The sequence below is a fragment of the Apium graveolens genome, chromosome 4, assembly GCF_009905375.1.
Source record: "Apium graveolens cultivar Ventura chromosome 4, ASM990537v1, whole genome shotgun sequence".
Classification (NCBI taxonomy): domain Eukaryota; kingdom Viridiplantae; phylum Streptophyta; class Magnoliopsida; order Apiales; family Apiaceae; genus Apium; species Apium graveolens.
In genome coordinates, this window is record NC_133650.1 from 298,415,114 (window position 1) to 298,470,007 (window position 54,894).

At 34.4% G+C, this 54,894-nt stretch overlaps 1 protein-coding gene across 27 annotated transcripts; it reads left to right on the forward strand.

Annotated features, from left to right (window-relative positions):
* The first annotated feature begins 14,669 nt into the window (after positions 1-14,669).
* On the forward strand, positions 14,670-23,808 carry LOC141721324 (cell differentiation protein rcd1-like). 27 transcript variants are annotated; one of them, XM_074524211.1, is made up of 10 exons: positions 14,670-14,902; positions 15,019-15,167; positions 16,257-16,403; positions 16,640-16,693; positions 18,416-18,537; positions 18,958-19,029; positions 19,817-21,320; positions 22,907-23,112; positions 23,236-23,305; positions 23,567-23,808. In XM_074524211.1, exons 7-10 carry the CDS (start codon positions 21,189-21,191, stop codon positions 23,672-23,674), a joined length of 516 nt encoding a protein of 171 aa, XP_074380312.1. In that variant the 5' UTR covers positions 14,670-14,902; positions 15,019-15,167; positions 16,257-16,403; positions 16,640-16,693; positions 18,416-18,537; positions 18,958-19,029; positions 19,817-21,188; the 3' UTR covers positions 23,675-23,808. The 27 variants fall into 27 exon arrangements, 13 of the variants coding, with proteins under 13 accessions (XP_074380312.1, XP_074380324.1, XP_074380314.1 ...); XR_012574694.1 differs by lacking the exons at positions 14,670-14,902; positions 15,019-15,167 and adding an exon at positions 22,677-22,762 and having other exon boundaries at positions 16,122-16,403; positions 19,817-19,906; positions 20,680-21,320; positions 23,236-23,458; XR_012574695.1 differs by lacking the exons at positions 14,670-14,902; positions 15,019-15,167 and adding an exon at positions 22,677-22,762 and having other exon boundaries at positions 16,122-16,403; positions 19,817-19,906; positions 20,680-21,320; positions 23,571-23,808.
* The last annotated feature ends 31,086 nt before the right edge of the window (positions 23,809-54,894 follow it).

A 54,894-nucleotide genomic window follows, 5' to 3' on the forward strand; every position in this document is an offset into this window, starting at 1 on the left:
AGAATTTATGCTGTTATCAGAGTATTTCTCCAGTAATCAGATAATGTGAAAAGTCACCAAGAAAATTTTATTTTGCTTTTGTAATGCATATTACTTAATACCAGCAATGCACTTGGGTCTTCCCTTCCACATACATTTTTCTCTAGATCTCAAAGGAGTACCTGATATTTATTTCTTTTCTTTTGATAAGTGAGGCTTATCAACACTTAGTACATTCATAAGATTTACCAATATCAGAACTTAACAGATAAGAAGCACTATTCTAGTTTTTGACTTAGTAATAAGATACACAAAGTAAACCTAACCAAGCTCAATATCAGAATTTGCTTGTGTTAAAAGATTTCCATATAAACAATTACTTCAAACATGGGATTTTTAGTATATTAAAGACTACTAGGTCAGCATCTAGCACATTTATCCTCATTGGATTGAATAGTCACAGAAACATTCATATCACTATCAAAGTTTAGAAATTCATATCAGACAACAATCAGCACTTAGGTAAATTTCAATTTAAGCACAGATTACATAAAGAGAGTAATATCTGTAAATACTGATCATAAGGTCTGATGTATCAGAACATAAACTAAACAGATTTAGAGAAAGAACCTAAAACCATTCCAAGTTCATTTACCAATCTTGTAAAATTAGCTTCACACAGTGGTTTTGTGAAGATATCTGCTAGTTGTTGATCTGTTGGAACAAAATGCAATTCCACTGTACCTTCCATCACATGCTCCCTTACGAAGTGGTACCTAATATTGATGTACTTTGTCATTGAGTAATGAACTGGATTACCTGTCATAGCAATAGCACTTTGATTATCACAGTAAATGGGTATTTTAGAATATGTTAACCCATAATCCAGTAACTGATTTTTCATCCAAAGAATTTGTGCACAACAGCTTCCTGCAACAATGTACCCTGCCTCTGCAGTTGATGTGGAAATTGACTTTTTTTCTTGCTAAACCAAGAAACTAATCTGCCTCCAAGAAATTGGCAGCTTCCACTTGTGCTTTTCCTGTCAATTTTGCACTCTGCAAAATCTGCATATGAGTAACCTATTAGCTTAAAGTCTGATTCCCTAGGATACCACAATCCTAGATCAGTTGTACCCTTAAGGTACTTGAAAATTCTTTTCACAGCTGTTAAGTGAGGTTCTCTTGGATCTGCTTGAAATCTTGCACAAAGACAGGTAACATACATAATATCAGGTCTACTTGCAGTTAGATAGAGTAGTGAGCCAATCATACCTCTGTAATCATTAATTTCTACTGATGTACCAGTATCCTTATCCAATTTTGTTGCAGTGGCCATAGGACTGGATACACTTGAACAGTCTTGCATTCCAAATTTCTTCAACAAATTTCTAGTGTACTTAGATTGACAAATAAAAGTTCCTTCTTCATTCTGCTTGACTTGAAGACCCATAAAATAGCTAAGTTCTCCCATCATACTCATTTGATATCTTGACTGCATTAGTTTGACAAACCTTTTACAAAGTCTGTCATTTGTAGAACCAAAAATGATATCATCAACATATATCTGCACCAAAAGTAAGTCCTTTCCATGGTTGAGATAGAATAAAGTTTTGTCAATAGTCCCTCTGTTTAATCCACTTTCTAGAAGAAACTGAGCTAATGTCTCATACCATGCTCTTGGAGCTTGCTTAAGGCCATAAAGTGCTTTATCAAGTCTGTAGACATGATTAGGAAATTTTGAATCTACAAAACCTGGAGGTTGTTCAACATATACTTCTTCTTCCAATTCTCCATTAAGAAAAGCACTTTTTATATCCATTTGAAAGACTTTAAACTTTTTGTAAGCAACATAAGCCATAAATATCCTTATGGCTTCCAATCTAGCAACTGGTGCAAATGTTTCATCATAATCAATTCCCTCCTGTTGAGAATATCTTTTTGCAATCAGCCTTACTTTATTTCTTGTAATTATCCATCGAGTTTGATCATCCGTCGGTATACTATTTGCTAATAAAAATCAATTATTTTTCTGGAATATTTTATGACTCGACGGATAACAGTCTATCCTCATCCGTCGAATTGTCTTAATCTCAGCCGTTAATTCCCTGAACATTATCCATCGAGTATACTTACAGTTTGTAAGCATAACACGACGGATAATGGGTGAAATTTTTACAGTTTATTTTTAAACGGCTATTTTAGACAATTTTCATTGGTTACTTTATTTTACTTTATTATTTTTAGCAGTTATTCTTTGAGATAGTATAAAAACTTATTTCATTTCAATTGCTTTTCTTTTATCATTCTCAAATCAACTGCTCAAATTTCTTTCTCTTTCAAAGCACTTACTCTTTCTCTTCAAGCTCTCATTCTCTAACAATGGCGCCCGTTGTCAAGATTATGTCTAAAACTGGGTTTATTTATGAGAAGAACAATTTCACTGTATTAGTAAACAAGGGTATTCAGCAATCTGGTGACTATCACAAGATGATGGACTTTGTGAAGAATTGCAAGCTTAGCTATGCCATGCTGGAATCACCCATAATCTTTTGTGAAGTTGTTGAAGAGATGTGGACCACTGCTACATACAACTCAACAGATAAGACAATCACACTCACCATTAAAGGTAAAGAATTCTGTATCAATAGTGATGTTATAAAAGCATGTTTCAAGATTTCTGATAACACTGTGACCTCACCACACACTGACACTGATATAATCAATATGCTTAACTCCATGAATTATGCTCTTTCTACTTCTAAGTTAAGTGACATTAGGAGACTGGGCCTTAAGAAAGAATGGAGTTTTATGTGTGATGTAGTGACAAAGGTCTTTTCAGGTAAAGACGGTAATTTTGATTCAGTCAATATCTCCATGCTTAATATGCTCTACATGCTAGTTACAGATAAATTCTATAATTTCAGTGACCTTTTTTTGTTTGAGTTAGGTTTTAAACTAGGAGAGTTAAATAAGAGAGGTAAGAATGTGTATTATGCTAGATTCTTTATGATGTTAGCTAACCATCTCTCTGAGGGTATTGTGCTTGAGAACCCTAACAACAAATTAGATTGTTGGGTTCAAGAGAGAAGGCTCATTGCAGATTTGAACAGGGCCAATCATCACAAGAAGGTGCCACTGTTCTATTTCCCTGTAATGGAAGCACCTCAGGTAAGTGAGGTAAGTTCATCTATTCCTACCACTATTCCAACCTCACTAATTTTTTTGAGTGCTAGTGTGGCTATGGAAACTGTGTCAATGACCCAATAGTTGCCTACTCAAGCTACCAAACCTGCAAATATTTCAAAATCCAAATCAAAGAAAGCCCCCTCTGGTATCTCTCAAAAGATGCCAGTTGTAAAATCCACCAAAACCAAAGAGGGGAGTGTGCAGGTGGGTAAGACAGGTGAGGGAAGGGATGAACATAAAAGAAACCCTAAGGATAAGGATGGAAAGTTGAGTGGTTCCCAGCCTAGCCACACTGCAGTTTCCCAATAAACTGCAGTACTTAAAAAGGATAAAAGCTCATTTCTAGCTGCATCCTCCCAAAAGGATGTAGTTATTGAACATAGCTCTCAACCAAGAGCACAGGCCAAGAGGGTTAGGGACACAAGCTCACCCCAAACTTATGCCAGAAAGAAGAAATCTAAAACCCTTGGGGATGCACAGGGTACACACACTGTGCAAACTGGTGCTAAAGACACAATCACTGCACCTTCACAAATTCAGCTTGATGTGACTCCAATAAATATGGAGTCACAGCCAAAATCTCTAGTAATAGAAGCACCTCAAACACCAAACTCACCCACAAACTCACTGGGTGTGGATATGATAAACACATCAATTCTTGATTCCCTTTCTTTAACTTTGTTGGGGAAGCCAAAATCTAGTGCAAGTGAGCATCATCTTTTAGATGATTTGTTGGCTCACTTGCCCATTCTTTCAGCAACTGTTGAATCATTTGTGCCCAAAATATCTTCAATCAGCACAGAGTCCACAATAGTTTCCATTCCTAGTTCATTCATTTTTACTCTCTCGATGGATGTTGCTCATCCGTCGAGTAGTGATTGTATCCCGACGGATAAGCTTAACAGCAGTTATCCGTCGCATAGCAAAACCACTCACCCGATGGATATCACTCATCCGTCGAGTATCTCTGCACAGCTTCAAACTTCATTTATTTCAAGTGCAGAAGAATTAGTGGTTGTACAGTCACTATTAGGATTGAGAGAGAAGAGTGTTTTGAGGAAATTAGTGAAATTATGCAATCCATTTCTTCAGGATTGGCAAAAGAAAGTGAGAAGAGTCCCACCTTAGAAGGTGAAGGTGAGGATGTGAGGGTGGGGAGCCTGGGTGAGACCCTGATGCAGCAAAAGAGAGAAAACGAGAGAAATGCAGGTACTGGAGCTATAAGGATGGATGTCATTGCTACTGAGTTAATGAATGTCCAGGATTTAGATAGGAAAGGACTATCTCAGCAACCTAAAGCTGTTATAGATTCCACCTCCCTTGATGCTGAGGCATTTACTCACCTTGTTCCAGCTTATCAACTTCTAGATGAACAGGGCAATGACAATGCAGAAAGGATGCTCAATCTGGTGCATACCACACAGTCTATGATAAGAGCTAAGGATGCCATCACAGCTTTGCCCTCTACAGCTGGTGATGTGGATTATGAGACTGGTGGCTCAGCTAATTTCTTTGGTGATGAAAACATTCTAGGGATCCTTAGCTAGGTATGTAAACACCATCAAGGGTGATATTGAGGAGATGAAGAAGGCCATTTCAGACAAAATGGACTCTAAGCTTCCAGAAGCTACAATGCTTGACATCAAGAGGCAATTAAGAAAAATTTCTGATCTTGCAACCAATATAGATTCATTGGATACAAGAATGTCATCCATGGAAGCATCTTTAACAGCCATTCATCTTCATCAAGCCCAATAGACAGATTTACTTCAAAAACTGGTGGCTGCTCAAACCCCCTCCTCTGCTCAACTTGATGATAAAAAAGGGGGAGAAAGGACCAAGTGAGGGGTAGAAGCTTCAAATTCAAATCAGTAAAGTAATTGTGCCTTCAATTACTATCTCAAAGCCACTAGTTACAAACAGTATAGATTTGATAAATGAAGCAGCAGCCAACATTAGAGCAGCTAAAATGAAGCAGTTGAAGCCAATCAACTGGGAGAAGATTGATGAGGATATACAAAAGAAGTTTGGACTAGTCAAGGAGCCATAAAGTCAGTCATCCATCACTTTCAAGTCAAGCAAATTTCTGTGAATGAGATGAGCATGGACTATCTGGAAAGGGGACAGTCATCCTGCATCAAATCTCTAAAGGCTGAAATAATTCTGAAACCAAGGGTAAATTATCCAAAATTATCATTGAAGAACCCTTTGCATACTGTGTATGAGACACCTAAGCCTGATGAAAAGAAGCTTCTGTCAAGGTCAATTGTTTTCTACAAAGATCCAGCTGATTCAGCTTCCAAAAAGAGAATTGCTAAAATTTTCAGGAATGGGAAAGAAATCTGTGTGGTGGCTGGACATCCTCAATTTGCTCAAGCAAAGAGAGAAGAAAAGGCTAGATTGAAGCAGGAAAAGAAGCAAGCTGCTCTAGATGCTAAAAAGGCTAAACAAAAGAAAGAGCAAATTGCTATCTTGGTCAAACTACATGTTGTAAATTCATCACAACAAATTCCTGCTCAGCCATCTGAAATCATTGAATCTCAAGATCCAAAGAAGCAAGTTGAACAACAGAAGAAGTCTCCAAGAATCAAGGAATTGGCTAAAAGAACCAAAAGGAAATTGGATATTGTTGATAAGGAATTGGAGAATCAGTTTCCCAAGGAGTCCACTTCAACTACAACTCAAGCATCAAAACCCTCTGTGGTATTTGAAGATATCAAGGTGGTGGATCCTTACAGGAACATTCATGGTGAACCTATTGTGCCTATGGATGAGCCAATAGAATGGGAAAACATACCAATTCCTAATTTCAATTTACCAATCCTCAGCAAGCCAAAAAGAACAAAGTCAAGAGCAGTCAAGAAAGTGAAGTTATCACCTCTCAAATCCAAATCTCTAGTAAAAGCTCAATCGAAAGTCAACAAAGGAGATTATATGTACTTGTGTGACATCAAGGAGTTTTCTGATCTAAACCTCTATCTAGATGAACTAGATGAAGTGAGATGAATTGATGCATACAGAAACCTACCTGAAAGGTTAATGTTCAAGTACAAGGGAGGAAAAGAGATTCAGTGGCCACTTCACAGGATCCTTCTAGAAATCCAAGCTGTACTGATTAAGGTTTATTCATCTTTCAAGAAGAACTTTGGGTTCAATGTTACTGTAAGAAGATTGGTATTGAAGAAGATTGAAGAACTAAGGAGTGTTAGAGATAAAGATGCACTCCGAAAGACTCTAATCATCCCTTACACAGGGAGAAGAGTGCATCTAAGGCCCTACTGGCTAATGGAGTTCATGGATGACAAAGGAGAGAGAAGATTTTTCAGATTAGAAGACCAATTGAGCATCTCTAGTAATGAGACTCTCTTGGAAATGCAAGAAAAGCTAAATCTCTCAGAATCTGATGAACTGGAATTCCACAGGCAGCTCCAAAATCAGATTGAAGAAAAATAACAGATTGCTTGGAAAGAGATCCAGACCTTCAAGAAACTAGATAAATCTGCTTAGGCTAGAGGAGCATCTTGAAAATGACTGTGAGCAAAACTTTGTACATTTTGTTAATTGAAGCACTTTTCAGTATTATCTACTGTCTTTTAAAGTTGTATTTTTAGGGTGTTTTGTTATCATCAAGTATCTCTTAATTTATGGCTACAATTCCAGTAGACATAAATTGGGGGAGATTGTTGTGTATATGTTGTGTACTTGAGGATTTCATGAACAAAACACCTTGGTAGATTTTACTTAGTGAAAATGTAGCACTCGACAGATAAGGATTATAGTCCCGACGGATAACTCATTTTAGTCCCGACGGATGATGACTTATTATCCATCGAGCGAGTAGCTTATGTAACAATAAGTCTGTAGCACATTTCTGCATACACATTGTTTATAATCTGTAGTAATACCTAAGTCATGTTGACTGTAACTAGATATGTAGAATAGGTTGATTAATTGTACATAGATGATGTCTTGTAATTCTGCATAAATGAAATGAAGTCAAGTGCCTGATTGCTACCCGACGGATAAACAATAATGAATTCGACGGATGATCAACAACCCGACGGATGATCATTAACTCGACGGATGATCATAAACCCGATGGATAAAGAATTCAAATATATGTTGACAGTGACAAGACAGTCACATGCGTCGAGTGTATGCAAATGGAATGTGGTAGCCTATTCAACTGGGTTTTCGAGAACAAAGAAGCATTGCCATTTCCATGCTATTATGAAGATATTCAAAGATGCTGTAATAGAGTAATGAAGTAGCATTGTATTAGACTTGATAGTTTTTGTTTTATTATCTTGTCTTATTGCTTTGTAATCTTGGTGATATATAAACCAAGAAGAAGCAAATAGAATAGTAACTAAGGAACTAAGCAACTAAGAGAGAAACATTTGTAAGCTATATTCTTAGCATTTCTCTTGTTCTTAGTTGTTATCATTTTGTAAGCAGCTGTGAGCTTTTTGCACACAGAGTTCTCTCGATATATATTATATATCTCTGGTGGAATCATTCAAATCCACCAGAAAGTTTTTAAAGACTCTTGTTTTTAATTACTTGTGTTTTGATTCATTTCAAGTAACTATTCCGCATTCTGCTAATCAATTCACACTTATATATATATATTTGAGTTAGAACATTTTTATTCAAGAAAAAGTTTCAAAAATTCCATTCAACCCCCCTTCTGTAATTCTTGTTACATTGTTAAGGGACTAACAGCATTTGCCATCAAGGCATAGTTCACCTCATCTTCAGAATCTGAAGTGTGTGTCAGCTTTTCTTCTTTGTGACAAGTGCCTTGCCTTTGTCACCTTTTCCTTTCTTGCAATCAGGAGATATGTGGCCTTTCTCACCACAATTGTAGCATTTAACATTTGAGTAATCTCCTATGTCAGACTTTCCTGCTTTGCCTTCAGATTTTATGAATCCCTTCTTATCAGAACTTCCACTTGTCCTGGAAAACTTCTTTCCCCTTCTGAATTTCCTGGCTATCTTTGTGATACCCTTCACCATAAGAGCACACAATCTCATCATCTCTTCATCAGCATCCATCTCAGATAGACTTTCAGTTTCTGAATCCTCATCATTATCAGAACTTGATGAATCTGAATCAGACTTTGTGATGAGAGCCTTTCCTTTGCCTTTCTTTGAGACAGCCACTTTGGGGGATTCCTCCTCAGCCTTAAGAGCAATTGTACTTGACTTTTTCCCATGTCTCTTGCTTCTTTGATCCATCTCAAGTTCATGAGTTTTGAGCATACCATAAATTTCATCAAGAGTAGTTTCATCAAGAGCATAGTTGTCTCTTATAGTAGTTGCCTTCAAATCCCAACTTTCAGGAAGAGCTAAAAGGAATTTAAGATTAGAATCTTCAAGATCATATTCCTTATCCACCAGTGACAGATCATTCAAGAGTTTGACAAATCTGTCATATAAACCAGTTAATGACTCATCAGGTTTTGAGTCAAAGTGCTCATACTTTTGAGTGAGTATAGTCCTCCTGTTCTTCTTAATTGCATCAATTCCCTGGCATCTTGTCTCCAAGGCATCCCGTATTTCCTTTGCAGTCTTGCAGTTAATTACCCTGTTTGACATGACATTATCAATGGCACTATACAGCAAATGCCTTACCTTTGCATCCTTGGCAATAGATGAGATATCTTCAGCTGTATACTCACTTTTCTCCTTTGGTACAGTCTTTGCTGGTTGATCTGTAACTACAACAACGAGCTTGGTTGGCTTATGTGGTCCTTCATTAATTCTGTCAAGGTATTCTGGATCTGTAGCTTCCAAAACATAGCCATCCTCACTTTCCATATGGGATACTCAGAAGGTCTCAGCATGGGAATCCTAATAATCTCATATCGACTGTGGATTTGAGTCTTTGGAGTTTCTTCAGTTTTGGTGGGCTTGGTTGGAGTTTGTTCTTCTTCAGACATGATTGTTTTGGAACTTTACTGTATATGTGTTAACAGATTGGCTCTGATATCACTTGTTAGGTCAAACACACTGTAGAAGGGGGTTGAATACAGTGTATAATATAATCAAATCGAATTAAGAACACAAGTATGTAACAAAGAATAATCTTATTAAATAAAATAGTATTTCAATGGAACCGTTCTCTCTCAGTGATGAACAAATATCACGAGAGCTGCTAGGGTTATAATGAATAATATTCTCGATACTGATAACACATCTAGTGTAAACCCTATGCTGTGTTTATATACCACACAGTTACAAGATAATCTCTAATTGATATCGAATATGATTCTGTATCCTAAAATATATCAATTAGTTATCTTTTCTTCCAAGTCTTCTATTCTTCATAGAATTCTTCTTCATGCCTATCTCTTCTTATTTTAGTCTTGATCTTCTTTTCTTTCAATCAGCCGTCTTCCTTATCTGAAAGTCTTCTTAAGTCCTGATATTATCTTCTGATGAATATCTTAAGTTCTGATAACTTAAGTTCTGATATCTTAAGTTTTAACTTCAGTATAAGTACTGATTTCCAGTTAAGTCCTGATTTGTCCTGTTAGTCAAGATCTGAAAACTAAACACAAATCATTATTAGACATGACATCACAAATATATCTAACGCACGCAGCTGATCAGAAACGTGAACATAGCATGTAGAGCCAAATATTCTGAAATATGAAACCGAGGGCTTCTCCTTGTAGAGAAGTTCATAAGGAGTTTTCATGTTGATAACATTTGAGGGTAAACGATTTTTCACATGACAAGCACACCTCATGGCTTCTGCCCATAATTCTTGAGGAAGACTTTTTGCATGTATCCAACTTCTACTCGCCTCTTGTAAATGCCTTAATTTCCGTTCAGCAACTCCATTTTGCTGTGATGTTCATGGACATGTAAATTGTCTTCTTATTCCATGCCTGTCACAGAAATCAGCAAACTCGTTTGATGTAAATTCCCCTCCATTATCGGTCCGCAAGCACCTAATCCTTCTTCGAAGCTCCCCTCAACCTTCCTCTTTAATTGCTTGAAGATTGAGAAAGTTTCAAACTTCTCCTTCATGAAGAAAACCCATGAAAATCTCGTATAGTCATCAACAATTACAAGCATATAGTGAAGTCCGCTATAACTTGATGCATTGCTTGTTAATAAATCAGAATGAATCAGCTGCAAAGGTTTTGTACTTCTTATTGAAGATTTTTTGAACGGAAGACGACGTGTTTTGCCATATTGGCATCCTTCACAAACAACTTCACGATTAAAGCTTCCCAAATTAGGCAGCCCGCTAACAACATTATTTGCTGAAATAGTTTTCAGCTTTTTATAACTCACATGAGCCAACCGAGCATGCCACAAAGATGCTTTATCTTGTTGGCTGGTTTTCTGCACAAAAGCTTCACTTGCCGACAAAACATAAAGAGATTTAACTTTCTTCCCTTTTAGCACCGTATCAGCATCAATAGTTTTGATATTTTCAAGAATTTTGAAATCGTTTGGACCAAATAAAACATATCGACCAGAATTTGTTAATTGGGAAACAGAAATTAGATTTTTTGTCATACCTGGAACATGGTATACACTGGTCAGATTTACTGGTCCTTGCATTGCCTTAACCTTTACATTTCCTTCCCTTTCAACTGGATGAAAACTGGATGAATGAAGTTGTTTGCTGTCACGATTGCTTTATTTCCGATTTATTCCTTTTGTTGTGAAAGTAAAGAATCATTATCTGTTAAATGATGAGAGCAACCTGAATCGATTATCCAATCTTTTGAATAATCGATAGTTGTCAAACCTTCTTCTACATTGCCTTTATCAAGAGAAGTTAAGGCCGGTTCTTGTATAAAGTTCTTCAAATTTGTCATCTCGGTTGAAAGACAAGTTCCCCAGTCATCTGAATGTTCCTCGTTTTGAGAAACACTTGTGTTTCCTTCTACAAATCTTGATCTGCAGAACTTCTTTATATGTCCAGGTTTACTACACATGTTACATATTATTTTCTTCCTGGCCTCGTACTGCGAATTGTCAGAATTCCTCTCCTTTTGATTGAAATTCTTCCCTGGCCAACTTCTGCGCTTATTTGAATACTTGAGTTTCCATTGCTCCTCACTGTTGGAACTCCTTTTCCAATCAGCTGCTCCTTTGGGATTATTTGCCTTCCAACTCTTGTAATTATAAGTATGATGCCTTTATTTTCTAGCGAACAACACTTCATCATTTTCTGAAATTGAAGATTTCGCCATCTGCATTACCAAGGCTTCTTGATTGGTTAGCAGATTCTCCAATTCGACGATGCTAGGTTGATTTGCCCATCCTTGAATCGAAGTCAAGAACGGGGTGTACTCTTTCTTTATGCCACGGATAAGATATCTTCGCATTCGGGCTTCTTTGATAGGCTCATCTGGATCAAGTTCAGAAATTTCAGCACATAAATTCTTCACCTTTTGAAAATATTGAGCAATCGTCATGCTCCCTTGAGTTGTATTTGCCAACTCGTTCTCCAAAAATTGAAGTATGGCCGTGTTCTTCTTTGTAAAAAGCTTCTCCAATGTTTCCCAAACGTCTTTTGGAGACTCTTTATCCCGAATATGATCAATTAGATCTTTGTGAATAGAGCCTCGTAATGTAAACAAGGCTTTCCCGCACTTAATCTTCCATTTCCTTCGTACTTCTGAATTTTCAGGGCTATCCTGAGGCAATTATGTATCGCCTCCATCGACAATATCTCAAAGATCTTGTCCTTGGAGATATGCCTTCATGCACATCCTCCTCCTCCAGTACTGATAATTGTTGTTAGTTAGCTTCTCCATGCCAAACTGATTCAGAACTCCACCATTCATATCCATTTCATGGAATACAAATACCAGCAACAAAACAGCAGATTTTCTGCCTAAAAAATAATATTTTGCCTTCCTTTTGCGAGCAGCCTTTACTGATCACAACAGCTGATACACAGCTCTGATACCAAGTTGAGAGAATTAGGAACACTCTATTCTATATGCAGTAGACACACTTAACTGCAGCCCAAGATCAGACTTAAGAACTAGGCAGAAAATCCACAGAAAACACACACACTGCTGTTTAACACATGAGAGAACAAGGGAATTATTTCTAAATATAATCTGATTTCTGAGTTCTGATGATACAAATCTGCAGAGTACAATTTATAGTAGCAACAGAATTTTCTAGAACAGAATTTTCTAGATTATTATTAAGTGCATGAGCCTAGTAGAATACTCTAGATGGTTATTAATTTCAAGTACATATTCAAGAACCTTCTAATACATAATTTATCTTAACAATTTTAGTACTTTCATGATGCCTTCACAATCTTTCCAAAACCTTACAGAAGTTTGCACAATATTTCAACAATATGATCATTTTTTTTAAAATTTCTTTTTGCAACTCTGTTACTTAATATTCTCAAAAGTGGAGGAGCCTAACTACCTAGAAGGCACATCCGATATGCGCCCTTTTGTCTTTTACATTAGTATATCCTAACTTCTCTTTATAATTTGTAACTAAAAGCGGAAACTAATTTTGTAGTTTATGTATTTATTGATTTCTTACTCTATGAAGAGTGTGTTTTATATTGCTCTTATAAATTTAAGAGGACTTGGCAATTTTTATGATAAGCTGTTGTGATCAAGCTTAATTTTTTTCCTTATTTAAATGATATTTTGCTTTGGTCTCACTTCGATAGAGTCATTCATCCATAGGTAAACGAGGTCATCACAAATACTTGAGAAATAGAATGTTTAATGAAGACCTCAAAGTGCTTTATATTCTACTCTCGAATTTTGATCAGTACAGAAGATCTTCAATTCTGAACTGTGCACATGTAAAAACTATTTTGTTGTAAATTATTTATCTTTATAAAACCTACCTTTCTGGGTGCAGTTAAACCCTCAGTATATCTCTGGTTATTTATATAAGTTGGTATCTTTTAGGTGTTGATGTTTCACAGGTAGGTAGAGGAATACTATATATGTGTATATATATGGGTTTCAGTTCCATTTTCCGTCATCAATGATGTACACTCGCGATGGTATCAATCTGAATTATTGTTGTTGTATGTGCAACGTTATGGACTTTATGACTTATCTTAATCGGCATTTTTTGTATTTTTTTTTACTTCCAAGCCATTTGTTTCTCTTACTTCATATGGTGAGAAACCTGAACTTTCAATTTCGAAAGACAGAAATATTGTTTGTCCTAAATATTAAGTATATATCTCTGCATTCTGATGGAAACTGTTGTTACTACAGGATAGGTGTTTGATGTTCCATGTCCTTAGTAAGGATATTATTCCTCATAGTACCTGTACCCCTTCCCGTATATAATTGGCATTTTCATTAGAATTTTATATACTTTTGCCTTCATTGCTAAAGTACCACTCTGTTAGCCCACCGTTAGTCAAGCCTTATAAGATTATCAAATAATTTATATGAAAAATAAATAAACTACAGTTTATAAAATAATACAATTATTATTTATATATATATATATACATATCTGTATATGCAAAATTTAGGATTCTCGGATTTGTTCAGTTTTTAGGGTTTGTACCCCATCTAATCCTACCAATCCCATCTCATCCGAGCCTCCTAAACAGACTATGTTAGAAGAACACCGAAAACAACAGCAAGACTCCTACTTCATCTAAATCCAGTACAATTAGAAGAAGTTCCAACTGGAAGATGACATTTATTGAAGAGGAGTTTGATGAGAATGAAGAGGATAAAGAGAATGAGTCTGATTTGAATGACATTGATGGAGATGCAGTCTATTAGTGATACTAGGCATAAGGCAAATATCCCATCTGATGAGAATGAGGAGATCAAGACAATGCCAAAAATCAAATATAATTAGAAGCCTTGTCAGTGGCATGGTTTCGTAGATGATGAGGATGATGCTGAATTTTACCAAAGGCTAATTAAGTGGAGAGATTTTCGAAGAAAAGGGATTTCGTAAGATTAAATCGAGGCCTCGGATGATCTTTCTAGATAAAGGCCACATCAAAAACACACTGAAGGATTATTTTTATAAGGATTTGCAATTATTTAGCAAAAATTAAGAAGGTTGCAATCAGTGTAGTATGGGAAAACAATACAAGATATACAGCTGCCTGTTAAGTAGGCTTCCTGATGCCTAACTAGGATGCCTTGACAATTTGATATACCTGATATTGGCTAATAAAATATTGCATGTTTTTCATCCCAGAATAATAAGAATTTCCTAATATGCAAGTAAAGTCCAAAGTTCACCTGATTAATATAATGAAAATTCCTTGCCTTGTCCACTACTGTTGGATTGTTATAAGATTGTAGTTATATGATCGTAGTGTCTTATATGCATTCATAATAAGTAACATGTCCGTCCACATGGAAAACCCGAAGACAAAGAGTTTTTGTCTTTTGCACGTTGTTCCCTATTTATCTAATTATTTGACTAATTAGAATATACAATTTAAATACTGGCATTTGCTTGCAATAATTGGTGCTGCCAACAAACTATCCAGGCCTATGTAAGCCAGCTTCACAAGGTGGTTTGGGATTTGATTACTTTGTGAATGTTTCTGCATCAGAGATGTGGTTATGGTTTCTCAAGAATGTTATTGGCCATATATGGAGCATGAGCAAGATTGCAATACCTCACCTATTCATCAGAAGTTGTTGCATTTGTTAAACTCTTATCCATTCAGTTAGATGCTGAATTTCACCTTTTACTCCTCGACGATTGTAAAAACTATAATGGTAAACAAACAATAAACCACTAGTAAGATGCTTCAATATTCTGAGAATCAAAACCAGATAGGAGTGTAAATTCATCATTCAACATTCAAACTTTGATTTAAGATCTTGTTTTGCAGTCTATATCAGGAGGGCAATCATTTGCAGTATTTTGTTTGGCTAAACTATTCAGCAGCAGCCATCTGTATCGAAGGACTTGCGGATAAGGGGTTTTTCATTGCATATTATATGTTTTTCAGCTTTATCATACACATGTTGGTTGCAAAAGGTATGTTTATCATATTTTTAATACATTTGGAAAAGTTTAGTTATCAGCTTAAAGTTCAGTTGGCAGCACTACCAAAGATCTGTTTACTACGGACATCAAGGTTATCATGGCGCCAAGTCGACCCTCGACGCCAGAGTACCTTCGTGAAGACTAGTCGACAAGTCGCTCGACTAGTCGTAAAAAGTCGACAAAGTTTTCATTACATATAATTACTAGATTTAACATATAATATATTTTAACACGTTAGTTTTATAATGTAGATCAAAAGTAATAGAATAATAAGTTCAAAATAGACATGGTACATCACAATTATGGTTATGAAGGCCACAAGTCGGGCTACGAGACTCTTGGGTGACCTTCACGTCAACTAGTCGACGACAAGTCGGGCTTGGAGACTCTCGGCGCCTGAGTACCTTCGTGTCGACTAGTTGCTGACAGTCGTCGACTAGTCGTCGACTAGTCGTCTTCGTGATAACAATGACGGACATAATTATATGTTAAAAAAAGTTTATGTCTTACTGGACATGGTGAAGTAGGTGTTCCTCTAAATTGATGCTTGTGATGTTGTGTATATTTTTAGCTCTTTGTTAATACATGTTTTTGGCAATTATTTCACAAAGATTCGAATCCAAAATTTTAAACCTTTCTTTTCCAATCAGGACACAATGAACTTGGATGAAATTGAGAGTGTACTTTCAAGAAACATCTCTCAAATTATCTAAAATAAAAAAAGAAACATCTCTTGAATTCACCATGTCGACAAAAATACTAAGTAATGTATTTATATTCTTTACTCCATACAATTTTGATAAGCATGCTTGTCCAGTTGCTCTACTTTTATGTTGTTTTTGAGATCAAGAAGTAGTGGTGTGAAAGAACAAGCTAAATATGCAATTTTGTCATTATTAGTTGTTACTTTCAATAGGTAAAAGAATTCTAAAACTAAAATAATTACTCCTTAGTGGTGGCAGTCAAATTAGTTTGCATAGCATATAAATTCTAGCCTTATTAGTTTACATTTAAACTCTGATTCTTCGTCATCGTCTGAGTAGGTACCTAACTACTAGAATTTAACATCTTGTTTTGCAGTCCATATCAGGAGAGCAGTCATTTGCAGAAATTTTGTATGGTCAAACTATGTAGCAGCCATATGTATCAAAGGACTTGCACATAAGGGGTAGTTAATAGCAAAAATTATGTGTATCAGCTTAATCATACACTTGTTAGTTGTAAAAGGTATGTTTATCAGCTTTATTATACATTTGGAAAAGGTTGATTATTAGCTTAAAGTTCAGTTAATAGTTTATGTTCTTTCTCTATAAACTTAGCACTTATGAAGATCTCTTTACTGCGGACTTAATTATGTGTTATAAAAAAGATGTGTTTTACTGGACATGGGGAAGATGTTGTTCATGTAATTGAGGTGTGTATGTTATGCATATCTCGTAACTTTTCTTACCTTTTTGATTCAGATGAGCAGGTTAATAACATGTAAGTGTGCTGGTCGCGCTTGCCTTAACTGTATGGTTAGTGAATTTGGACACCCAGGTTTTAACTTTTTTTTATTATGCCGCCCCAGATCTAAGTAGTATATATATTTTCTGTTAAAAAAAAATTGCTAGTGGGAAGAGTTTCCGATAGCAGGTAACAGGTTTTTATTTTCATTTGTCAATCATCATGAGTTCTGTTGACAAGTGAAGTTCATCATCAATTATTTTTATGTGATAAGGTATTAGATTCCTTGTGCCAGTATTGTTAATGGAGTTACATACTTCTAATGCTCTGATTCTTCTATCTTTCTAATATAGTTGAAATATATAGACATATATTTTATTGTTAGGGCAAGAAGATATGTTATCAATACTTCAATTTATACATAAATCCAGGAGTAGATGTATTATACCTAGTTGAATTGCTATTTAACTGACATGATTGGGACGCTTTTATTTGTTGAACACTTGTTTTCATTATTAGAAATTGGCATTTTGAGAACCCTTAATTAAGTGGATGCTAACTCAGAAGTTCTATCCATTTTAAATTTAGTTGCAAGTTGTAATTATGGCTCATTGTGATGTAAGGGTCTTCGAGGTCCAGAACTAGTGGTTTCCAAGGGCAGGCTAAGTATGTAATTTTATCATAATCAATTGTTACTTTCTCTTGGTAAAAGAATCCAACACCAAATTGAATCATATAGTCATGACACGCAACTTAATTCGTATACAATATGCATTCTAAAATTTTTAAGCTTACTTGGTGGATTGTGCACAAAAAAGCGTGTATTTTTTTTACAAAATACTCATTTAGGATTTAAATTAGGAAAATAGAGGGGCTAAGTAAATGATTTGGCAAGTAAGATTTTTTAAAAGTGCATCTAATACCTAAGCATAAAATCTTTATTTTAAAATAAATCTTCATCAATCTTATCAAAGAACGGTGAGGTATTTAGCGTTCATCGTCATCATCGACAACATACCAGGATCGGAAAATGAAATTGGCGGAGCAGCTTGTGTTGAACCTCAGCGATCCCATTTTTAGAGAAAAAGCCCTCAGTGAACTATCTAAAGTATTTATCGTATTCCTCTTTTTTCTATATGTATACATATTTCGATTAGTTTTAATTAAGTAGCTATAAATTATTTTAATTTTAGGGTTTTGATGTCGCATACGATATCTATATTTTGTTTAAGTTATTGTTGTGTAACTTTTCGCTGCTTATCGGGAAACTTAATGATTTTGTGCTTCAGTTATATTAGAATACTGAAAATGATATTAATTGTGCAAATTGATAGTGGTCATTAGTATCAATTACATTTCTGTGCAAGCAGTTGGTCTGTTGATAATTTGACTGACATATTGTAATTGACAAAACTAAGATTGGGGATGGATTTGTTTTAAAACTACTGTTGTTACTTTCCCTGATTGCATGCTTAATGTTAATTTCTCTATCCCCAATTTTTTTTTGCAGTATATGTGTTACGTTGTCTATCCCCAATTTTATTTGCCTTCACTCCTTTTGCTACCAGTTGGTATATACCATTTTGTCAACTGATCATGTGTTCTAGTAAAGATTGTTCTCATGCTTTTCTAATTACCCTCAGACTCTCATTGTTTATTTACACAGTGTTCAATTTTCCAAGCTTGCTCACACTGCCTTTATTTTTTAATAAATTATTACCTTTGAAACCATAAATCATTATTTTCTTCTTAATTTCACTCGTATCATTTAAAATGTGCTTGCCATCGACCAGCCAGAGTAAAGCTGTGAATGCTATGTTATATTGGAGTGAGTGGCCATGTGAAGGACCCCCCGCTACCACCGCTCTCCTTGGAGAACAACTGTCTGGAAATAGTGCGTACTTCTTGTCCAAGGGTAACCATCATTACAGCTGATCTAATGTCAAACAAGCTTTTTTTTTCTTTTTTGTTTTTAGAAAAAGACAAGTTTAATTGATTTAATAGGTACATCTGTTAAGCATGCGGAATCAGGAGTCAACATAAAGCATAATAAATTATACAAAAGTTGGATTGTCTTTTATACTTTTCTTTTTTCAAATGAAAAATATGGCACATTAGCACAAGTATGATCGTGAACTTGTGCTACCTTTTAGTGTCATTCTATAGAACAAGGAATCTTTTCAAGATCGTGAACTTGTGCTACCTTTTAGTGTCATTCTATAGAACAAGGAATCTTTTCAAGATTTGGCTGGCTTATTTGTGTAGAACGTTTTGGTACTATTACTCCACTCATCAGGTATGCCTAATAAACGTGTTTTGTCTTTTTTTATTACAGAAGACAGAATTATTTGAAGATGTGGCTCCATTGTTGTGGAATTCAGGTGGTACCATTGCTGCACTTTTACAGGTATACTTCTTGTAGTTCATTGCGAATTATTTTCCCCAAATTTATTATACTTATGTAAGTAATCATTTCTGCAAGACACTACACATGATGCCTGATATGTCTTTCTTTTTTTGTTGAGTGTGAAATATCTTTTATAAGTATAATGAAGCCACTATTGTAGGTTGATGTAATAAATTTTTAAAATGTTAAAGTAAGAAGATGCAGGGTTCTTATGCCTGTGGAGAATATCATATTGGCTTTCACAAGGCTTTATTATCCAGAAAACTTCAAATATGTTCCCGTTTAGTATGTAGTGGTGTTATCAAAAGCGTATCTGTTATCTTATTCTGGCAGCCTTGCGGATTAGATTTACATGCTTATACACTTGTACATCACAAACACTCTCAGCCTATAACGAACCACTGAGAAATTTAAAATGTAGCACTCTTATAGTTAATCTATTCGTTAATTCTCTACTGAATTTTCCTGTTCCTGACAGTTCACCATTTGCACTTGCTTATCAAATAAAGGGAGGAGGATGTAGCATATGAACTGTGTAGAATAGAATTCGGTTTTTAGTAGATGAATTCATCTGGAACTGGGTTAAATTAGTTCCTTCAACAATAATATTTATTGTTAGGAATTGCATGCATATATTGTACCATTAAGTGAATATGTTATAAAAGTTACTACAATGATCTTCTTGCTCAGATGACTCATTTTTATTGCTTTAACTAAACACCAATGAAGTTGCATCAACGAGACCTGATGAAAATTACTACAATTTTTTTTTGGTTTGCAATTGCAGGAGATTGTTTCAATATACCCTGTCTTATCAACACCTTATCTGACTCTGGTACAATCGAACAGAGTTTGCAACGCTCTTACTCTTCTTCAAGTATTCTCCTTTTGTAATGTTACTTATCTATGACAAAATGTTTATACATACAACTGTTATTACTCTTATGATTTACTTAGTGACGAATCATTTCATTTCCGGCCATGACTGTCTTCAGTCAAGGCTCTTTCATTTTACAGTTGAGATCCTTTTTGGTTTTGTGCAAAAAAATTGAACATTGAAAGTGTTATTCGGATAGCTGTGACCTGTTGTGATTAAGTTATTATCCCATCCTCTTATGGCTGCTCCCTCTTTCCCAAATTTGGTAACTGTGGTTAGTATTATTCAATAATCATATAATTTATGCCAGGCACGAGGTTGTAAAATTATTATAATGTCCCTTTTTAAAAGCAGTGGACCGCAAAATTAAAGCAGTGAAAGTCTAGCTGTCTTTTCTTTCTATGAAATCTTTCACTCTGTGTAAATACGATGGATGGACCAGACATTATGGGAGGGATGGCTAAGTTCCACTAGATATGAGCTGCAGCCTGCAGGTGAAAAAGTTTAGGACAGCAAACTGTACTTGAGTACTAGAATCAGTTAAAATGATAAGTTTAACAAAATATCCTAAAGCATGTCTTCTCACACCCCTCAAATGATGAACCTTGGTCCTTATATTGCAAATTTTGCCTATAATTAAACCAAATTGTTGATTTAGATATATAAATTTCCATTCTACTAGTTCTTTTTTTTTGATAAAATGTACTTGGTTTGTATTTGAGTATGTAATATCATCTATTCCAGATCATTACTTATCGAATTTTATTTTGCAGTGTGTAGCCTCCCACCCAGATACAAGAATGCAGTTCTTTATACAAGGGGAGTTAGAGCGAGAAATTGAAGGCGTTACCTTTGTCATGGGGATTTGTTGCCTTAGTTTGATATATTTGTGTTTTTCAATAGCTGAGTCCATAGATATAGATTTTTATTTAACAAAATTGCTGTTTGAGGCAAATAGTCAAACTCTGCTTCAAAGGAAATTTACTTGGACAGAAGACAATTAAGAAGACTTTGTGAGAAATCATTTAAAAATACCAAATTATAGAGTTATAGCCGTGCCCGTACTTATAATGCATGTTATGGAGACCTCTTCCTCTTGAATTATTTTTTTCTGCTTATCCACTTTTACAGTCTGTGTTGATCAAATTGATTTAAGTGAGAGTATTAAATGTTGCATAAGAATAAACAATATGCACAATATGTTAACAAGATGTGTAGTCTTCTGTGCTTAGATTTTTAATTCTATAATTATTTTAATGATTTTTTGGAGTTTTCTGCAACAATGACAAACATTTACTCTCTTGCAGCTCAAATTATCCAATATGTATTTCCTTTGATTAAAACAAGAACTGAATCAAGGCCCTTCAACAACCTGAGGATTAACAGTTTGGGCGTCGACGTTGCCCTAGTGAAGGTACTTTTTCCCTCTGGATTTACACATGTGCTCACGCACAAACACACACTATATGGATCAGAGCTTAGGCTGGCGGGAGGACTAAGGTTCAATTTCCAGTCACCCCCAACATTCTCACAATTGGGCTTCGAGTGAGGGGGAGTGTTAAATATATGATCATATTGGGGAGGAAGCCCAACATTCGCACAATTGGGCTTCGAGTGAGGGGGAGTGTTAAATATATGATCCTATTGGGGGCCTTCCTCTAACACCTTAAGGTTTTAGATGAGCTTGCGATGCACCGGTCCCTTTTAATATTTAGTTTGGTTGACCCTTCATTTTGGTTATCCCTTTACATCACGACCGTCGGATCTTCTTCATCAAATAGTCAAAGCCGTTAGATCCACATACTAAAAAAATACACTTCACAAGTTCTCAGGTTCGAATCACGTCAACAATAAACATTTATTATTATTTACAAAGATATATATAAGTTCTCATGTTCGAATCCCGTTAACAACAAACATTTATATTATTATTATTATAAGGATACATATAAGTTTTCAGGTTCGAAAGTCACCAATAACAAATATTTACATTATTATTTATGAATAAGATCTCATCAATTATATATTTTTTATATTATATGAAATTAACTTGAAATTATACACAATAAAATTATAATTATATAATCATTATTTAGTATATTAATTCTTATAAAAAAATTTAATAAAATTATATAAAATAGAAATGAAAATATATAAATATTAATCAAGACCCGTGCATCGCACGAGCCCTAAGCTAGTATATTTTTAATTTTCCCACCTTCATTAGTATTGCTTAGAGCTAATAGACTAAATATGGAATTTAATATGTCACTGATGGATTCGAACATTAAACCTTTGTTTCTGTTAATAGGTTTTGCTCTCTAGACCTTTGATACTAAATTACTTATTACCGACCGATTATGGGCCTGTTCGGTTATAATAATATATAGTAGAGATGTAACTGGAGTCAAAACTTAAACCATTGTTTCTATGATATGTGGGTTAATGGGATTCACACTTTAGAGTGTAGATCTTTGGTACTAAATTACGTACTACCGACTGATCACGGATTATAGCCCTGTTCAGTTATATTACTGTAGTATAGATGGGTTTCACTTTTAAATGCAAGTGGGTTACAAAAAGGACTCTCTAGAACTTTGTTTTTCTTGTAATTTGACCTGAGGAATAATGTATCAGTCCAGTAGTTCCTTTCTGTTCTTCACCTAGGAGGATGTGTCTTGTATGCATGGTGTCTGAATCTCCATGTCATTTCTTTGCTCATTTCAGATTCCTCAAATTTAAATCAAGAAAAATTTCTTTTCTTTTTCAGGTTGATGATACTGAAGTTATACGTTTTCTATTATCGACTAAAATTATTTCTCTGTGCTTGGGTGCAATGGAGACTGGGAGTATAAAGTATAAAACAGTTGACTGTTTCCTAAATAATGCTATTTTAATTCTGTTTTTTCTTTGTTATTTTCTTTATATTCTTTGGAGGCTAGGGAACAGTGTCAAAACAATCGGGTGTATACATATTTAACAGATGTATGTTAATGTCAGGTCGCATTATTTATAGTACAAAAGATCTTATCAGATGATGTCGGCCTAAAGTATATCGGTACAACAGCACATCGATCTTTTGTGGTGGGCCGTGTCCTGGCGAACATGGTTGCTGCTCTTGCAGATGCTCATCTCACAGAGGAATCATCATCACGGCTGCTGAAGCATATTATTTGGTGCTACCTGCGGCTGTCTGATAATTCGAGGTAAATTTCACGATATACCTTACCAATCACTACTGTGAAATATTATACTTGTGGCCTTTTTCATGTTGGCTCAAATTTGCCATATTCACTATTGATACATGCCTTAATCTTGTATTGTTGCAGAGCTCGTGAGGCCTTGAGAACTTGCCTCCCAGATATGCTCAGAGATATTACATTTAGCAGCGGCCTACGTGTAAGTACTCTCTTGAACTTCTAACCTGTCAACGGTACCATGGATGGTGCAAGATGTGCAGGGTTTTAAAAATCTTAAAATTGTTGGATAATATTAGTTCTAGATCAAGAATCATAGGTTGTAATTTGTAATTTTCAAGACACGAAACACAGGGTATACCCTGCTAGGACCCTTTTCTTTTGCTGCTTGATGGATTTGTCACATCCAAGAAGTTTCATAATCATGAAAACTAAATCCTGAATTACTGATGTTTGTTTTAAGGAAGACCTAGCAACGAGGAGCTGGCTAGTGCATTTGCTCATCAAAGTACAAGGGCCTCGCTTTGCATTTCAAGCAGGTGGAGGATATGAGCAGATGATGGTAAACTGAGTTGGTATCTTTGTTTACCCATCAGTTGCCCTTTTGTTAATGTCATCTGATTGATGCGCCGAATGGTGTTGTCAACATATTTCGGTCATAGAATTTGTGTACTCTATCCTGTTGCAATTTATTTAATTTTATCATGTTTGGTTTTTTATATCGAAAAAAGAAACAAATTCCAGTTTTGTCCGTTTTATTTCTGTCAACCTTTAGTGTGAGCATGTTCTTCCACTCGACATCAAAATATATTTGTGTTGCTGTAAGAACATGTTTAATAGTGTGCTAAATGTTGTGCTCTATTTATAATATATAACAAAATGTGAACATTGCCAATCCAATGATGGTATAAATATTAAGTAAAAATAGCACAGTTTTATGAATTGTGCTAAATATAACACAAAAAAATATAGCTGAGTGCCATATCTGTCTCATCACAAAAAAGAGAGGAAAATACATAATAAATAAGAAGTGAAAAAGATTTATACATGTAAATAGAAAAGTTAGTTAAATTTAAAATAATTTGATTATATTTAAAGTAATCTATATCTATACTATATGTCTATACTTCTATACTATATTATAATAACCGGAATGGGATATAATTTGGTTCAACGATTATTCCCTAATTTTATTTATTCAAAAATTAAATAAATATTGTTATATATCTGATAAAACTACTAAATTGTTAAAATACTAGACTTACACGACTTATACAACTAAACTATGACAACAATTTATCTTATTTTTTTAGAAAAATAAATAAATAGTGATATATAACCGCTAAACTACTAAATTTTTAAACTACTGGACATAATTTACTTATCCTACTAAACTACTAACTACGACCATTATTCTATTATTTTTATTATACATTTATAATTATTATATATTTATATAAATATTTTAAATTTATAATATGGAGAGATAAATAAAAATTTTAAAAAATAACGGGAACCGTGCATCGTACTGGATTTACGCTAGTTTAGTTAAATATAGAAACAATAATGGGACAAATAATATTTAATCACCAAAAAATATTTTTTAATTCTAAATTATAGTAATAAATGCATCTAATTTTTACAACATCATTGATTCGGCTCCCTTCAGCTAGTCTTGCATTCAATTGGAATGACCAAAAAGAATAAAATCCTAGCGACCACAAATCTTATACAAGTGATATTCCTCCAGCAACTAACTGGTTGATCAAGTCCAACATCAGGTGCCCTACATGAAACATACTTTTTCGTAATCAGGTGTCATGCTGATAAAGACTCAAGTTACCCACAGCCGACCTTAATCTTATAATGTGTATCATGTTTTCTTCTTTTGATAATCTCATCATGGATATCTTTGGTTCACTTAATAGGGAGGCTTGGAAACTAATTTTGTGTTGCTTTTTATATATTTTTTTATAAAAAAAACTATTGATAGATTTTTCGGCCGCAAAAAGAAGCAGTTTTGTTGATTAAAGAAAGAAATACAGAAGAAAAATATTTTTGTAAAACTAATACTATGATTTTAGGAAAAAGGGCTTCTCTTTTTCATAGTAAAGAATATAATTTTGTCCTTTTGTTAATTTTATTATTTTTCTAATTTTTTTTAAATAAACTACTGTATTCATAGTTTTTTGAGATTTTTTTTTAAGAAAGAAATTGAGAAGAAACAATTATTCTGTAAACTATTACTATGATTTTAGGAAAAAAGACTTCTCCTTTCCAGAAAGAGAATAATTTTTTAAAAAAAAATCTCATTTTTCACAAAGAAATGTTAGAATTCCTCAAAAAAATTCTTAAATATTTCGTTGTCAATTTATTTATATTTATGTATAGTTAATTTATGTATAGTTGATTAACTAGTAAATTAAATGAATCTCTTATGCACATGAACATCACCTAACTTACAATTTAGGAACAATTATCTGAAGTTGTGAAATGGAGTAAATGTAATTCAAAATTAATTTTTGGTTCAAAATTAACTTTACCAAAAATATTTTCCCATAACAGGTTCATATTTGATTAAAGTGGCCACAAGCCATTTATGAACAAACACAAAGATGGCTAAATTTGAATGTTGTGTTAGTACTTGATAACTTGAAAGAGTTGGATAAACTAAGCATATGTGAAACAAATTAACATAGAAATGTAAACATAATATCATAAAATTACAATATTATTGAATAAGCACCCAAGTCCAGGGCATACACTGATTAAATCATACAAATTTACCACTAGTGAGCACTGAGTACTGATAGTATGTACACATACATATAGAGGAGTAGAAGGTAATCAAGGTATGCTGTTAAATATCCAGCAACACCAAGTAATAGCCTCTCCTAATGTAGAGAGGATGTGCAGAAGAAGTGATTAAGCAGAACCCTTATAACTAACTAATCAAAGTTTGAGGAGCCATTTATAGAATGTAATGGTTCCTCAATCTAGTGAATTTTGTTTCAAAATCTGTAACTAGTATATGTGTGATCTAATGTTCACACTAACAATCATGTACATGTGCATGTAAATGTTTTGTTAGTATACCACATAAGATGCCACAGAATGGAGTAAATGATTTTCAATTTTTAAATTATTAATGGCTTTACCTTAATTAACCTATATTGTAGTATCTAGATGGATATTATGGCCATGTATAAATTTGAATATGTTTAGAAGGCTGTGTAGAGGCCATGGATCCTCTGCCATGACTCTTCTCTCTGCATCTTCAGTTGCTTGTAAAAGTTGCCGATGAACGTCTCGGCTTTATTATAGAGCTCCTGGCCACTAGGGACTACTTCATCAAAATCTTCAAGTTCATTGAAGTGATCCTTTTGGGAAGAAAGCTCTAATTCCTCGGTTTCTGTTTCGCCTCCACCAATAAAGAATATGCTTGGAGTGGAGGGGCATTTCTTAATCTGATGCACCTTCACAACCGAGCTAAAGACCTTTGCAGAAGAACTTTTTTCCACCACCTTTTCATTCTTACGAGGAATAACCGATAATTGGTCATTACAATTGCTCATGGACTTATCATCTGCAGTACTGGTAGCTTTAAGTACTAATGCATGTCTTTCTGATATTTCTGTTGGCTTAGGGGGTACATCTGCAGCAAGTACTGTTGCATTAGTTTTTTTGTCATAATCAAAAGTAGTATTAGAAGATGAGGATGAAGAAAGAAGTCCAGCTTCGACTCCAAGTGCAATGATAAGAAGGTTGAAAATGAAGTAGAGATAAGTGCCCCTCAGAGATGAAGATAAAAGAGGTGCAACAACAAGAAGAGAAGCTATAAGGGAAAGCTTTAGCATCTGAGACATGTTAGAATTCTTCATCATGCTATTTGATTGGCTTAAATGTTCAAAAATAGGAAGCACGTTACGATGAACTTTGATATTAATATCTGAAGATATCAGCAGAGCTGAAGATGTATGAGATGAAGGGGAGAAGTTGGGAGAATGAGGAGGTGCAGTTGTAAGTAGAAACGAAGTAGGGTAGATGGACTTATATAGGGAAACATAGAGAGTGGCAGTTGAAGATTTTTTTGTTTTTATTTTAACTTTTCCTCTTTTTTTTACTTTTTCATGAAATGAATGAATTTAATGGGTGACATACAGCTTACATGACCGCATCTTCTTTGATTAGGACTGGGCAACAAGTAGATATGGTAGGATTCAGGTATGTTATCTATACAACCGTAACATGAAATGCCTTGGCTGCTTCCTGGATCGCACTACCTAGGTAGCTAAGATCAAGTTGTTAAAAAAAAAGGAATCCATCTTTTAATTTGTAAAACTGGTCCATGGCCATTGAGCTGATGGATCAGCTAGCTAGACAGTCAATGCTAAATGTACCGCTAGTCCTACTTTTATTTCAGCAACTGTGAATAACATGCAGCCGCTCACATGCATCCAATTGGTTACGATACCATGTTAAGTCCGTCTAAAACCTTAAGGTATTAGTCCAACATGATCTTATATTATTTAACAGAGTATACTTGATCTGTTTGTAAGTTGTAACCTGAGTTGGATGTTCAGATTCACTGATTTAATCGATATGTTTTAAGTAAGGGTCACGTTTGGTATATGTTCAAAAAAATGCAAATGTAACAAAAGTGGTACATATCCTGTAAGTTGTAAATAGTGATCCTTGTTTGCAATGAAAGATCGAAATATTTAGACGTTGGATTGTTACGGGTGAGAGGAAAGCAAAGGGTGCATGAACAATGGGACAAGCAAGAAGCACAAAAAGAGGGAAGATTTATTAGAATCTAATTGGTTATTTGTTGATAAGGTCGGTGGACACGAAAGGCATATTCTGATGTGCTTATTCCTAACCATCGTTTTCCCTTGTTTCAAAGAAATGCAGCAGCTCCCTCCACCCTGCAGCTTCCTCCCTCTGAAGTCGTCTTTTTGTTGTATATTCAGCAATCGCAACCTGATCAGAATTCATCCATAGTCAGCTCGATTGTTATGTTCACCAGACAAAAATTCTTCTGTGAATCCAACTTGTTAGCATGTTCAGACGTAATTAAGTTCAGAATATCCAACTTATGTCAAAACTGGTTATGAACAACTCAACTCAGTCTCAAATTACAACCTTTCTTGATCCACTTGCCTTAGTGCTAATATGGTCCCTCTTTCTACAACCTTACCATCACTCTTTTCCAGTTTTTAGATTTAAGGTCATTTTCAGTTTTCTAATTTATCTCTTGCTAATTTATCTCTTTCTAATTTCTAGGATTATGATTGCAGACTATACATCAAGAACTAATGTACAACAACTGAATATTTTAGCTACTAATCATGTACACATTAAGTATTCACGGTTGCATATGGTTCTTGTCATTTTTGTACAACATCAACCAATTCTGCAGGGAGCAAATCAGTAGCAGCACAACAGGCAAACCAGTCTTGCGCCCCAAGTCGACAATGGCTTCCTATTGGCTAATCGTATTCGATCAAAAATTCCCAGCAACTACGCTGATGAAAAAATGGGTAGACAAACCATGTTCGGATTATCTTTTCCACATGCAAATGTGCTTTACTGGAAAAGTCTCCAACCTTTTTCCCTATCAATGAAGAACCTTAAAAGTTGGGTCAAGAAAGCGTAACCATATATGGAATAAGCAACTTTTTGTGTTGCCATTTTGTGGCCAAGACAATAACAAATCCATTTTTGATACCATTGTGATACTTGGTTTGAGTTTATCCAAATTGTCTGAAAGTTTATCTTGTTCCAACTTTTCCGGTCTGCCTTATCGTATGGAGAAAGTTCTAATCGGTTGCTTCTTCGAACATTTTATAATTTTAAATGATTCTGTACACAAACCTAAAAACTTCTTAGAAATGAATAGTTCTATGGAGAGGCCGCCTTTTAGATCTGCAGAATTGATTCTATAAGTGCTGAACAAGTTGACACTAACAAAACTAAATATCAGACTCTGCTTGGCTTTGCCTGAAGGAGAATAGTAAATACAGAAAGTGTACTGCAATTGAACACATCCAAACCAAGCCCGGTATCATTACAAATTGTATGACAGATTATGCAAATTGTATATTACGAATAATTTACAAGTTTGAGGGAATTTGTTAGATATATAAGTCCATCTCATACTAAGCAAGACAAGCTAAGGTCAATGCCAGCGAGATGACAGCTCAGAAGAATTAGTTACTTAAGTCATAATCAATGTATAAATACAGTGCATGAGACAAACTATAAGAACAACAAGTTATGTAAATACAGTTACTCTTCTTCTTCATTATTCTTATCATCTTCTTGATTGTTTACACACATATACATACATTTCAGTTTATAACATGGTATCAGAGTTTTTTACTCATCGATTCATCTATATCTTCATGTTCTTCTGCTTGATTGTTCATGTTCTTCTGCTTGATTGTTGCATTTCTGTTCTTTCTTCACTGAATCTGTATTCTTGCTTCTGTGTATCAAAAACGCTCACAAGGTGTTTGATAAAAGTTCACAATCAATTTTAACCTCTTAATCATCATCAGTGTAACTTTTATGGCATCTCCAAGCTCTTACTCAACTGTTGTTGATGGTTCCACATCAATACCTGCAATTATTGCTTTGGATGTAAATCATCCGTACTTTCTTCATGCCTCTGATAATCCAGGCATGGTGCTTACGACAGTGATTTTCACTGAACAAAGTTATAGTCAGTGGCGTCGATCAATGGAGATTGCTCTCTCTTCAAAGTTAAAGCTAGGTTTCTTTGACGGAACATATGTTAGACCTGTTGTGAACTCGGTGCTTCTGATTCACTGGATATGCTGCAATAATATGGTAACCTCATGGATTCTTAACTCTGTTTCACTTGATATTCGCCAAAGTGTTGTGTATATGAAAACTGCTCATGCAATTTGGGAGGATTTGAAAGTTCGATATGATCATATTAATGTTCCTAAGTTGTTTAATTTGCGTAAAGAATTGTCACATCTTACTCAAGGAACGATGTCAATTGCTGCTTATTTTACTAAATTTAGGACAATTCATGATGAATTGGAATGTCTATCTGCTAAACCTAGATGTACTTGCACTACTTACACTTGCACAATCAACTCAAAACTTGAAGCTTATGATCAAACTGTGCAATTGACACAATTTCTGATGGGGTTAAATGAGCACTTTACTGGTGTGCGAGGTCAAATTCTGATTATGAATCCTCTGCCCTCACTAAGTCAATGTTATTCCATTCTTCTTCAAGAAGAAAATCAGAGAGAATCTACTGGTACTGTATCTCTCAACAAGGACAACATAGCAATGTCAATTAGGCAAAATAATTCTGGAAAATCATATCAGACCAAAACAAGTCAGAAATCTGTTGATACTAGTGTTGTTATCTGTGAGTATTACCATATGACTGGTCATATAAAAGGAAAAATGTTTTTGTCTTCATGGTTATCCTCCATGACACCGTTTACATGACAAGCCAAAACCAAGGCCAAAATCTCACAAGTCTACCTTTGCTGCTCATGTCTCTGAGACTGTTACCAATATGGCTCCATCTGCTAGCTCTGAGGCTGCTTCCTCCAATTCTGGATCTCTTAACTTGACTGATGGTCAGTGTAAACAGTTGATCCAAATGCTGCAGCAATCTATGCTTTCCACTTCAGCTGAGTCTTCTCCATCTAATGTTGTGTTTAACAGTTCATAGTTTGCAGGTATTGCTACTCACGTTGCTAGTCCTGTAAATTCTAATGTGTTGTCTTTACAATCGAACTGGATTATTGATTCCGGAGCAACTGATCATGTTACTCCATATTTTCACTTATTACATAATCCTTTTTCTTGTACATCTGTTCTGCACTTACCTACTGGTAATGTTGCACATGTCACTCACATCGGTTCTATTGTCTTGAGTCCTCATATCATATTACATCATGTGTTATGTGTGCCTTCTTTTCACTACAATTTACTATCTATCTCTAAATTGCTAAGTGATTCTCATACAACTGTGCAATTTACTACTACCAATTGTTCTCTTCAGGCCCCTACCTTGAAGAGGGACCTAGAGATTGGTCAAATGTGCAGAGGTCTATACATATTTCACTCCAGCTCATCTATTTCATCCTTTGTAGCTCATGCTCACAACTCCTCTGCCAATATTGATCTTTGGCATGCTAGAACTGGACATCTACCTAGTAGTTTACTTAAAATTTTACCTATCTCTTGTAATTCTGATCTTTCTCAAGAGTGTGACAGTTGTCACTTAGCTAAACAAAGTAGAGTTCCTTTTTCCACTAGTACTACTACTTCATCTGCTGTATTTGACTTGATTCATATGGATTTATGGGGTCCATATCAATACCAAACCCATGGAAATTGCAGATATTTTGGAACTCTTGTTGATGATATGTCTAGAGCTACTTGGTTGTTCTTAATAAGTGATAAAACTTATGTTCCATCTATTATTGTGAATTTTGTGAAATATATCCAAACTCAATTCTTTATTACTATTAAATGATTTCGATCAGATAATGGTACAGAGTTTGTGAATCACAAACTCACTTCTTTCTTCAGTAGTCAGGGTATTGATCATCAAACTTCTTATGTGTATTACCCTCAACAGAATGGCCTTGTTGAATAAAAACATAGGCATCTATTAAATGTAGCTAGAGCTATTAGGTTTCATGCATCTATCCCTATATCTTTTTGGGGTGATTGTATTCTTACTACCTGCTATTTAATCAATAGAACACCTACTTCCGTGCTTCAAGGTAAATCACCTTTTGACCTGTTATATCATAAACCGCCTGATTACACTGTACCTAGAGTATTTGGGTGCTTATGCTATGCTACAATTGTTCCTCAGTCATCAAAAATATTTAATCCAAGGGCTGTTAAAGGAGTTTTTTTAGGCTATCCCTATGGCAAGAAAGGCTACAAAATTCTAAATCTCGCATCTAAACATGTTTTCATTTCTAGAGATGTGTCTTTTGTGGAAAATGAGTTTCCTTTTCACACTATTGCTACCACTCCACCCACTTTGTTGTTTCCTTCTCAGTCTCATGATTTTTATGCTTCGGATCCAATCACAAGTTTTCAACCAATTTTACCATCTCCTGATGCATTTTCTTCTACACCTACTTCTACACCTCCTTCTTCTACAACTACTCCTTCTACTCATAATGATTCTCAACATTCAGATCAAAATTCAGTTCCAGATTTAGCTCAGAAATATATTGAAACTCCCATTATGCCAGTCAGACCTCTACGGAATAAGGTTCTTCCTGTCAGATTTAAGGATTATACTGGCCTACCTGTCCACCTTACTTTTCACACTATTTCTCAGCTCAAACCTTACGATTTTCATCATACTCACACATGTGATCAGTTTCTAGACTCGCATATTCAGTTTCTGACCAACATCGGTAAAATTTCTGAACCTCATACATACAAACAGGCTGTGTCATCTGCTGAGTGGTGCACAACAATGAATACTGAGTTAGCAGCTTTAGAAGCTAATGCTACTTGGAAGATTATCCCTTTACCTCCAGGTAAACCAGTTGTAGGTTACAAATGGCTTTACAAAGTAAAATATTTACCAAATGGTGAAGTTGATCGATTTAAAGCTCGGTTAGTTGCCAAGGGTTTTACTCAAACTGTTGGTCTTCACTATTTTGATACATTTGCACATGTTGCAAAGATGGCCACCTTAAGGGTCGTACTTACTTTGGCAGCTAAACACAACTGGTCCCTCAAGAAATTAGATGTTACTAATACGTTTCTGCATGGTCAGTTACATGAAGAGGTCTACATGGAAGTACCTCATGGTTATGTGATTCATGCTCATATCAGAGACTTATATCATAATCAACATCCGGTTTGTAAGCTAATTAAGTCTCTCTACAGTCTTAAACAGGCCCCAAGAGAATGGTTTTCAGTTCTCTCTCAAGCTCTCTTAGATTTTGGCTTTACTCGGACAGCTAGTGATTCTAGTTTGTTTGTATTCAAACAAGGATCCCAGATAGTTATTATGCTCGTGTGGATGATATGGTGCTTACTAGTAGTGACTCTACTCTAATGCAAAGGGTATTTGATTTCCTGGCTACCAAGTTTAAAATCAAAGACCTTGGGCCTCTTAAATACTTATTAGGTATTCAAGTTGCCAGGTATGCTGGTGGTATATATCTCAACCAACGAAAGTATTCTATGGACATTTTGACTGATATGGGCATGTTGGATTCTAAACCAATTGTGTTACCGATGGAACAGAATCACATTCTTGCTATTGATATAGAGTCTCCTTTATTTCATGATGTATCTCGATATAGGCGTCTTGTTGGCCGTCTCATCTACCTCACTATTACTAGACCTGACTTGGCATATCATGTGCATATCCTTTCTCAATTTATGCATCAACCAAAGGTAGCTCACTGACAGGCTGCTCTAAAGGTGGTTCGTTATATTAAAGCACATATGTGGGCAGGGAATATTGCTTTCCTCCTCTTTAGGTTTTACTCTTAATGCATATACTGATGCTGATTGGGGTTCCTGTAAAGACTCCAGACAATCTTTGACTGATTTTTGCCTTACTTTGGGCGATTCACTAGTATCCTGGAAGTGTAAAAAGCAACACATTGTCTCTAGGTCCTCTGCAGAATCTGAATATCGTGACATGGCCGATACGTGTTGTGAAATCACTTGGTTAGTCTCTCTGCTTAAAGAACATCATGCTCCTCAGGTTACTCTAGTCACCCTCTACTGTGATAACAAGAGTGCTTTATATATTGCTTCTAATCTGGTCTTTCACGAACGTACCAAAGACATTAAGATTGACTACCACTTAGTGAGACACAAGCTCAAGGAATTGATTGTTACTAGTCATTTACCTTCCCTTGACAGCCAGCTGACTTGTTTACTATCCACTCATCTTATTCATCTTTTTTTTCAAGTTAGGAGTTTTTAATTGCTTCCATACTCTTAACTTGAGGGGGGATGTTAGATATATAAGTCCATCTGATACTAAGCAAGACAATGAAGGTCAATGCCAGCTAAATGACAGCTCAGGTCAATGCCATCTAGATGACAGTTCAGGAGAATTAGTTAGTTAAGTCAGAATCAATGTATAAATATAGTGCATTAGACAAACTATAAGAACAATAAGTTATGTAAATACAGTTACTCTTCTTCTTTATTATTCATATCATCTTCTTGATTGTTTACACACATATACATACATTTCAGTTTATAACAGAATTCTTGTGTATCGATCGTTCAACATGAATATGCCATATGTACGTAACCATGCATCATAATACAACAGGGCGTCGACAACAACCGGTGCCAAAAATTTATCAAGGATATAGTGAGGATCGGGTAAAAAAATGTAGGATGTAGAGTAATAAATTATACTGAGCAAACAGGGGTGGATCCACAAATTATATTATGGGGGCACCGACCATGACATCCTTATATTTTTGAATTTTCGGGGGCCATTTTTATATATTTCAAAAAAATTAATGATAAAAAATCGTAAAATTTTATTTTAAAGGGGACATGGGTCCCTGGTGCCCCTTAATCCTCCCCATGAGCAAACAAACTACGAGGGAATTGTTAATGGAACACTCTAGCTGCCAGAGCATATAACTTCAGTACTTATGTTGTACTCCAGAATTTGTAAATGGAGAGAAGAAAAATGATAATTCTAAAATTTTCCTTTCAAGACGTGCTTCCGTTTTTGACGATAGAAGAGAAATGATTGGGAAAGAAAATTTGCTATAATTTTCTCATAAAACTTTCTTCGTGAAAATCGGAATGGAAAGATCCTCCCACATTACATTTTTCTTTTTACTCATTTTCTCTCTTTTTTCACACAAACTCGGGAGGACACGATTGATTTATTTTCTTCTATTATTTCTTTTCTTTTTTTTTCTCCTCCCATCTTTTATCTTCTATTCTCTCCCAAAAAATCTAGGGAGCACAGCGTTAATGATGTATCAAACCTCCTGCAGCGGAGTGATTGTGCTATATATTTTTCTAGATATTTTTTTAAAATATATTATAAATAAATTATATAAATAAATAAAAGTATTTTTAAAATAATTTCCTTTTAATTTCTCATTCTGAATTTTTATTAAATATTTAATTTTATAAAACCACCCTTGTATCGAAATTTTATAGAATCACCCCTCGTTACTCTCAATAAACTGTGTTATTCACAAATTTAATATGAAAAGATTTAATCATATGTTAATCAATAATTAATTTTATATTATTATAAAATTTGATTTAAATATTTAAAATAATATTTAGAAAAATATTAAAATTGTAATATAACTTTAAGAGAAATTCTAGCACCAAAATTTATGAGAATATAAAGATGAAAACTTTCACTTGAAACAAAAGTTTAAGATAATTGAAATGATAATGTTTACATAAAAAGAAAGTTAAAGAGAATATTAATATGATACTTTTGTATGAAAAGAAATTTTATGAGAATAATAAATATAGTAATTTGGATTATGTGTAAAGTTTTTTAATATGGTTGAGATATTTTAAAGGAATATTAAGATGGTTATTTGAGTTAACGAGAAACTTTAAAAAATTAAAATTTCAATAAAAAAAATTCTACTTAATAATCCATAATTTTGAAAAAAATGGACGAAAGAAAAGATCTAGGCGATACGAGAGGTTCATCTCACTGGCATCGTCTTTTCTTTTATGTAAGTTGACAAATATTAGAAATTTTAGAAAATCTAATATTTTTTTTTTCAGTAATAAATTAATTCAATAAATAAAAGATATACAACATCTACACATATAGTCACGTCGAACAAATATAAAACAGAAACAATAGCCGATCAATCTCTTTGTTTTGGAGAATATTTGCTGAATATATTTGTTAAATATGATATATTTACATGTTTTTGTTTCATCACATCCATTTGCAAGTAATATCGTTTGAGTTATCGACTATAATTGCAATCTCATATAATTTTTTATCATTTAATCAAAAATCATATTCTCACAAATAAATGAGATAAATACCAAAACTCTTACTAGAAAGAGAATACAACCGAATTGTACGAAATAAAAGTAAGTATTAGATTAACAAAACAAATCACAAAAACAAAAGAACTTGTACCCCTTGAAAATGAGAATCACACACTTAATTGGAGAAGATAGAAAATTCCGATACTCCGATGATTTTTTATCTAACAATTATTTTTATAAAAAACGATAGAAATCAATATCAAATAACAAAGATAAAAATAATTCGACAAAAAAACAAAGGTAAAAATAATGAAAGAAAAAAAATATATAGTGGGGTTTTCACTAGAGAAAACCGGTAAAATCCCCGACAGCGGCTATATTTGATAAAGAGAGACGAAGGCTGGACAGAAAAAAGAGACTGGTTTTTTTTTAGTATTCAAAAAAATTGATTATAAAATCTAAGATTTTATAAAATCCAAAAAGTAAAATCTTCAATTATTGGATACCATGCCGACATGTTTAAAAAAAATTAATTATAATTTTGATTGTATAATTCAAAGTTTTAGAAAAGAATTTTTGAAATCCTGATTATATACTATCATATTTTAAAAATCATTTAATATAAAATTTTAAAATGATATTTCAGCTGAATACATCACAAATATAAAAAATCCATGACCTTCGGGCCGTTAATTTTTGGCATTTTATTTTAATCCTGGGCCTGGTAATAGTGTTATTATGATTAGTTTTAGAATCAGTGTTGAGTCCATGACCGTAATGGGCTAGGATAGGAGCTCTGTTCTGGGCTTTGTTTAACATTACAGGATGAACATTTTGTAGAAGCCCAGCCTGTGGACTTTGGATTGTGCAAATCCAACTGTGCATTTCGTAACAGCCAACCTGTGGACGCTTAAAGATATCTACAATGCATAAAGAGATCATTTAGATAGAAAGTACAGACTTTATTGGTAAAAAGGCCTTTGAAAGGAAAAAAAAAAGAAAAAAGGGGGTTTAGTGGGATTATACTTGAACTATTTAATTAAGCCGCGCTTTTCAGCGATTTTTTAAAATAATTTTTTGTTTTATTTTATTTTTTTCTTACGGTCATTCCGAAATTCTAAATTATAAATAATATATTAACTCAAGGAAGTTTAAAAAGTAGTTATCTCGTTAAACTTGAACATGTTTATTCCAATGAGTAGTTCTCTCATTATTAACAAATTTAATATCATAAAATTATATTATATTTAGTCAATAATCAATATAATATTTTTATATTTAATAATATAAAACTTTAAAAAAATTACATAAATAAATTGAAACGATATGAGATGAGCCACCTCACCGCCCTCGTCTTCTCCGTAACATAAGTATAATATAATAATTTTTAAAAAATATTGAAAAAACATGTGTGTATATACTTGTTTTGTAATATTTATTGGCTAAAAATAGAAAAAAGGAATTTTTAGAAAATTATAATATAGCAAGTTAATTTTTGGAGAAAGTAGCTCTCTCATAATTTACAAATCTAATATCATGAATTTATATTATTTTTTAATCAATAATCAATATAATTATTTTATTTAATAATAAAATAATTAGCGAACTACTAAAAATTTATTTAGTGTATTTTTACGGGGAGGAAGAAATCAGGGTCATGGTTGTTTAGGATTAGATAAAAATCCGGGATAACTAATCTCACATCTATTAATATTATGAAGAAAATAATTATATATTACGTTATATCAATATATGAAAAAAAAACATATACCAACATATTTATTGGAAATTTTACAACCAAACTGGTGGAAACCACAAGACGAAGTCTCAAGTATCCTAATACGTCGTCTTCAATAAGTGATATGATAATTTAAATATAATCCTTAAATTAAGGAGAAAAATGTTTTCAGAAAACAAACATGATATAAAAATATTATAAACCTATTTTATACTCATTACTACAATAAAATAAATAATACATACCGACGAATATCTGTCATGATTGACAATTTTTCTTTCTGTTTTTTGTGACGGTTTTATTTATTTCTTTCATTTCAATCTTCTAAATATTTATATCATACAAGTTTACACCATCATTTACATCTATTTCAAATTGTGAGAATGGCAAAATTCGAGGTTGATTTGGAGAAAATGTATGCCAATCTGGTGATCGATGATGAGGATGAAGGGGGGATTATCGTGCCAAGTAATGAGGTGGGGGTGCGGAAACAAACTTAAATGTTAGTGGGAAAGTTTTTGACAGAGAAAAATATTAACTTCAACGCAATGCAAAATGTAACGACGGGATAATGGAGGCCAAAGAAATGGATGGAGTTCCCCGAGATGGGTGGATTTATGTACTCTTTTGTGTTCTTTCATAAACTAGATTTTTGGAGGGTTATAGATGAGGGCCTTGGTCTTTTGAATAGGCGATGCTCGTTTATCATCAAGTCAAGAAAAGGCAAGATCCGCTTCCAGTTCCACTACATCAAGTCAAAATGTGGGTACGAATTCATAATATCCGAGAGGAATCTTATCTGAGAGCATCATCAAAAGTGTTGGTTCATCCATTGGTAAGTATATTAGTTCAGACCCAGGTACATTTGAGGGACGCTGGAAGCCATACGTGTGTATCAGGGTGCTAGTAAATGTGGAGAAACCTTTGAAATGCGGGGTGAAAATAAAGAGGGAAGGGGATAGTTGGAGCTGACTTAATTTTAAATATGAAAGGATGGGAACATTTTGCTTTATTTGTGGGATTATAGGACATGCGGGTAGAGACTGTAATATTGTATATGCAAATTCAGAGAAACCGGTGGAAAGGGCATATGGTGTATGTTTACGTGTGCCAACTAGAAACACAAGGAATAACACAAGAGCTCGGTGGGTTAGGAATGCAAATGAGGGTGATGGAATGTGGGGAACGAAGAATACGGAAGTAGAAACAACCACCGTGCATTACGGTACACAGGGGGAGGAGCGTTTCATGGAGATTGAATGGGAGATTCGACAAACAACGGAAGATACGAGATAGATTCGAGTCAAATCACGGGAAACTAGGGAGGAGTTACTGAATGATGGGGATAATGCAATCACGGGGCAGAAAAAAGGGGATGTGACTGTAACAGATAAGACACAGGAAAACGGAAATATAGTCACGAGTTGATACAGATGGATTTGAAGGAAATCATGAGCTGGATAAAATGCAGTACATGGAAAGTCAACCAATAGTTGGGCCAAAAAACTTGCTACTGGCGGGAATCCAGGCCCGCCAAGGATCATGAGTATTTTAGCTTGGAACTATCGTGGGTTGTCCAACCCACGAACAATTTGATTTCTTTGTGAAGTAAATAATCAGTTTCGTCCAAGCATAATATTTTTAAGTGAAACATTAGTAAAGTAAATTAAAATAGAAAGTGTAAGTAAAAAGTTAGGCTTTACGAGGTACTTTGATGCAGATTCTCAAGGACACGAAGGAGGGCTTTCTTTGTTTTGGAAGAATGAAGGAGGTGTTAACATTCTGGGTAGCTGCGGTAATTTTATTGACTTCGAATGTGTTCTTGAAGCCGTGGGTAAGTGGAGATATACAGGATACTACGAATTTCCAAAGAGACGAAGACGGGAAGAGTCATGAAATATGATTAGAAATTTATCTTTAAGTTCAACATTACCATGGTGTATAATCGGGGATTTTAATGACATGATATCTATGGAAGAAAAATGAGGGGGACATCATCAAACAAGGGCATTACTAGATGGGTTTTTTAAAACTATAATGGTGTGCGGGTTGGAGGATTTGGGGTTTACAGGGGATACTTATACATGGGAGAGGGCAAGGGGAATGGAGAGATGGGTGCAGGAGAGGCTGGATAGAGGGTTAGCTACGCAAGCATGGTGTGACTTGTTCCCTGCTGCAGAGGTACAAGACCTGGACGTGTCTACATCGAATCACATGCCCCTATTTTTATAATTTCATAGGCAGGAGTATGTTTAAAAATGGAGCAGATTTAGATTCGAAAATATGTGGATTAAAGAAAGTGAATGCGGGATTATTATTCAGTCATGTTGGAATGAGATTGGATATATGAATCTACTAGAGAAAATGGTGAGATAATGTGCTAAGCGAGAAGAGTGGGGGAGTTTGATAAAAGATTTAAAAATAAAGTTGGCGAAGTATATGAGTGATATGAGAAAGCTTAGAACTCGAAGAGATATAGATGGAGTTCATCAGTCTGAAGAAGCAAGGAAGTTTTACCTGTCACTACTTGAGAGGAAGTATTTTTTTGGCACCAGGGGGCAAAAATTTTTTGGCTATGTGATGGTGATAAAAATACAAAAAAAAATCCATAAGTATGCCTCGACTAGAAGAGAGAATAATAGAATTCAAAGATTGAAAGATCACAGTGGTGAATGGAAGGATAATGGGGAGGAAATTCAGGGGATCATTACTGATTACTTTGAGGATATATTCTGTACATCGAGGTTGGAGGAGAATTGTCTGACAGAATCGTGTTTAAACAATTAAATGAAGTTCGCAAACGGTACCTTGTGTCGTCAATCAGTAATGAGGAAGTTAAAGTTGTGATCTTCGCTATTCACCCGGATAAAGCTCCAGGATTGGAAGGTTTTAATCCATCATTTTTCAAGCATACTGGAATATAGTTGGTCCGGATTTGTGTTTGTTCTTCCAAGTATTCTTTGATAGAGGTGAGCTATCTGAAAATCTCAACACAACACTAGTTTGTTTGATCCCCAAAGTGAAACAGTCGTAGAGAGTGTTAGACTTGAGACTGATCTCCCTCTACAATGTTCTGATGAGAATATTGTCAAAGATAATTGCAAACAGAGTGAAACTAACCTTACACATAATTATCTCATAACAACAAAGTGCGTTTAATGAGAATCAATTTTTGACAGATAATGCACTTATGGCATTCGAGGTAAATCACCACATTCATAGGAAAACATAGGGAGCCATGGGAGTTGCTGGTTTAAAAGTAGATGTGTTGGAGGCTTATGACAGGTTAGAGTGGTCATTTATTGAGTTCATGCACCAGAAATTTGATTTCCCTAAAAAATGATATGATTATGAAGTAAATAAAAACAGTGAGTTACAGTCTTCTGCATGATGGTAAAATTTTTGGGAACGTTATACCTCACTGAGGTTTACGTCAAGGGGATCCGATTTATCATATTTTTATATAATATGTGCTGAGGGGCTAAGTGGTATAATACGGAGATATGAGGAGGATGGATTAATTCCTGAATGTAAAATAGCTAAAAGGGCTCCATCCGTGTCTCATTTGCTATTTGCAGATGACTGTTATTTCTTTTTCCGAGCGTCACAAGTTGAAGCAAACGTCATGAGAGCTATTTTACAACAGTATCAAGGAGTATCTGGACAAGTGATTAACAGTAATAAATTGAATATTATTTTTAGTCCGAATACAAAGAGTGCGGGTAGGGCGGGGGGCGTGAAGTGCTGCAAGTGCAAGAAACAACGACAACGGAATAGTATCTTGGTATGCATATCCGTTTGGGGAGAAATAAAATGGAGGTATTTGGATTCCTGAAGGTTAAAGTTCATCAAAAACTACAGGGATGAGCTAACAGGGATATATCTAAGTAAGTGAAACTAACACGGTTGTCTTCAGCTACACAAGTGTTTCCTAGCTTTTAGATAAATTTGTTCCTCATTCGGGTAGGTATATGTGAGGATATAGAGATAAAGATGAATGGCTTCATGTGGGGTAAGGGAGCAACTGGAAAAGGGGTTAAATGGATGTCGTGGACGAGGATGTGTATGCCTAAGGGGTGCGGTGGGTTAGGAGTCAAAGAGCTGAGAAAATTCAATTTACCGATGTTGGCTAAACAATGTTGACGATTACTCCATCAAATAAATGGGCTTGTGTCAGCGATAATAAAAATGAGGTATCATCCTACTACATCTTTCATTGAGGCACAGGTGGGAAAAAACCAAGCTATATTTGGAGAAGCTTAATGACGGAAATGGAGATTATTAAGGTGGGGGCATATGTAAAATTGGTGATGGGAAAGATACACAGGTCTGACATATGCCCTGGTTACCAAATATGGAGGGAGGTTACATAACAACTATGATGCCATAGTATTTGAGAGCTGTTATTGTGGATAAATTGATGGAGGGTACAAAAAGGAGGTGGGATACATAGCTGATTGATGATGTATTTAATATGCAGGATGCTGAGTTGATTAAACGGATTCCTATTAATAAGATTGATAAGAAAGATACTTGGTTTTGGATATTAGATGATAAGGGGCGGTTCACAGTTAAAAGTGCTTATCGATGGTTGGAAGGAGAGTTTGATATACTCACAAGAAGTTCTGGAATAAGTTATGGTCTTTGAAACTCCCAGGTAAAGTTACTCATTTTATTTGGCGTGTGTGTCAACTATCAAGGCTGCTTACCTACTGCATGTGCTCTATAAAGTAAACAAATACTGTCAAATGTTCAATTCCCATTGTGTTGGAATGCAACAGAAACAGATACACATGTGTTGTTTATTTGTGATTTTGCGTGTACGGTTTGGTTTATGACAGGACTATACCAGATATTGCAAGTGTTACCACGTGAAATAGCTTTCATGGTTTGTCTCAGAATTTTTGAAACGTGCACAATGGAGCAATGTGTACAATTTTGGATGATTGCTTGAGGTATCTGGGGTCGTGGAAACAAGTGGGTGTGGGATAGAATTAATGGTTCAACAGATGGAGTCAAAATTGTAGTGTTTCAATTTCTTACTGAATGGAGAAAGGCTCGGCATAATAGTGTAGGCATGGGTCGACACACCGAGATAGGCGATCATATATGAAAAAACCAATGATGGACCGGGTGAAAGTGAATACAGATGCTGCGTGTTTTCCTGATGGTATTATTGGAGTAGGACGGATAATGTGGGATTCACATGGAGTTTTCCTTGAGCTTGTTGTTATAGGCTGCTGGGAGCTTGATCACACCGAGGGAAGCTGGAGCTATTTCCATGAAGGAAGCCTTGTCGTGGGTAATGGAAATAAGAAACCAGTGATGTATTATGGAGACAGGTTCGCAGGTGCTTGTAGTTGCGTGCTATGGACGTCCAGGAGAAGCAAATCTTGGTATAGTAGTTGGTGACTGTACTCATTTATTAAATCACATTAATTCAGTGGTAGTTAAGTTTGCTTACCATTCTGCGAATAGTGTGGCTCATGCTTTAGCGCAAGTAACCTATTTATGCCAAAATGAGGGGAATGGTTTGATATCCCCCTGTTTTTATTTTGGATGTACTCGAAAGAGATATGATTTAGTTTATGAAAGTAGCATTTTGTTCAAAAAAACAATACATAAGAGACCATAATGAATTCCGGACTCGGTCAACTGTGCAATATTATTAAAAATATATATATAATTTTGATAATTTTTTAAATAACTTAGATCAATCTATCCGAAAATATGGTTTGATCACCTAAACTAAAATTCCGGTTCCAATCGTGGACTTGGATATACTAAGTGGTCGTTTGATTCGGCTCATTCTGGTATCAGGTATGTGTTTTTTTCATTACAAATTATATCTGATGTTTGGTTGACTATTTCTAAAATCTGATACCCATTCTTTACACCCATCTGAAATCATATTTAATACCTTACGAGGAGGTGGTTTTGAGACACGGGTACGAGGTATTCAATTAAAATTGATTATTTCAATTTTATTTATAAAATTAAATAAAATCTTAAAACATGTATGTTAAATATCATGTTGTTTAATTTTAAATAAATTATAAATAATATATATCACATAATATATATATATATATAATTATAGATATATAAATCATAAAAATATAAATGTATAATATAAGAATAAAAACTTTGGGCCAGTATTTTATTATTTGGGCCTGTCCAAAGTTATGTTCCATTCCAGTCTACACAACAGATTCCCAACATATTATAATTTTTAAGTATTAATGATTCGGTTTTTCTAGTGTGTGTCCATAGGCATATGCTAAGTGTTAGTGCTTGATGAGCTGTCCACGAAATATTGGTGGTGAGCTCATTAATAATGATGGACTCCCCTGCATACACAAAAATCTCCTCTAATAAATTTTTTACAACTCATCAATCACACTTTCTTATCATGTACCAATGGGCACACATTAGACAAATCCTTAATGATTTTAGAGTGTATTTAGCAAGATAAATAAAGAAATTGCATAAAAATGATACATTATTAGAGCAACTCCAAGAGTTGATGAGAGTCTCCTTATAAAAATAAATATAATAGAGGCTCATAAGTCATATTATTTGGGCATGTTCCAATAGCCCTCCTCAAAACTTTTTACTTTTATTTTTTATTCTATTTTCCATACATATGACTCTATATCTAAATACTAGCAATCGGTCACCGATGGAAACCCAGAACGTAGTTATGTAGGTATGTTAACCTAATCTACCAAGTAGATACTCACTAAATGAAATAGCAGTAGTAGTTTAACAAGTGGTGTCATTAGGACAAAGAGCAACACTAACATCAACAAGTACATAAACTGTTTTAACCATTTGCACATCATACATATGATAACAGGAGTTTAACATAATGGAGAGGGAAATGAGACTACGTTTTGGAGGGAAAAGATCTATACTAATATTAAAATAGTTGAACTAACATTAGAGCCTCCTCAATAATGATGAAATGTTTGGAGATCTTAAATATATATGGAGTGTTTATAAGTGTGTTGGAATTGAGTTTTGTGTTAAATTTGTCAAAAAATGACTTAAGATGGGGAATAGGGAAACACTTGGAATTGCTCTTATACGTTATAAAGAACACGAATTGCAAACCGGCCACACCAAACATTCAGTTAATTGTTCATGCCCCTCGTCGTATGTTCTCAGTAGTGCTGTCAAACGGATAATTCGGATATGAATCTGCCTATATCTGTATCCGGATTCGAATTTGAAAATCGGTATCCGTATCCGTATCGGAATCCGGAAATATTTAAATACCAATATCTGAATCCGAATCCGACGGATACTATCCAGATACTGATAATATCTGGATCTGAATCCGATTTTCAATCAGATTTTTTTAATATTAAATTTTTTAAAAAAATTATAAAATATATAATAAAAATAAAAATAAGATTTAAAGTGATTTAATCTTATTTTAATTTATTCAAAAATTAATTTTATTTATCTTTTCAATTTATTTTTTATCTTTAAATTATTGAACTCAAATAATTTTTTAATATATGTTTATACTATTTTTACAATCATATAAAAATTATATAAACATAATGTTTAATATATATATATATGTGTGTGTGTATGTATGTACATACACTATAAATTTAATATAATAAATTTTAAAATATATAAATATTTAAATATAATATATTTATTCGGATTCGGATATTATCGGATACGAATATGTCTTTATCTGTATCCGTATCCGTAATTGTTGGATTCGAATACGGATAATATACGCTTTATTTCAGATACAGATAATATTCGTTTTATTTCGGATATGAATGCGAATTTTCCGGATGGATATCGAGTTTTTCGATTTTTTTTGACAGCCCTAGTTCTCAGTTAGCTGGTATATTTATCCCATATATTTTATATATTAGTCGGCCTCTACCTTCCTAAAATTGGCATTTAATATTGTATCAAAGTTCTGATTCGGATAAATTTGAAAAAGACACTGGCATTTGGATACTGATATTTAATAAAGTGAACTCTTTTAATTAAAGTTGTAATAAAAAAAAGTTGTCGATATTAAAATCGAAATCAAAATCAAAAAATTACAAACAAATATAGACTTTTAAAACCAAAATCAAGAAGTCATTTACAATTTTTAAAATCAAATATCTTCAATTTCAATTTTAATTTTATTATAAAATTGAGACAAACTGAGCCATACTCTCCGCCCGTAGCAGGAAAATGAAACAAAAAAACAAAAGAATTGTACAAACGGATTAATTTTTACAGAGTAAAATGACAATGAGTGATGTACACAAAACTGAGACTGCATGTTTTGGGAGCCAAGTACATTTTAGTGTAGCTCCTCTACCCACGTTTTTCTAATTGGATGCCAAGTAATATTCTAATCTCTCAAGTCAGCCTATCCATTTTCATTGGTCGACAGCGTTTACCTTATTTTCTCTCCTTTTTATCCATTTATTATATGAACAAATTGCTTTTCAGAGATCGTGTTGATTCCGAATCTACTTGGGATCTTCCTCCATTTTTTCTTTTTAATATACCCCGAAACCTAAGCTTACTTTTTAGTCATCAAAATTATGCCATCCGGCTGCTACTGTACTTTTATACTTTATAAAGATGGGTCATTTTAAATATCACAATCCTTTGAAATTCTCCAATTATGTCGCTAAGAATGTTGGATATCAAATTGAAAAACTAACAATACAATATTAGAGTTACATAAGATTGAACGACTGATCCCTCTAGAATTCTTTCACGGAGAGTGTTTTAGCTTTCAAATATTTGTGTGTAACATTAATAATCATAACATTTCTAATTAAAATGAATCAGTAATACATATTCGTTAATATATTAAAACGTGTTAAATATAGTGTCTTATTGTTCAATTTTTTCAAAAAAAAATAATTCAGGATATGGAGTCTGAGTATTCGTAAGTATTATCACTACAGTAAACTAGTTTTGCCGAAAAACTATTTTTAAAATCTTGCAATCTAAAATATTAGATGTACTCCTTCCGTCCCGATTTATCTATTTTGTTTGATTTTTTGCGGTCAAATTAATCTAGTTTTGACTAAAAATTTCACATAGTATAATATTAAAAATATTTATAAAAATTATATTATTAAAAAGTATGTTTAATCTATTTTAATATGTAATTTTCAATTTTTCAAAATAATAAAATAATAAAATTTTATGTATAATTAAAATCGAGTCAATTTAATTATAAAAAATAAAATAAAAAAATAATAAATTAGGACGAAGTAAATATATATGAAAATTTGAAGGCACTAAAGAGAACGAAAAAGAAAGGTAAACTAAGAAGGCGCGAATCATGGCGCTTTGCATACGTCTGGATCTGGAACTAAATAAGTTGAGCCATGCTGATGACTCTTGTCCTATTGCCCGTCTTCATTTTAGTATCGGAATCTCTTGGGGAAATGATTTGAATATTCGTATTTTATTATTACTCCTGTTAATTAGTTGTGGAAAATTTTCTGCCTAAATATCTTGGTTTTGGTCCGTTTGGATCAATTTAAAAGAATCGTTTGGTAGTACACTTGTAGGTATCGTTTGGTTTGGTTGGGGTGTTCTGAATTCCAAAATTTTGTAACTTATGTATATTTGATACGACAAAAATGTCCCTAATTATGTATTTAATGAATTTATTTAAGTATGTAATGTATTTTTATTGATATAGTGGTAATTTTTTAATTATTTTTGCAATTAAAATAATATCTTTCGTGTATTTACATTAAAAAAAAATTGTGCTCAACTAAATTACGTGAGCACGTATTTAGATGTATCAAACTTATTTGATATTTGGTTAAAAATATTTTCTTTATATCCATTCTCTCATCCCAAAATATGAGTTTTTTATATTTAGGGAGTGGGCATGAGATATGGGTACAATAAATCAATTTTTTATGTCATTTCATTTACATTTAAGTAATAAAATAATAAAAAAAAATTCAATGAACTAAATTATTAGTTAAATTATATTTTGAATCAGTTATAACTAATGACTCAAAAATATTTTAAATAAATAATATCAATTTTACCACTCAACCAAACAAGTTATATCATAAATTATGCTTCAAACCTAGCCCATCATAACCCTATTTTTAAATCGATTTTTCCATACATGTTAATAAAGCGAAAAAATTCAAAATTTACCAAACCAAACATATCCATTATATCCCGTTTAATGGAGGGTCTTGTAAGGTTATGATGTACGCAAATTTCCCTCATTTCTAAAAATTAAAAGACTGTTTCCCGAAAAATTTCGGCTTTGTGTGTGCGTGTCAAAATATATAAAAAGTAAAAATAACAATTTAACATATATGCAAGAATCAATTACAAACTTTAACTAGATAAAAATCTGATCACTTAAACTGAAAAACGTCAAATCAAATCTTAACCCATGGTATTATTCACATGAGATTTAGTTAATTATTTGTTATTTGTTGCATGGTTGCCCACAAGTTGCAGATTTCAGATTTTGATATCGGAATTAGAAATTGGAAAAACCATGTTGCATGATTTCTAGTCCCACACAGATAAGATAGAAGGTTTCACAGCTAAAATACTCCCTACATCCCATTTTAATTGTCACATTTCCTTTTATAGAAGTCAAATTGACCAATTTTTGACCAAAAATTAAACACTACTCTTATATTATTTCAAAAAACTAAAAATGATATATTAAAGTATATTAAATCTATTTTTCAATGACATAATTCTTTTATTTTGTTCAATTATAAAATATTAATAAATTTTGGTCAAATTTTAGTTAATTTGACTGAGTCAAAATCAAATGTGACAATTAAAATGAGATGAAGGGAGTAACCAAGCAACCAATTTTATCAATAAAAAAAGTAAAACTTTTTGTTTATGTTTATTACCTATAAAACCATCCCTAAGTTTATAAAATACTGCCTCGTTAAACCAAACTACTGTTGGGGCTACGTCAGGAAAAACGACGGATTAGTTAGTTCAAGTGTTCAACATCACAAAAGAACTGCAACTATTAAATGCTTACACAACACTATATACTCCTCCTTCCTGTGACAAAATGACAATTTTATCCGACCCCAAACATAATTGATTCGTTTGGATTTATTTAAATTCGAATTTTGATCTAAATTTTATTTTTAGAGTCAAAGGTATTTGGATTTAAATTTGGATTTTACATATATGGAACCGATACCCGAAATCTGTTCCAAATCTGATCTGAATCCGAAACCCGAAAAAAACTCGATAACATATTCTTATTATACATAATTTTATAATAATAATACATGATTTATATACATCAAATATTTAAATCTAATATTAATAACAAGGATATTGGATATATATTGAATTATCAATAATATATGTAGATACTATTTGTTTAGATTAATAAACGCATTGAGTGAGTCGAACTTTTAACCTTTATTTAGAAAAGTAAAACTTTGACCACTCCACCAACTATTTATTGACAATATATAAAAAACTATCTTTGTATTCTTAACATTCAAAAAATTATATTTGTATAATAATATAAATTTATTTATTTTTAATTAGTTAAAAAATTCTGAATTAAATCCGAAACCGATCGGAAATCTGAAAAACCCCGATAGATCGGATTTAGACCTTTATTTTTTAATATTCGGACCCGAACTCAATCCGAAAACATAACAGATCAAATTTGTATCTCACACAATCTGACCCCATCTAACCCGTTGTCATCCCTACTCTTTCTCTCCATTTTAGTTGTTATATTTTGACTTTTGATAATTAAATAAACCAAATTTTAATCAGAATTTGATAAATTTAAACATTAAAAAGTTAAATACGATAATTAAAAAGTGACAGCTGAAGTATTCTTACGATTCAGTATTTGATGGGTACAAAATTGTTTGTTACTCGAGTTGTATAATCTCTACCAAACTTATGTCAATTTGTTTCACCAATTTTAGGAATGATATGACAGCTTCACATGATACGTTTTATTAATTTCCGGGCAATTTATTGATAGTGTATATAATATTGGGGAAAAATATCAAATTGATCATACATTTCATCTAAATATATTAAATAGGTTATTCTTTTTCAGTTTGACTCAATTTGACTACTAATTAGAAAATTTGTATAAATTAGTTATTAAAAAAATAAATTTTGTATCAATTTAATCATTAATAATTAATTTATTTGATACAAATTTTCAAATTAGTAATTAAATTAAATTAAACTGGAAAGTAATAACATAAATGATTAAACGAATAATCAATTTCATGTTTTTCCTTGTAACATTGTCGATGTACTCTCAACATTTGTCTTGTCATTCGATTGACTTATTGATTTTTTTACTCGTATCTCGATATTTTTATGATTATTTGTCCAACATGTGTGAAAAATAAATCCATTTATAATCTAATTTATAATCCAAATTAGCTATTAAATGATAATCTAATTTATATGTCCAAATGTTTTTAACTTTTTTTATTTATAATGTGAGTGACACACGATATTTTTATTTATATTTTAATAATATTTTACCAAAAGAAAGTTATATCATTAAACAGACATATTTAACCAATGCTCTAAGTTCCAATTGGGGAAGTATCCGTGCTGCGAAATTGTAATACCGTAATATTGATTTACGAGTAACCAAAATTATAGATTTTTTGGAAAGAATATTAGGAATTAAACAGTATATGTAATATATTTATTTTATATATAAATATAATGGAAATAAATTATTTTTATTATATATAACTGTAATAAATTATTTAAAATTTATTTTTTCTCTACTATAAATATATTTTACTGCACGAATAAAATATTATATTATAATAAATGTATATTATATTAAATTCGGGACAAGGAGAATTTTTCTCGCAGGATTATATAAATACCATACCCATTCACCATTTAAGTGGGACGGTACGTCCCCATTTTTTAGATCGGGCTAGAACGTATTTTCCGTTTTTCTGCCCTTTGAGAAGTAATAACCTCAAATATTATTTAATATTTAAGGGAGTCCGCCCACTGATTTTCCTCTTTATCAACATTTGAGAGCCTTCATAAGGGAATTTTTAAGCAGTTCTTGCGTTTGTGCAAGATATTGAGCCATGCTCTCATCATGTGCTTTGAACTCACCGCTTATTTGCTTGGCAAGCAGTTGAGAATCTCCGAATATATCAATGATCTCAGCCTCGAGGTCCGCTGCCAGCTTCAAGCCTCCGATGAGTGCATCGTATTTGGCTACATTGTTTGTAGCGGGAAATTCAAATTTGAGGGCTTGTTGGATCTTGAATCCTTCCGAGCTGATTAAGATTATGCATGCTCCTCCTGAGTCGACGGTTGAAAACCCGTCAACAAACAGTAGCCACGGCCTTAACTGGTCTTCGTCGGATTTGGGCGCCTTGGCTTTGAATTGAAATTCTACAACAAAATTTGAGAGAACCAGGGCTTTGATCGCAGTTCGAGGCTTATATTCGATGTAAAATTGGCTCAGCTCGATGGTCCAAGCAGCGAGTCTGCCCGTCATGTCGGGTTTATGCAGGATTCTCTTGAGAGGTTGATTCGTGAGCACATGAATTTCCCTCGCTTGGAAGTAGTGTCGTAATTTTCGGCTGACGACGACTAGGGCGTAGACTGGCTTCTCGACCTGTGGATATCTTGTTTCCGCATCTCGTAGTGAGTGGCTAATGTAGTACACCAGGATTTCTTTTCCTTCGTCAAGCCGAACTAAGACTGCCGCGACGGTTTCATCGGAGGCTGAGAGGTACACACGCAACGACTCGCCTGGTATAGGCCGAGTGAGGATGGCTGGATTTGTTAAGAATGCCTTTAACTCAGAGAAACTCCTTTCATAGTCATCGTTTCATTCAAAATGGGAGGATTTGGAAGCTTTCTTCATTGCTGAGAAAAATGGGATGTATCTTTTTGACGACTGAGGAATAAATCTTCGAAGTGCGGCGATACATCCAGTCAGTTTTAGTAAGTCCTTAACAGATCTTGGTTTCTCCATTTCCAAGATTGCTTTTGTCTGAGATGGATCTGCTTCAATACCTATTTGGGTGACTAAAAATCCAAGAAATTTACCCGGGGTGAGACCGAACGAGCATTTTGCAGGGTTTAGCCGCATATTATTGTTTCTCGCATTCTCGAATGTTTCACGAAGGTCGGACACATGATCAGAGGAAACTTTCGATTTTGTAATCATGTCATCGACGTAGATTAGCATATTTCTCCCGATTTGTGAGGCAAATATCTTATCCATCATCTGTTGAAATGTGGCCCCCGCGTTGATTAAACTGAAAGGCATTACTCGGTATCCGCAGACCCCTCCGTGCGTGATGAATGCAGTTTGTTGCCAATCTTGGGTGTCCATCTTAATCTGATTGTACCCTGAAAAAGCATCCATAAAAGACAGAAGTTCATTTCCCGCTGTCGCGTCAATGAACTGGTCGATATTCGGCAGAGGGTAAAAATCTTTGGGGCAAGCCCTATTCACATCCGAGTAATCGAGCACATCCTCCACTTTCCATTATTTTTCTTGACCAAGACCACATTTGAGATCCATATGAGGAATTGTACCGGTTCAATGAAACCGGCTTCGAGTAACCTGACAATCTCTTGGTCGATAGCTGCTCTTTTCTCGGCAGAGAATGTTCGGTATTTATATCATAATGGTTTGATGTTTTTGCTGATGTGTAGTGAATGTCGAGCGACGACCTCCGGGATCCCAGACATGTCCATGGGGTCCCAGGCGACAATGACGGAGAACTCTCTGATGAGGTTCGTGATATCTTGCTTTAAAAGCTCAGGGAGATTTTTGCCAATTCTTTTAGTTTTTTCAGGGTTTCCTTCAAATACTTCAACCTCTTCAGTTTATTCGATAGGAGAGCGAGAGTTGCTTGTAAGTGTGTCGATTAACTCTTCGGGGTCGATGTCAAGCACCTGGTTCATTCCTAGTTCCTCATCTGCCTTTTTCCTTGGAAAAAGTGTAGTTAAATAACACTGTCTTGTTGTTGCCTGTTCTCCGATCATTTCTTCTACACCAAAGTCTGTGGGGAACTTCATTTACAAGTGGGAGATGGAAGTTATGGCTCAAAGGGCGGTGATTGTAGCCCAATATAACATTGAAGCTCGAGGAGGCACTAATTACATAAAACTTGACCACCTTCCAAATTTGACACGGGAGAGAGCCGAAAAGTACCGTCATATCGATGGTTCCTACCACGTGGACCTCATTCCCAGTGAATCCATACAGCGGGGTTCGGGAATTTTCAAGCCTTCAATCATCGATGTCCATTCATAAGAAGGCATGATGATATAAGATATCGACGGAGCTCTCATTGTTAACCAGCATTTTCTTAATTGTATCGTTTCCCACTCGTGTGGTAATGACAATGGCGTCCTGATGGCCTTTAATCAGTCCGAGATGGTAATCATCATCAAAGAAGGATTCGCTCGAGGGCGTTTAGCTGTCGAGAGATTGACATTAATAACTTCTCGAGCATAAGATTTACGAGAGTTATGAGAAAATCCTCCGGCGGCGTAGCCGCCAAAAAAGACATCAATGACGGGATCTTCCTCATCCCGATGGTGTCGCCGGGGAATATCATCTTGTTGCACATAGTGGATAAGTTGTCCTCGGAGAATCTTACTTTCAATGAGGTTGCTAAGTTGGAAGCATTGTTCTATTGTGTGGCCAGTGTCTTCGTGATAATCGCAATATCTGGAACTTGGAAGTCTGTCGGGTTTCATGGGCCTCGTCGGGCGATAGTCTGGCTCTATTTTTAATACTGCTAGAATCGTCATTTTCTAGGTATTGAGTTAGGTGAATTCTTTATCGGGGCGATTGCAAGGTTGCCAATCTCTTTCTCTTCGATTTCTCGGAGGGTAGTTAACTGCTCGGCTCTGGGGAGATGGACGGCGATCTTGACGCCTCTCTCTCGCGGATGATCGCGGACTATACTATAATGTCGTTCATATCTTGAAGAGCGTCGAGGTGACTGTATGTAGGTCACCGCCTCTTGAAGCATCATGCGATGCTCGATAATCTGAAATACCGCTTGTAGAGGTTTTGGCCTCTTCTCAAAAATCTTCTCGAGGAGTAGTCCATGTCGTGATTTTTTGATACCCGGTGTCAGGAAATTGACGGCCATTTGTTCTATGAGGTCCGAAATTTCTGCTATTTCTTCTCTGAACCGAGTTAAGAAACTCTGGAGGCTCTCGTTTGAATGCTGGTGCATGGTCATTAATGACGATGTGACCTTTATTTCCTTATAATTGCTGGAGAAGCGAGCCTATAGTTTGCTTTTTTAATGTTGACCACGAGTCAATGGAGTGTGGTGGAAGATTACTATACCATCGAAGAGCTATACCTTGGAGGCATTTGGAGAAAAATTAGCATCGGGCAATTTTAGAGTGTCCAAAGAAAGTCGTACGACCGTCAAAAGTATTGAGGAACGCCAAAGGGTCGGACGATCCGTCAAAGTGATCGAGTGCCGGTGTTTCCAGTGTTCTGTCGATGCGGGATTTCTCGCAGGATGAGTGATAGGGGGCTTTCGCTGAAAGTTTCGAATCCCGACTGATTGCGCATTATGTTACACATTTGAGCTAACTCTTCTTGCATTTTGACAAATTCCTCGTGGGAGATGGACTCTGTAGACTCTGTCTTTTGGGAGACGTCACCCGACGGAACCGTGCGCTGTCGGCGTTCACGAGGTTGTGAATACGTCGACTCGGCAGATGGCTCATACTCATATTCTGCATCGTCTTCATCATCATAGTACAGTCATGCTTTTAATCGGCACCTGTTGGAATAGCAACACCCGACCCCTGATGTGCTAACGTCGTCTGGCGTAGCTCGCGCTGGAGGCGGTGTATTTCACGCTTCCATTATAACTTGGCATGCAAGAGGCGAGCTTCTTTCTCCAAGAGCTCGAGCTCTTCATCTGAGTGCTCCAAAGCTTCGGTTCTTTTGTTTCCTTCAGTTTCGCACGCTCCTCTTTTTCCCGATGCAAACGTAGATCACTAGAAAGCACCTG

Bases quoted from the DNA above. Each gene is read 5' to 3' on its own strand.
- LOC141721324 (XM_074524211.1), top strand. From the start codon at position 21,189: ATGACAAACATTTACTCTCTTGCAGCTCAAATTATCCAATATGTATTT. The intron at 21,321-22,906 runs GTACTTTTTCCC...TGTTAATGTCAG, and splicing joins TCGACGTTGCCCTAGTGAAG to GTCGCATTATTTATAGTACA. The intron at 23,113-23,235 runs GTAAATTTCACG...GTATTGTTGCAG, and splicing joins CGGCTGTCTGATAATTCGAG to AGCTCGTGAGGCCTTGAGAA.